The 72,089-nt window shown below is 40.3% G+C and overlaps 4 protein-coding genes across 4 annotated transcripts; all 4 read right to left on the bottom strand.

The window, feature by feature from the left end:
* Window positions 1-26,575: 26,575 nt before the first annotated feature.
* LOC120436765 (sacsin-like) lies at window positions 26,576-44,977 on the bottom strand. Its single transcript, XM_039607641.1, is given in 9 exon segments — window positions 26,576-38,608; window positions 38,721-38,809; window positions 38,990-39,740; window positions 39,743-39,788; window positions 39,790-40,421; window positions 40,513-40,659; window positions 41,964-42,075; window positions 44,307-44,394; window positions 44,937-44,977. Coding segments are annotated over 9 exon segments (12,846 nt in total). The 5' UTR covers window positions 44,969-44,977; the 3' UTR covers window positions 26,576-27,659.
* Window positions 44,978-53,546: 8,569 nt separating this feature from the next.
* LOC120436766 (sacsin-like) lies at window positions 53,547-58,169 on the bottom strand. The gene has a single exon (XM_039607642.1). The coding sequence runs from the start codon at window positions 57,976-57,978 to the stop codon at window positions 54,424-54,426; it is 3,555 nt and encodes a 1,184-aa protein (XP_039463576.1). The 5' UTR covers window positions 57,979-58,169; the 3' UTR covers window positions 53,547-54,423.
* Window positions 58,170-59,145: 976 nt separating this feature from the next.
* On the bottom strand, window positions 59,146-61,200 carry LOC120436768 (sacsin-like). The gene is made up of 2 exons (XM_039607644.1): window positions 59,564-61,200; window positions 59,146-59,259 (listed from the first exon to the last, which is right to left on the bottom strand). Exons 1-2 carry the CDS (start codon window positions 61,058-61,060, stop codon window positions 59,146-59,148), a joined length of 1,611 nt encoding a protein of 536 aa, XP_039463578.1. The 5' UTR covers window positions 61,061-61,200.
* A 1,286-nt stretch (window positions 61,201-62,486) lies between these two features.
* On the bottom strand, window positions 62,487-65,078 carry LOC120436767 (sacsin-like). The gene has a single exon (XM_039607643.1). The coding sequence runs from the start codon at window positions 64,940-64,942 to the stop codon at window positions 62,627-62,629; it is 2,316 nt and encodes a 771-aa protein (XP_039463577.1). The 5' UTR covers window positions 64,943-65,078; the 3' UTR covers window positions 62,487-62,626.
* Between the last annotated feature and the right edge of the window lie 7,011 nt (window positions 65,079-72,089).

Genomic DNA, 72,089 nt, shown 5'->3' with positions numbered 1-72,089 from the left:
GCAACTATTGAGGTAAAAGGTGTTAATGATAAATATGCAATAAGTGAACAGGAAACGTGTGAGGGTGAGCCGGCTGAAACAAAATGTTGTAGATAATGGAAACTTGTCTAACTGGCATTAACAGTAACTTTTGCATGTTATGTATATGCTTGAAGCCAAAAGAGGCGTAAATCCTGATAGAAAACTTTGAAGTGTGCTTTTTAGCGGAGAGTTAGGCTGACATGGGGATGGTGTGTATTTTACTCGGGTTGTGTTTAATAAAACTAAAAGCGTTGCTCACACACATAAAGAGTATGGAGATTAAATAAAGTTAATATAATGGATAGAGCCCAGAACATGATAATATATAAGTGAAATCAAATGCAATGTTTGATTTCACTTTTATTGGGAAAACACATGGGTTCATTTCCATAGAAAAACTGTAGAAAAAACAAGAACTCATGTCAGGAGGACCAACTTAGAAAATGCACCTGAAGATGGTCTCATGAAGAGATCTGCTGTTGGTGTGTGCTGAGACTGGACGAGTATTTTAAACAAGGGAAGGGGAAAAGGTTGAGTGTGTGTTTAAGTGTAGATATGCGCTTGATATTCATATATATATATGTAGAGATGGGGAGTTTTGATAGTTATTTTAAATGGCACCTCAATAGTTTCAAAATATAGAAAAATAAATAATCTTTAGAAAAAATTATTAGCCAAGAAATGTGTATTGAACTCTCCACATACATTAAAACTGTGCAACTCTGAGTGGGCCATGCAATCAAGCAACTGTTACATATCTGTATTAAACTAGCCAACATAGACTCACCACAAAATGATGTAGGATGTTGCCTTGCAGCGGGGGCAGAAAATAATTTGAAAATTAGGGATGTTATGTTGATTATAATATGCTTACCTATGTAGACACACACACAGAAGGGGAAATTTCAAAACAAAACAAAAAACAACTTCCCTTATCCTGTCAAGCGCAGGAGCAAAATAAAAATCTCTTTGGGCTCTGTTAAAAATCTGTTTAGTAAAAGTGTAAAAGGCCAAACCTAAGAGGTTGGGCAACCCGGAAAGTCCCTCCAGTATCGGGAGTTAATAGTCAGGAAACATTTCTCACATTAACGCCTTCTTTCTGAAAAACCACTGACTCATAAATGCAGATAGACATACAAGTGCACATACATCCGTTGCACATCCACATGTGCATTAAACGTGTAGACGCATGTACACACACATTGGCCCACAGGCACAGAGTCTAACTGAAGAGCTTAACAAAGCAGACGTGGCAGTAGGGTTTGTCATTTTGCCTGATATGATATTGTGAACCAACTTTGAATAATGACAGGATCCTTAGATGAACACAGTAGGTTAGTAAGGTGTAGCAGAGAGAGGCTGTTTGTTTTCTATCCCTTACAGGAGAAGATTTCCACTAGAGAGGGACCCAGAAGAGGAGCAGAGATCACATAAGCATGAAGTGTTTTCAAGTGAGAGCTGGTGTTTTATTACTAGACCACCTAGAGGACAGGAGGTTATTGTCTGATTTGCCGAGTCAGGGGGCGGCTAGAGAGGGTAAGAGCGACACAGTGGATTTGGGAATGGTGGTTTCAGCGCCCATGGTGCCATTAATGGATGTAGAGGTGACAGAGTGGGTCGAGCGGTGACACAAGACATAGTATAGTGACCTCTTGTGGGCAAGAGGTCAAGAGAGGGGATTGTAATATTTAAAGAAATTAGTTTACTGCTGAACTGTATATAACCACCATCCTTAACATTGTATTAATTATCATTCATCAGAGCGTTTATTGAAGCTGCTGACATCATGTTATAATTTGTATTATAGGGGTTATCATAATCAAATATTAACATGTTTATTACAGGTGCAGTTATAACTACTTTAAAATGATTGAGTTAAATATATATATCATAACTCATATGCTGAGTATATTGTTACAGTAAAATAGTAGCTGAGCAAAGGCCTGAATGTATTCAGCTTCTTGTGGTATTTGAGTTTGCCTAGTTACAGGTGACAGAAGGATGTCCAGTCCATGGTGACCTCAAAGGCCTGAGATCATCACCATATTCGGAAGAGTATGCCACAAGGAGGAACCTCTGTGTTTGCATTTAATTCTTAAAATACATGAATGTTCTGTACATGCAAATTATGTGCTTGTAAGCGCAAGAAGGGCGTTACAATACCCTGATGTTATAAAAGCAATCTAGAGTGTATTTTGGGTGAGATGTACAACTGTTTTGCAGTTTACACCTCTCCACGCTGCGTGTATTCATTAAAAATCAATTGTTTGATCGACCTCTTTTGGACCATGATTGTTTTACTCTTGTCCTCAATTTCGGACCCTTAACAATGGCCAGAGTAGGGAGTTGAGGACTCACCTGCACGGCATCTACAATCACGCCTCACCGGCTTAAAATCTTTGATCTGTTTGTGTTGTTGTTGGTGGTGGTGATGTAAGTAAGTAAGTAAGTAAAATTTATTTATATAGCGCTTTTCACAGATAAAAATCACAAAGTGCTTTACAACACAGGAAATGGGAATATAAAAACAATATAACAGTAAATAAAACAATGTAAAACAATAAAACTATAAAAAAAAAGCATAAGAGGAAATTAATCAAATGCTTTTCTAAATAAAAATGTCTTCAGCTGTTTCTTAAAAGAATCAATGGAGTCCGTGCAGCGAAGAGACAGTGGGAGAGAATTCCACAACCGTGGTGCCACAGTCTGAAAGGCCCGATCACCACGAGTTTTAAAACGAGTCGCTGCGGTACCACCAGCAGTCTCTGATCTAATGACCTTAAAGCCCGAGAAGATGTATGTGGTTTCAGCAGGTCAGATAAATATTGGGAGCCTGACCATGTAGGGCCCTAAAGGTTAGAACTAAAATTTTAAAATGAAACCTAAAATTTACAGGCAACCAGTGAAGGGAGGCCAAGACTGGAGTGATATGTGACCTTCTCTTGGTGCCTGTTAAGAGTCGTGCTGCAGCATTCTGCACAGTCTGAAGACGATTTAAGGCTGATTTGTTAAAACAAGTAAAAGGCCATTACAATAGTCTAAACGAGAAGAAATAAAAGCATGAATAATCATCTCAAGTTCAAGCTTTGATACCATTAGTCTGAGTTTAGAAATATTCCGTAAATGATAAAACAGTTTCGGACCAGCTGCTTAGAATGCTGCTCAAGCGACATCGAGCTGTCAAATATGACACCGAGGTTTCTAAGGCTTGATTTTACATAAGGGTCTAAGAAGCTGATATGCTGTCTAATTTCTGGGACCATGTGGTCTGGAGCAATAATTAGAGTTTCTGTTTTATCAGAGTTTAGTTGGAGAAAATTGTCATATAACCATTTGTTAATTTCTGTCAGGCAATTACTTAAATTAGACAATTTATAAAACTCAGACATTTTGAAGGAACAGTATAGTTGGATGTCGTCAGCATAGAGATGATAGGAGATATATTTATAGCGCTTAATAATTTGGCCTAGGGGAAATACATAAAGTAAAAAGAGAATTGGACCCAGGACAGATCCCTGAGGTACCCCACACGGCAAAACTGTTGATTCTGATGTGACATGATTCATGCAAACAGTAAAAGATCTCTCAGACAGATATGATATAAACCATTTTAAAACAACACCAGTAATCCCAAACAAGTTCTCGAGTCTATTTATCATGATACTGTGATCAACAGTGTCAAAAGCAGAGCTGAGATCCAACAGGACCAGTACTGTGTATTCTCCAGAGTCTGCTGCCATCAAGATATCACTAGATATCACTAGATGTGTATGGCTGGCAGTGGGAGAGCTGCAGCCGTTGAATGTACTGTTACAGCAACCGTGTGATTATTGTAAGAATAAATGATGCTGCGAAGCATGAAAATACCATTGTGTCTGCTGTGGTGGTTTACAGTTATCAATTTTTTTTTTATTTACAAAAATCTTAAAAAGTACACGCAAACCAGTAAACAAATTAAAACAAACAAGTACTGTTGAGAAACTATAGTACAAAAATATAAATAATATGTAAACAACTTAACAACACCCAAAGCATCTAAATCACGTCATGTGACAGCGCAACATCTAAACACAAGAGGGGGGAGGGGGAGAAAAGTGTGCTTGCTCTGTGCTGACACAGGAGCGGCAAGTCCAGCAACCTTGCTGTTTCGTCTTTGCCAAAAGCACAGCATTGCAAACAAGAGCGGAACTTTAAGTAAAGAATCGATCTCACCAGGCTAGTATCGATCCGATGCTGACTTGGTATTAATACAATCAATGGTTCGATCCGCCCACCACTAGAAATCACCTATTCCTAACTATTAGAAACTACCTAGATTAGTATGAAATCACTAAAACACCTGTTTGACACTCCTTCACACAGATCTTAACTTAGCAATCAGTCTGCAGACCTTCAAAGGTGCCATGTCTGTATTGTTCTTTATCAGCATGGATGGAAGAGGTCTAAGGCAGATGAGAGTTAGAATCAAAACGTAGCAATTTCTTATACTGTAATAGATTTTATTTTTGTTTACATGTATTTTCTGTAATATTTTCATTATTTCAGTTTTCAGGCACAGCTTTTAGAAAGCCATGGAATCAATAAAATTGCATCAAAGCATTTCTGATTCTGGAATCAACTCAATGCACAGCCTATGGAGAAAGATAACAAATGCCACTCGCATGAAGACTATGTAATGGGCTAGAATGACAAGCAATGCTGCACTGATTCACACTGAGTGCTGTGTTTTGTATTTTTTTGTCCTTTGTGAAATACGGTGGTTCCCAAACTTATTTTGCTAGGCCCCCCTTTATTTTACAAGAAACTCTTTGGCTTGGATGGAAGTTAGTTTGGAAGCATTTTTGGTGATGCCTCATCCTCTGCTTTACGTTTGTGTGTGAGCCCCCTCAAAAAAACCTGTCCATTATGCTCGTAGTGTCCAAGCATTCTTTTTTGTTTTTTTTTTATTCATACCGCCCTCCACCTGCAATGGCCTCCATTTTGTGTTGTTTGAAGGCAAAATTTGCATTTGCGTTTTAAACTGTTCTGTGGTCAGATTAATCTAAATTTGAAATTATTTTTGGAAAACATGGATGTTGCATCCTCCAGACTAAAGAGGAGAGTGACCATCCACTCTGATATAAGCACTCAATACAAATGCCTGCATCTCTGATGATAGGAGGTACATTGGTGCATAACCCTAACCATATGCAAGTTTTAAAGCAACATATGCTCCCATCCAGATAATGTCTTTTTCAGGGTAGACCTTGCATATTTCAACAAGACAATGATAAATTGCATACTGCACCTACAGCTTCATATTAGAAGAGCCCAGGTGCTGAACTGGACTGAATACAGTCTAGACCTTTGACCAACTGAAATCATCTGGTGAATCATAAAATTGAAAATATGACAGCGAAGAATCGGGACTGTTCAACAGTTAGAATCTTATATCAGACAAGAATGGGAAAACTTTCCTCCCTCAGAAATTCAGCAACTGGTCTCCTCAGTTCCCAGATATTCATGGACTGCTTTTAAAAGGCTGTCTTAATTATTAACTTCTTTCTGCCATCAAATTCAAAATGATCTTTATTTCAGAGACCTTTAATTTTCTTAGTATAATTGATATGTTTTGTTCTATTTTAAAGAAAATTGTCAGGGGTTTGGTCTGTGATTCAGCATTTTGAGTTTATTTTGTATTTTTAATTTCTTATACTATATTGAAAGGATGTTGAGTTCTAGTATTATTATTAGTTTGCCTTGAGTTTTATTCTAGTTTATGTTTCTTCTATGTCTCCCTATTTATGAGTCATTTTCTGTCCTCTGTGTGGTCTGTCTTGTCCTCAGTGTTTTACTTTCAGTTAAGCCTGTTCGTTTTTCTCTCTGCATTTTCGATGTTCTAATAGTCTAGCTTGTGTTGTCATGTCTATGTCTCTTCATGTTTCCTGTTTTATTTTGAAGAGTCTGGTGTTTCCATGGCTGTGTCCAAATTCAGGGGTAGTATGCTTCGATGGCCATATTTGTAGGCAATTACGTCACAGCGACGCAACAAAGGCTGTCCAAATTCGAAGTCTCCTCCAAATGCGGTGACAAATGCATCCTCCTTTTCCCCAGATTTGAAGGATGGGTTGGGTGTATCCTTCGTGGCCCACATCCCAGGATTTAATGCGGGCCATACAGGTGAATTTTGTTCTGATAACAATCGCGGTCAAAGCGGGAGATATGGAACCCTGTTTCCGCCACTAAAAAAAACAAAAAAACATAATTTCCTTGTTACCCGGAAGCTGAAGCCCGCAGCTACAAATGCTACAGCGCCACTTTGTTGTGATCCGGTTTCAAGTCCGCATTCCACATAGATTACTGATTGGCAGAGCTAACTCAAAATTTCTAGTTATTTTTCTCAAAATTTTGAGTTAATAAATCAAAATTTTGTGTTAATAAGTGGAAATGTTGAGAAAATAAATGGAAATTTTGAGTTATGGATACTTTTTTTTTGTGACAGAGACAGACTTCCACAGGGAGACGAAAACACTTTTAAATGTAAGTATATGAAAATCTGGTGGTACAAAAGTTTAAACATTTTTTATAGCGGTTGTGTTGTTACGCTTTTGGCATTTGCATAGACATGTTTTTTTTTTTTTGTTTAAAACAAAACAATCTTCTTAAAAATTGCCCATAAACTAGCTTGTATGGTGGGTCCCGCGGTTTTTCATGTATTGCCGCTTACCTACCTACAGCGAATTTTGATTTTTTCAAATTAACCTTTTGGTGATATGTTTTAGGGAACAAAGACCAAATGGCTCAATTTATTAAAATGAGGAGAAAATGTCAGTGCAATTCCCCTTTAACTGTTTATTTGCTTTTGTTTTCAGTGCTGACAGGTAAAAGCGTGTACTTGGAACTCTGATGCCTGCGAAAGCGGGCAATACGCCGAGGGAACACAGCCTGATTGCCACTCACACAGATGCTAGGCTAGATTGGCGAAGGAACCGGGCCATGGGAGACCAACTAAGGGAGACTGGGGCCGAGGTACCAGCTAAGGGAGACCAAGCTAAGGGAAACCGGGGCTGAGGGAGACCAGCTAAGGGAGACCAAGCTAAGGTAATGACAGGGGAGAGGAAGCGTCCAGGGAGGCTGCCGAAACAAGCTCCTGACGGACGGACGCACACACACACAGCACTCTCAAAGGTAAGTCAATCACTTGCAAAACGCAATGAAAACCTCTTCACTGGGGTGAAGAATTCAGCCACTGTGGCATGGAGCTACAAAATAAATCAATTTACACATCATATTCATATGAGTACAGTTTTATTAATGCTCATGCTGTACCGAACCTGTGATGTCCAGACAGTATTTCTCTTGTGTTCTGCTGTGAAAACTTTTGAATCTAGGGATTAACATAGTTGCCATGGTTTTCTCTCTTCTCTTATGTTTTGTGTGTGATCAGGACAATTCTGGAGAAGATGAGCCTGCAGGGGAAAGTCATCCCCTTGCAGGCCAGAAAGAAATGGGATAACTTAAAGAAAAAATACAAAGTATGTATTTGTGTTATCATGAAGATAATTCTTAAGAACACAAGTTAATAAATGTACAATTACTAAGAGTTGTTCTGTTGTTTTTATTTGTCTACTGTCATTTTTGATTTCCTCTGCTTTTAGGATTGCAAGTATCCAAAGTCAGGAGGGGGAGTCAGTGGGAAGCCCACTGCTGCTACTTGGCTTTGGTTTGCCCTCATGGATGAGGTGATAGGACAAAGGCCTTCCATTAGGCCTTCTGTCCTAATTTCCTCTATCCCTGAGGACACTCCAGGGCCAAGCACAGCAGTGGGTGACCAAAACAAAAGCGATGAGGGAGCGGATCAGCCAATCACAACAGTGAGAAAGAGGAAAAGAGACAGGGATGATGAGCTGCTAGACCTCACCAGAGAGGACATGAGGCAGCAAAGAGACTCTGAGGAGAGGAGGGCGCAAGACAGCAGGGAAAGGATGGACTGACTGTTTTCAATTCTTGAAAGATTAGTTCCAAAATGAGTTATGCATTAAGAAATCCATTTATTTGAATATATTTGTTATATTGTTGTATGTGTTGCATTATTTTATAAGTTTTGAACATGAATAAATTAATTCAAACAAACAGTAATTGGCACTAAACTCATTTTATTTACAGGTATTTTTAACATCTATGAATATAATGCTAACGTTAAACAATTTTAAATGGATATTTATTTAATGAGAATAAAGTAAATAAAAATAACAATAAAACAAGAATATTTAAAATACATTAAAAAAAATCAGGCCTGGGATCCTGCTGGTTACAAAAATGGTCCAGGACTGGGATACTCAGGTTAATCCCGCAGTACAAGGGTTTGGTCTGCTTAAGGAAAAGGTGGAGAACAACATAAACAGTTTTAGTAGAAAGGTATGATTTCATTTATTTTAAGAGATCAAAGCATTATTCTGATTATTAATCTTAAGTAAAATATAATAACACGCTGAAAAGACTTATACACTTCAGGAAAAAACCCCAACAACATAACACGACCACTGATAACACAAACAATGCGTTGTTACATTAAGGCACCTGAAATAAAAGGGTTTGTGATGGGTTTATAACTAAGCTTTTTCGTGAACTCAAAAATAACCGTTTTCATCTTTCTGACATTTTTAAAGACCATCTATGTACACAAATAAGTTACAGGATAATCGAAAATAAATAGAAATAGAAGATCTTCTTCTATAAGTTTCAAAGAGATTGAGCTTACAGTTTTTATATAATACAGTAAATGTGTACCGATGACTGGCAGTCATTCAGTCACTGAAATTATCCGTGAAACTAGCTAAGTAATCCTAAATGCATGTAGATTATCACCCCAAGTCCAGCATCCTGAGGCTGTACGCTAAGCGGAACGAAGGAGGCCGGGGACTCGTGAGTGTCAGCACCACAGTCCAGGACGAGACAAGGAACATCCACGAATACATCACGAAGATGGCCCCAACTGACAGCATGCTCAGTGAATACCTCAGGCAGCAGAAACCCAAGAAAGAGGAGGAAGGTGAGGAACCATCATGGAAGGACAGGCCCCTGCACGATATGTACCACCGGCGGATAGCGGAGGTGGCTGATATCCAGAAATCCTACCAGTGGCTGGACAAAGCTGGACTGAAAGACAGCACGGAGGCACTAATCATGGCATTTTTTTATATATATATGTATGTATTAGGGGTGCAACGATACACAAAATTCACGGTTCGGTTCGGTTCGATACTTTGGTGTCACGGTTCGATATTTTTTCGATACAAAAAAATGTTCATGCCTTTTTAATTTGTCATTTATTCAAATTATAAATAGATATTTTAACTAAAAAGTACAGTTTTTAAATTTAATGTTGCTGAAACAACAAAATAATAATAAAAAAAATCTATCTGATCGAGAAATCCCTCATCTTTGGAAAAGAGAGTTTATTACAGAGAAATGGCTCTTTCCAAAATAAAAGCTATACTATACGCTTCTTCTGGGCTATATTCTCAACAGCATATTAAACATATCAGGTCCCCATAAGGAGAATCATGTGCTAACGGCTGTCTAAATGACTCGGGTAAAGTTTGTAGCATGCATGCTTGTTGTTTTTGTCTGCTTCCACTTGTCTTTGCACTAGGATGATGTCGGCGTAAACGTGCAGTCATATTCGTTGTGTTCCCATTAGTGCTGTCATCGTTAATCTCGTTAAAATGACATTAATGCCATAACGCGGCAAATCTCCGTTAACAAGTTACCGCGGATCGCCCCGTGCGTGGGGCTGGACGGCGTCAACACGTTAACAAGCTAACTGCGCTAACGCACTAGTTCCCACCAATTGAGCATTGCGTGGCACATCCGACATACTGTTTTACTTTTGTCCATGACGCGCTTACCATCAGGGTCATGCTTCACATGAAAACCAAGATAGTTCCAAACGCCAGATCTGAATGAGGGTGGGGGAGGTTCAATTTTGGGTAGTGTTGAGGCAGTTGCCATGTTGCAACGAGCTTAGCTTCTGGGCCCTGTCTCAATATGCGTACTTGTGCGTACTTGCGTTCTCGTGTACTCATGATACGTCATCAGTCGGAGACCAAGTACTGGTCCAATTCAAAGTACGCATCAAGCCGAGAACGCGAAAAATTCCCGGATGTGTTCTCGCTCCGCCCGTTTTATCGAACATGCATCGGTGGTGACTTGTGTGGACTTGGTACAGCTAAATATCCCAGAATGCATTTCGTCCAAAACTCAAACGCGGCAATGGCGGACGAGCGGGGCTTCAAACTTTTAAATATTACTCTTTCTGGGTCACAAAATAAACTTTTAAGTTATTTTCAAGCGAGAATGTGGCTGTGTAAGCTTCAAATATCTGCTCGATTTATCAAGATATCATATATTTCCAAACGTGCTCTGACATTTTCGGAGACGTCTGTGACCCGCCAGCTCCATAACAGACAGCGAGGTCGAGGATCACTAGAGCCGGCGAGAACAGCGGACTCCTGGCACATCGTTTTCAACCCCCCCCCCGCGGTCTTTTTGCTACTCAGGTTAAACAAACCCCAAACCCCAGCAGCTGTCTATTGTATTGAGTGTCCACTAAAATAAAAATAAAAGCGTTCTAACATCTCACCTGCTTGTTTTTATTAAGGCATACATGTACACTATTTTTATTAATAGAGATTTCGGTACTGAGGTTAAACATGATATATAAGTCACTTAGATCACTTCTAAATGTTAATGTTTGGTTTATTTTAGAGCTGGGCGATATAAGATTTTTCATATCACGATATGTTTTTTTCATTTCAGGCGATAACGATATATATCACGATATAGGCCAAATAACTATATTTGTAAGATTTAAATGTGCCGTTGCTCAAGAGTAAAATGTGAAATAATCTGCAGCTTGTTTTGATTTAAATATTTATTTCCCATAATAAGTTCAACAGGGTAGATGTACTTAAGGAACATAAGACTTCAGTTTCAGATAAATAAAGGCAAATATTGCAAACTACACAAAAGGCAGCCGCTAAAGCGTTTAAGTTTCAAAACAGAAAAAACAAAACAGACTACTAAATTGTCAATTCCACTTAGAAACAAAATTTTAATTCTAAAAATAAATCTTACTTTGTTTTACAGAAGAACAGACAAAATTGACTAACTTTTGTCAATATCAAATAAACTGAGAACTAAAAGGAAATTCTCAATCTCTCCTTGTTGTATAGCTTAGCTTTTCAAACAGTTTTAACAGTTACTTTAGTCTGACAAAAGCCGAATGACGAATCAGCGCTTTCAGTCAGAGACTGAGCATGCACCGCTTTATTGTATTTCCAGACTTGCTTTCGGCACAATTTACAGTCGCGCGCTACTCTGTTTTTGTCAGACTTGAAATAGCGAAATACCTTCACACTACGGAACTTCTGTGGCCCTTCGACAAGCTCTCCGGCATTGGAACCATCATCTGTTTTTTCTTCGGTAACCTTCGCTCACGCTCTCGGTTGATTTTTCTCTAGTCGGCAAACTAATTTCCTTCATTACCCGGGCTGCAGGGCTGCAAAACAAATACACATATGCGCCTTGGCACTTGTGCTGTACGTAACAAGTCACGTGACGTGACGCTGCGGCTGTGATTGGTTCGGCTCTGCGCTACTTAATTTGGATTAACTGTTCTTTTTTTTTTTTTAAGAGGACAAGAGAGATGAGGCCTATCGCAATAGTTTAATTTTTCTATCGAGAAAAAGTTATTTCGCAATACATATCGTTATCGTTTTATCGCCCAGCTCTAGTTTATTTCAGTGTTTTATTTGTTCCTGAGTAAATCAGTTTGGCTGTGATTAAAGTTAAGCTTCATAACATATTACTCACAGTTAAATTAAGAGGGGACGGCAGTAAAAACTCCAGACCTGTGACATCATCAAGTACGCTGGTGTTCCAATTGTACAAATCGCGAGTCCGTACTCCCGTGCGGTCTCGGCAAGTCCGGTCTCGCCGAGAACGCGAGTACGTACTCGCGTACTTAGAATTGAGAAAGGGCCTCTGTCTTGCTAGCTTGCGCTGCGCTCAGTGGATCTGCACTCGACAGTGCAGCCTAGGCGGAGTAGTTGAACGCAGATCCACTGAGCGCTCAACGCAGACAGCATCGTCAGAAGAAAAGTTGATAAAATAAATAAAAAATTTTGTATTGTTCGATACATATGTGTACCAAACCGAAAGCACTGTATCGAACGGTTCAATATCGATACATGTATTGTTGCACCCCTAAAATATATATATATGTATATATATATATATATATATATATATTGTTAAGAGAATATTGTATAATATGAATTTTTCTTGTTTTTATTTTGCTTTTCTTTACTTATGTTATTCTTTGTTTGAAGCTGTAATTTCACAGATGATAAGTTTGTCATTCACAGCATACGCAGATGTACCAAAACCAGTGAAGACTTCTTTTCCTATTTTTCAGATGAAGATGAAGTGTAACTAATGATGTAGTAACTGAGAATGTGAAAGACAAGTAGTTACTCACTGATGAATTGTACATTTCACTTCGTGATCAACAGGAGGGAATGTTAAGAGAATATTGTATAATATGATCAGCTATATGAAATGTACCTTTTTATCTTATTATTAAGCACATGTCTAAGTGACTTTTCACCTAGTAACTTGTGTGCAGCTACTAACCGCTTCCTGTCTTCAGAGAACAGAGAAGTGAAACCTCAGCTCTTTTAGAAGAACATGCAAATGTAGTGAAGGGGAAAAACCCGCGGCTCTAAATGACGTTGTTACCTTTGTACACACACACACACACACATATACACACACACACACTCACACAGAAAAGTATAAATAAAGGACGCGGACAGTCGTGGGGCGCAGTTCGTGCGTTCCATGACTGCCCCTCGCGAGTGAAAAACTTCTGCAGTGTTTGTGTGTTTTCTAACTCAGACGTCTCAGCTGAAGAACGGCAGGGTGATTTAAAGAAATCCCCTGTCATTTAAATTGGTCCTTCGAGCCTAGAGATGGAAACAGCAGACTCGTTTCTGTGACTCCAATAAGGTCTGACTTCTGCATCCTGACGCCGTGGGTAAACCAGCACCGAAGTCTGTCGACAGCCCTCTCCAAGTAGAGGTGAGAGTCCTGGGCGTAAATTCGCATCCAGGCCGGTCCTGGTCCACGACGCTGGGATCCAGATGACCTGAACAACCAGCAAAAGACGACTGAGGGTGAGAAAACACTGTTGGTTTTAAACCGCCGGAAGGGTTTAGAAGAAATGCGCAAAATAGGTTTGCTGTAGCCGGAATTACTTCGTGAAATGCGCAAAATAGGTTTGCTGTAGCCGGAATTACTTCGTGAAATGCGCAAAATAGGTTTGCTGTAGCCGAATTACTTCGTGAAATGCGCAAAATAGGTTTGCTGTAGCCGAATTACTTCGTGAAATGCGCAAAATAGGTTGGAAGTAGCCGGAATTACTTCATAAAACACGTGAAATAGGTTGAGTTCGCCGGAAGGAACTAAGTTTAGGCTGGTTTTAGAGGTAGCCGCAATTACCTCGTCATAAATTATATTTAGACTGGTTTCAGAAGTAGCCGAAATTACTTCGTGACAAATTAGCGCAAAATGTCTATCTGTGTGTATGTATATGTGTTTTATGTATATGTGTTTTGGAAGTAAGTTGATTTTACAGCACAATAAGCTGCTGAACTACTTCCATTGTTTTTATTGTTTTCTTTGTGTATTCTGCAAAAGCTCAAGTACTGGTGATAAAGGGGAAAAGTAGAAGGCTGTATCAGTAAACCACTCTGAAGTCAAGCGTGCTAGTGACGGCCCAGCAAAATCTTTGAGAATGGAGAATAAACAAGCAAAATTAAAACCTGATGAGAAATGTTTAGAAAAACAACAAACCAGAGCAGGACTAATCCAAAAGAAAGACAGAGGAATGCTTAGTGGAACAGCAAGAGGTAGAGGTAGACCTATACACACACCAAAAAGTGGCTTTAGCACTGCATGTTGGAGGTGTGGAAAAGAGGGACATTTTGTACGTGACTGTAAGAAACAAAGAAGCAGTTCAGACTAGGAAGAACATAAAAATCCCTCGTCAAATAAAAGATTAGAGATCAAAGTTTAAAAAGGGCTGGATACAGACCCAACTGAATATATATATATATATATATACAAGAGGAATGAAGTGGAATAAACAAAAGGTCAAATTAAATTAGAGCTTATCTCTACTATATTCAAACTAATAATAGGAAGCATAGCAACCTGTAAATTGGTATTAACAATGAAACAAAATTGGGAAGACAACCAAGCTGAATGAATAGAATGCGTGAAACCAGATAATTCACACGAAAATATATCAAATAAAAAAGAGAGATGCATAAGGTATATTAAGGCTGTGTCATTGGTCAGCCAAGGAAAAGCAAATGTCTCCAGCTTGGGAAGGTGTGAAGCTGCAGATTCGCACAGACCCGTGATGGATACATAATAAGATATAAACTAATATACTATTGTATATTAGTAGTAAAGTAGTAAAGTAGTGTATTGTAATATACTATTGCTGTTATAATAAAGGAAAAACAATACAATGATAACATTAATAATGACATAATATTAATAATAAGAGGCACCTCAGTCAGTTATGATGTGAGGTGGATAATTGTTAAAAGTAGTCTGATTCAAGCTTAAGGTTTGCTCAAACTCCGTACAATGATATATGAGATGAAGAAAATAAGGAAAATACCAAATCTAATCAAGTGCATAGAGACACTTGACCTGTTTGTAAACCTGTTAGCCTAGATGAGACTCTCTTCAGATGAAGAGCAATCCTATACTAACAACTAATAAGTCAAGCCCTGAATACAACAGCTAAAGCTACAGGTTTGAGACAACACAACAGTGCACTGGCTGCTGATTCTATTTTTAGACGGTGTGTGTGTGAGAATGCAAATGAGGAGTGGTGACGCGCATGCAGAGTGTTGCTTTCATGAGTCTTATTGAGCTTTATAACTATTGTTTGCAAATATTGCTAAATGCCTGTGACTGAGATGCTGGTTTTGCTCACTACAATAGTATAAATAGAGTGTGAATTCATTACTGTGGATGTATAGTAATTGACTGAATTTTGATAGATGTATATATCTTGAGCCATAAATGCTGGTGTGTTTTATTTTTTCAGTTATGTGTGTGTGGTGAGAAGCTGTGAGGATGATGAGAGGTTTCAGTTTCTTTTTCTTCTGACTTGCTCTTTCTGATTATGGAAGGCATGTCCAAAATACGCATAGGAAAGTGTATTTTGAGTGATTTTAACTGTGTGAATGCTGTCAGTATTTGATTTGAGTGACTCTGCGTGATTTGTCTGAGTGAGAGAAAAGGCAGTGTGTGTGAGACGATTCATGGCGTCTGAAAGAGGTTAGAACATTTAAAAAGTGTGTATGAAATAAAGGAGTGTGAAATATATTTCTTTTGTGATGTAAAATAGGATGTTTAAAGTTTGAAAGTGCTTTTAATTCAAGAAATCCATGAGTGATGTTATGAGAGGTTGAGTTTATTTTTCTGATTGAAAACACATAAGTGTATACGCTACAAACTGACCTAAAGAATGGAGATGTGTGGGAAGAAGTGTTAGTTGTCCTGATGTGTGAAAGGGCTCTATTCAAAAGTGCGTGAGTGAAATGAAGGTGTATTGTTTTTAAATCAAGATTTAGGAGAATTACTGATTGTTTAGGGATGTCCACCACATCACAACAAAGAGGTAAACACAAAATGAAAACACACATACACAAATTGTTACATGTGAGATTATTATTGAAATGAATTAGAAGTGAGATAGTTTGAATTTAGAACTCAGTGATAAGATGCATGAATTAAACCTTATTGAAACAAAACACTTGCAATGAAGAAAGCAGCTTACACTCAATTAATATGAACGCAAAGCCTTGGTGCCATAGGCAATTTGTTTTTGTTTTTGTTTGTTTGTTTTGTAAGTTTGGAAAACAAATTTGTGATCATACTTGTGGATCACAGTGACATATAATGATTAGGCACATGATTTAACAATGACGAGTTTTAGAGCTGTGAGTTATGAGCTGTAAGCAATGCAAAGTTTTTCCTTAACTTAAAAGTTTGAAATATGTAAGATGTATGAATTCTTTGAGAAATAGGAATTGCCTACAATGCCCTAAGTCAAAATGTAGTGTTGCATCTACAAAGAAGAAAGCAGAAGAAGCATTCAGTAACTTGAAACTGGCATTACAGACAAATACAGTTTTGGCTTTGCCTGATTATGATAAGCCTTTCTACTTACACGTAGATGGACGTGCAGGCCTGTGCAGCCGCAGCAGAAGCAGTAAGAAAGTCAACTGACATTGCTTTAGGGCACAATTTAATCATCAGAATACCCAAAATAATATGATTTGATGACTTGTGAAGGTAAACCGATACTCCCCAAGTCCCTGTGCAGAACAGCAGCATTAGTGACACATGGGGTGACCCATGTGTCCTCAGGGGGGGGATAGTCCAGGTCCTTAATACACACTTTTATACTCTAGTGATTATAGACGTATTCTCAAAATGGCCAGAGATTTATCCAGTGGAAAAAGCAGATGCAATCTCAGTTGCAAAATGTTTATGCAATCATTCTGGCCTGAATGGCCTGAGTGCATAGGCCTAGTAAAAATGTGGATGAAATTAATACAAGGCTCTCAAAAACTGACATTATTTGAGGTTGTTCATGGGAGACCTTTTCCACTCCCAGTGACAAGTGAACCTTTAGAAAAATCCGTCAGAGAAACAACCCTGGCAGAATGGATGGCAAAACTACTAGAAAATAAGGATATTGTTTTGAACAATAAACTGCCGTAAGACTCTCCAGTCTCTTGCAGGTTGAAACCAAGTGTTATTGACAACACCCACAGCCTGTAAAATTGCAGAGAGACCATCTTGGATACATCAGAGCCACTGCAAAAGGTTGAGGTCCCGGGAAGCCCCGACACCGAGGAGGAAGCGCCTACGCTTGGTTGTTTCGGGGGTGAGGGTGGTAAGTGCGTTCTTGGGGCCCCCGTAGGGTAAGCCCGCACTCCAATCTCTATCCGATCAACTTTAGGCAGCCAGGTGTAGGTGTGAAGGGGAAGCCTCCTGGTTACCTTGACTACAAAAGCTCACCCTTACAGGATCCCAGCTGATGCCAATAGCAGCCGAGCCACAAGGCAGACAGAGAAGATGGACGCACGACAACTTACACCTAATGGACATGACACAAGATCACATCCATCCTTGGATGAAAAGTGACTGATACAGATATGTGTTTAACAAAACCAAAGAGAAAGACTGTTATGTTTGCTCCCACATGCCGAGCATATTAACACAGCCATGTATGGGAAACACCCTGGAACAAGTGCACCAAATCTGATCTAATGACTTTTGTAAAGTGCACAACAACAACAACAACATCGTCATCCTGATCCAGGAAGAAGCCCTCAACTTTAACAAGTTTTAAAGAGACTGTTGATCGTCATTGAATTTTTCTTGTTTTTATTTTGCTTTTCTTTACTTATGTTATTCTTTGTTTGAAGCTGTAATTTCACAGATGATAAGTTTGTCATTCACAGCATACGCAGATGTACCAAAACCAGTGAAGACTTCTTTTCCTATTTTTCAGATGAAGATGAAGTGTAACTAATGATGTAGTAACTGAGAATGTGAAAGACAAGTAGTTACTCACTGATGAATTGTACATTTCACTTCGTGATCAACAGGAGGGAATGTTAAGAGAATATTGTATAATATGATCAGCTATATGAAATGTACCTTTTATCTTATTATTAAGCACATGTCTAAGTGACTTTTCACCTAGTAACTTGTGTGCAGCTACTAACCGCTTCCTGTCTTCAGAGAACAGAGAAGTGAAACCTCAGCTCTTTTAGAAGAACATGCAAATGTAGTGAAGGGGAAAAACCCGCGGCTCTAAATGACGTTGTTACCTTTGTACACACACACACACACACATACACACACACACACACAGAAAAGTATAAATAAAGGACGCGGACAGTCGTGGGGCGCGGTTCGTATGCGTTCCATGACTGCCCTCGCGAGTGAAAAACTTCTGCAGTGTTTGTGTGTTTTCTAACTCAGACGTCTCAGCTGAAGAACGGCAGGGTGATTTAAAGAAATCCCCTGTCATATATATATATATATATATATATATATATATGTGTGTGTGTGTACATATATAAACACATATTTGTGTATTTGTACATATATGCTTGTATAGCCATTGTATATAACTGTATGTATATAAAGATTTCCTGTGATCTTTTTTTAATCCAATTTGACTACATTGCTCCTCTATTCAGCACTTTGTGTGACACTTGATGTCTTTTAAATGTGCTATACAAATTGTGATGGCATGCCACACATGGTAAGCTCCACACCTCACCACCAGTTGATTCACCTTAGTTTAATTTACAGTCACTACTTTAAAATATTCTACTTATTCTTCAATATTGTTTCTTTATTAAATGTATTTATTTTTCCATCACACCTTCCAATGTTTATATGGCGTGCACACATATTAACCTTGCAAGGTCAAAGTTCTGTTTTATGTTATATTAATACATCTCTCTTTGTTTGAGTTACCTGGGGGTTGGCGTCTTCTCCTGTCTGGCAAAAGGTGTGGCAAAGGGCTGGGAGAGCTGAAATACTACTGACAGCCTAATTGGACAGAACCACATGCTTCATTGCCTGGGGGTGTGTTTCATGTTTATTTAATTGTTTTCTATTAGTTGGTTATATGGCAGCCATTTTGTTTTCCCCGTGTGTGTCATTTGGTTTAGCTAAGCCAGTATTTAAGTTCCCCGTGTGTCATTTCAGCAGGTCAGTTTACCTTATGTTTGTTTGAGGTTTTGTTAACTATTATCTTGAGTTTAGTCTATTGAGTTGACCTCTTTTATTGGTCTGCCTGTTTAAGTTTTGGCTTTGTTAAATATATTTTCATATTTTTGGGTCAATAAAACCCTTTTTGAATTAAACCACCTGTGTCCTTTATGCTTTACTGCTTGGTCCCTGACAATTGGTGGCAGCAGTGGGATCATCCAGTATTGGACACAGGTTTTTTTTTTTTGTTTGTTTGTTTTTTCTTTTCTTTCTTCTGTTTTCCCCATGAGGAAGAAGAATGCATCGTGGTGGCAAGAATGAAAAGAAAAAGGGATCTGCTCAGCAAACCTGCGAAGAGGAGGAAAATGGAGCCTCAGGAGTCACTGAAGTTGTGGAGAGAGTGGAAAAGGAGCCTACTTTGTCTGATCTAGTCAATATGCTGCATGCCCACATGGAACAACAGGACATCCGGGATGTAAAACAGAGTGAGTTAAATGCACGACAAGAACAGCGATTTAAAGCCCTTCAACATCAGTTTAGACTTCTGCAGTCAGAAATCCAAGTCAGAACATCACCATCAGATTCTGCAGAAGCTCGCTCTGATTTATTAGAGTCTGATAATCATCCTTCTTCCTCTGCTCAGCAGGCCCAGGTTGAACCAGTTATGACTAATTCCAATCCAGCCATTTCACCAGCATTTCAGTTTCCCCTACAAATAGAGGGCAGATTGGAAAGATTAACTGAAGCTGATGATATTGAACATTTTCTGATCACATTTGAACGTATGGCTACAGCTTATCGATGGCAGAAATCAGATTGGGTTTTTCGTTTGATACCCTTGCTTACTGGTAAAGCTAGAGGTGCCTATGTTCACATGGACATTGATGATTCATTAGACTATGATAAAGTGAAATCAGCCATTCTGTCAAAATATGACATTAACCCTGAAACGTATAGGCAAAGATTCAGATCCCTGGACGTTCAACCAGATGAAAGCCCTCGTGAGTTATATGCGAGACTGAAGGAGCTTTATGGGAAATGGATCCAGCCAAAGGGTAAAACTATTCATGACATTGGTGAAACCATAATCTTGGAGCAGTTTCTCAGAATGTTATCTCCTGAGCTTCAGGTTTGGATCAGAGAACACAACCCTGGTTCAGCAATGGAAGCAGCTCGGTTAGCTGATGTTTTTGTTGCTGCCAGAAAGAAGGGCAAGCATGGAGCCATAATGCATGGAAGGCATCGAGGGACACCCGGAAGATACCTCAGCAAAACCATCTGGATTCAGCAAATACAAGCACTAGTAAGACCCCTCAGTCTACCACTAGACCACCAAAGGCCTCCGGTAAGAAGATCATTTGTTATCTTTGTGGATTAGAGGGCCATACGAAACCTATGTGCCCAAGAAATTCTGCTAAAATGGTACAAATGTGCTTTCGCCCCGTTCTAATGTTGATCCTGAGCAGGAGAGTGACAAATCCATCAAAATGAGTCAGATTGAAGTGAATGGGGTTCTACTCAATGCCCTTCTTGATTCTGGCAGTTCTCGGTCTCTTATTCACTCAGATTTTGCTCCACCTAATATTGTTCGTACCAGTGATACAATTTCAATCTGTTGTGTCCATGGAGATGAGAAAAGATATCCGACAGCTGACATCTACATTAAAGTTCAGGACCAGATGTATCTGCTGAATGTGGGTGTTGTGAACAGTTTGCCTTACTCTGCTGTGTTAGGGCGTGACCTTCCTGTGCTTTTTGATTTGTTGGAGTCTGAGCAGACTGAGGAGTGTAATGTAGCCGTTACCAGAGCTCAGGCTAAGCAAGTCAGTACCCACTCTGAGACCCTGAGTGCCCTGCCCTTTTTTAATGAGGAGTTTGAAACAACTGTGGTGAAGCCACGGAAGACCCGCAGACAAAGAAGGCAGGAAAAATTCAAATTTTCACCTGTGGAGACACTAACAGACGCTGAGCCAACATCGTCACCCCTAGGGTTTAATATTCCAACTGAAATTGCTGACCTCCAAAAATCTGATCAATCTTTAATATCTCTTTTTCCAGAAGGCCAAAGAAAAGGAACCTGGAGTGGAGCAAGTTCTCAACAGTGAGTACATCTTGCAAAATGACATTCTCTATCGTCAGCAGGGGTCTGTGCTGCAGCTGGTTGTTCCCCAGAAGGTGAGAAACGCCATTCTCACCTTGGGGCATTCTATTCCTTGGGCTGGCCACCTTGGTAAACACAAGACCACAGCTCGCATCAAACATCATTTCTACTGGCCTGGTCTTAGCAAAGATGTGGCTCAGTTTTGTAAAAGTTGCCCACAGTGTCAGATAACTTCTGCTAAAATCCCCATAGAGCTCCACTCCAACCTCTCCCTGTCATCGGCACTCCTTTTGAGCGTCTTGGAATGGATATTGTAGGGCCTGTTGAGAGGAGCAAAGCAGGAAATCGTTACATGCTTGTTGTAACAGATTATGCCACAAAATATCCCGAGGTGTTCCCTTTAAAATCTATAAAGGCCAAGCCCATTGCATTTTGTTTAGTGCAGTTCTTTGCAAGAGTTGGGTTTCCACGAGAATACTAACTGATCAAGGCACTAACTTCATGTCTACTTTGTTAAAACAAGTTTATCAGTTGTTGGGTATCCGAGTCTGAGAACTTCACCATACCACCCTCAAACTGATGGGCTGACAGAACGCTTTAACCAGACATTGAAACAGATGCTCAGAAAGTTTGTCAACGACAGTGGTAACGATTGGGATCAGTGGCTGCCATATCTACTCTTTGCTTATAGAGAAGTCCCCCAAGCCTCCACAGGTTTTTCCCCTTTTGAGCTGTTGTATGGTTATGAGGTTCGTGGCCCTCTACTCTGTTAAAGGAGATCTGGGAGGAGACAAGGCGGAGGAGGGACCCAAGAACATTTTGTCTTATGTCATTCAGATGAGAGAACGGTTGGAGAAAATGAGCGAACTTGCTCAATCACATATGGTGGAGGCCCAGCAGCAGCAGAAGTCTTGGTATGATAAATCTGCTCGTCAGCGTTCGCTTGAGCCAGGACAAAGGTGCTCGTGCTCCTCCCCAGTGACAACAACAAATTGTTGGCAAAGTGGCAGGGGCCATTTGAAGTCATGAGGAAGCTGGGACCCACCACATATGAGGTGTCCACCCCAGGGCAGTTGTGCTCCAGCAAGGTCTTGCATATAAACCTTCTGAAGGAGTGGGTGGAGCGTGTTGAACACAAGGCGGATGCAATGCTCATACGGCGAGTGCCTGAAGAAGATGAAGCAGATGAGCAATATCTACCACCTGCTGGCTCTCTAGATTATGATCTCAGCCATCTCCCAGAGGACAAGCAACAGCAGGTGAGAGAAATGTGTAAATCAGCAGTCTTTCAAGAGAATCCAGGGAGAACTGACATTGTCGAACATGATATTGTGGTACGAGAAGGTGCCTCTGTGAGACGATTAAGTTACAGGATCCCAGAACGTCTGCTGCCTTCATTGAAGAAGGAAATCGATTTGATGCTATCCCTAGGGATCATTGAAAGATCTAAGAGCGAGTGGTGCAACCCTGTGGTCTTGGTACCCAAAAAGGATGAGAGTACGAGGTTCTGCATTGATTTCAGGTACCTGAACTCCATATCCATGTTTGACTCCTACCCAACACCAAGAATTGACGATCTACTTGAACGCCTGGGAAAAGCAAGGTACCTGACCACAATAGATCTGTGTAAGGGTTACTGGCAGGTCCCACTCACTCAACGGTCCAGAGAGTTCACAGCATTCAGAACACCATGGGGGCTTTTCCAATTTACAGTCTTGCCATTTGGATTACATGGAGCTCCAGCCACTTTCCAACGGCTAATGGATCAGGTATTACGTGACTGCTCTGACTTTGCTGCTGCTTACTTGGATGATATTGTTATCCACAGCAACACCTGGGAGGAGCATGTGGAACACCTGCGAACTGTTCTGGACCACCTGCACTCAGCTGGGTTGACGGTGAATCCGTCAAAGTGTGTTTTCGCTGCTGCTGAGACAGAATACCTGGGCCATGTCATCGGCAAGGGGTTATCAGGCCACAGGTCAGCAAAATCGAGGCCATGGAATCATCCCCCCTGCCCCAAACAAGGAAGCAGCTGAGATCCTTTTTGGGCATGGCAGGTTTCTATCGTCGTTTCATCCCTCAGTTCTCCAACAGGGCAGCTCTACTCACAGACCTGACGGGATCACGTTCCCCCAATCACATCCAGTGGACAGAGGAGGCAGTGGCAGCATTTCATGACATCCAACAGTCACTAAGTAAGCAACCGGTTTTGTACAGTCCCAACTTTGATGAACCGTTCATATTACAGACTGATGCTTCAGATCGGGGCCTGGGAGCTGTCCTCCTTCAGGAAACCATGGGAGGCCGCCATCCAGTGGCTTACATCAGCCGGAAACTGTTTCCACGGGAAGTTCGGTATTCCACAGTAGAGAAGGAGACCTTAGCAATCAAGTGGGCCCTGGACTCCTTCCGCTACTATCTACTGGGAAGAGACTTCACCTTGAAACTGACCACAAAGCACTCCAGTGGCTTGAGCAGATGAAGGACACAAATGGGCGAATTACCCGCTGGTACCTGGCCTTACAGCCATTCCGATTCACTGTCCACCATGTACCAGGCAAGGAGAACCTTACTGCTGACTATCTCTCTCGCTGTTCCAGCGAGAGCTCTGAAGAGGGAGGTGTGTGATGGCATGCCACACATGGTAAGCTCCACACCTCACCACCAGTTGATTCACCTTAGTTTAATTTACAGTCACTACTTTAAAATATTCTACTTATTCTTCAATATTGTTTCTTTATTAAATGTATTTATTTTCCATCACACCTTCCAATGTTTATATGGCGTGCACACATATTAACCTTGCAAGGTCAAAGTTCTGTTTTATGTTATATTAATACATCTCTCTTTGTTTGAGTTACCTGGGGTTGGCGTCTTCTCCTGTCTGGCAAAAGGTGTGGCAAAGGGCTGGGAGAGCTGAAATACTACTGATAGCCTAATTGGACAGAACCACATGCTTCATTGCCTGGGGGTGTTTCATGTTTGTTTAATTGTTTTCTATTAGTTGGTTATATGGCAGCCATTTTGTTTTCCCCGTGTGTGTCATTTGGTTTAGCTAAGCCAGTATTTAAGTTCCCCGTGTGTCATTTCAGCAGGTCAGTTTACCTTATGTTTGTTTGAGGTTTTGTTAACTATTATCTTGAGTTTAGTCTATCGAGTTGACCTCTTTTATTGGTCTGCCTGTTTAAGTTTTGGCTTTGTTAAATATATTTTCATATTTTTGGGTCAATAAAACCCCTTTTTTGAATTAAACCACCTGTGTCCTTTATGCTTTACTGCTTGGTCCCTGACACAAATAAATCTGACTTGACTTGATTCTAACATCAGCAATTACAAACACACACTCATTCATTCCAGAAATATTTTAATGTTTGTCTCAGTCAGCTGTGTGAGTGTGGGTTTTATAACAAAAGACTGGAACAAATGGGTGTGGCTTTTGTTGCAAAATGTCTGACTCTTTTTTTTTTTTTTAGTGATTGATCATCTTTGTTTTACATGCATCATTAAACCAAGTGTCCAATATGCCCATGTCTGGGTAGTCAGGGCCCTATGGCCTGACTATCGGGATCCTGGGTCTCTCGACCCATTGCTTTGAGTTTTCTTGCGTCCTTCTGATTTTTGTATTATGATTTATTCTAAGTACCCTTGGTTGCCCTAGTTTAGTGTCCTAGTTTGAGATTCTTGTATTCTCTGTGTACTTCCTATATTACGTTTAAGGTCCGCATCTTGGTGTCAGTGTTTTAAGTTTCGTGTCCTCCCCGTCCTGTCATGTGTAATTGTCCTCAGCTGTGTTCCCTGTGTGCTTCCACTTCCCTTATTACCTTCTGTGTATTTATGTCAGAGTCTCCCTCTGTTCCGTGTTGCGTCGTCCCTCAGTGTTGTGTGGGTTTCCCCATGGTTTCCCTCCGTACCTGGGCCTCCTTGTGAGTTAGTTTTAGTTTACCCCAGTCTAGTTTTGTATCGCCCTTTGCCTTTCTGTTAATAAAGCCGTGTTTTGAGTTCATCCACGTGTCTCGTGAGCCCTGCGTTTTGGGTCCAATCTCCCGCCTGCCACACAGCGTTACATGACAGAACGACGCAACCAGACATGGACTCAGCAAGCTCAGCCAGGTGTTCTGGGAATCCATCCAACCTGACAAACCATCCTACCCGTTGTTCCTGCAAATGCGCACAACACGAAATTAAGTGGCGAACCGTCCTGCCTTTATGAATATTAGGTAGAAAAATACTCTGACGGGTAAAATTAAGTGCCAAACCATCCTACCTTTGTGAATGTGACCTACAAGCATACTTTAACAGCTAAAATTTAGTGGCAAATCGTCCTACCTTTGTTAATCTGAGCTAGAAGCATACTTTAACAGCTAAAATTCAGTGGCAAATCATCCTACCCTTGTTAATAAGAGCGAGAAAAATATTCTGATGGGTAAAATGAAGTGCCAAACCATGCTACCTTAGTGAATGTTACCTAAAAGCATACTTTAACGGGTAAAATGCAGGGGCAAACCGTCCTGGCTTTATGAATATGAGTTACAAGCATACTCTGATGGGCAAAGTTAAGTGACAAACCATCATACCTACTTAAATTTTTGCTGATATTACTCTGTGACAGCAGAAATGTGCATAAACTACTTACGGTAGGACGTTTTGCCAAAGTAGGATGGTTTCTCAGAACACCGGGAGAACCATTTGACCCACATCTTCAGCCTGTGGAGGCGAGTTTCCTATGCCTCGGACACAAGAACAATGTCTGTTGGGATTAATGCCATCGAGGCGATTTTCGAGGGGAATCCCCATTTTCGCGAGCTCTCAGGGTTTTCAGACTTAATTACTGAGATGCACTGAGCCAGGGAGGCGTTAGCAGCTCGGGAGCTACCGGAGCTCGTCCGCTCCCGGGATTTTAACCATCAGCAGTGGACGGAGCTCGCCGCGAAGCAACAGCTTCCACAGCAGCGGCAGCACTCGGAGTTCTCCGCGACGCAGCAGTGTTCGCACTGACTGCCCATTGTGCAGTCAGTGCGAACACTGCACATCGACACATCGACTTTCTTGCTCCTTTTTTCTGTCTGCACCTGTTGTGTACAACAGGTTGCTGTAAGTATGTACAGATTTTGTGTAAATTATTGATTGAAGGATTAGAAAACGGGGAAGCAAAACACAAAGACTAAATCTGGTATATATGTGAACTTCTCCCTTACAAACAGAAGGTTATTTGCAAAGGATTTTCATGTGGAAACACTGGAAGGAGACGTGAAAAGCCTTTTAGACATTTTTATGGTATAAAACAACAGCAGGAATGGCCACTTCCAGGATGAGGTGAAGTACACGCCAAGCACAAACAGAACACAGTTATGCTCTGGTGACGGCGGAGATGTCACAGCCTTTACAGCAAAACGTTGTTAACATATGGAAAGATGCATTTGTCTGATATATGGTTAGTTGTCATTATTTTCATAACATGATTTCATAATGAATAAAAAAAGTTCTTTTAACTTGAAGTCTTTCTCTTCATTGGTTACTGAACGTCTGATCAGTTGTTCATAAAAAGTAAACCTTACACAGTTTTTAGGAGTGATGTTAAACAGTGAAATACTTGTTACTGTTTCTAACAGATCTGTCCAATACATAAAGGAACCTATTAGCCTTTTCCTTATTTTATCATAGTGTTACAGTGTTGGATAAAATAAATATGGCTAAGGTTTTCCACAATGATTTCAGTGGATGTAAAAGTAATCTGTGTGTACCTAAATTTTTAAATTTTGCACTGCTCAGAACACTTTGATTCAGTGGCTTGTCTGTTATTAATCAGGTCTTTGGCCCATGACTCTCTAGATGCAGTTTTTATATCACGTTGACATTTAAGGTAAATATTGTTTCTAACCATCCACATGCATGTCCAGAGACATGACCAGACTTGGAAACACTTAAAGAGGGAGGACTCAAGTTTCAAGAATTTGGTCTGTTTAGCTAATCAGACAATAAAGTCCCGATTACATGGGAGGAGAAATGATTAAAGACATCATTTAGGGTCCTCTTCAGATCTTTCTGCTAGCAAAGATTTTTTTAAAAGGAAAACAAAACAAAAATTCCCCAATTGCAATGTGGATTTAAGTTTAAAGATTTTAAGTTTTTCAGAAGACAAAACTGGATACAAGTAAAAATCAGTATGCAGTAGTTATACTGTCTCTCAGCAAATAGTCATAACTTTAAAACACCAAAACTGCGTATTTGCATTTACATTACAAGCATACAGTGAGTATATTGATCCAAGGCAGGTTTTAAACAAACAGTAAGAAATTCACTGAGTGACTGTTTTGATCTCAGAGAGTAGTCAACAGTGTCAACAACACTTACAAAGAACATCTGATATTTTCATTTTCATAACACAGAATATATTGATATCACCAATAAGCTGCTTTAAATGACAAGAATCCAAAATAAAGTAATTTAGTACTTACAGTTTTCTTCAGTGTGTTTACAAACACATGCACACCATAACATAATAATAAGTACTGAGTATGAGAAGTGAGACAAATAAGTAAAATAAAAAAAGTTTTCTTTTTCTTTCTGATGTTAAATAATATTTCAGTTTTACACTATACATTACATTACTTTTAACATGTAGAAAAACAGTTACACTGACTAATGCCTTGTCTGTCTTGAACCCTTAATTGACATATGCTTCTATTTTATTAAGGAGCTCAGATGCCTTGTTCAGTGCCAGCATTTCATTCTCTGATCTGAATTGTCCGTTCGGTATGTGGGGATATGGATGGCAGTTGGGATATTGAGTCCTTTTGGGATCCACCCCGAGTGTCTGCAGGTTTTTCACAATCTCAGGCAGATCTCTCAGTTGGGGGCTGTAGCAGGAAACTTGTGCAGCAGTGACTGAAATTGAGCTGCTGTTGGGGCGTTGTCCATTTCTTTTATAGCATGCTGCTATGAGAGACTTTTCCACTGCTTGATGGACCTTAAACAGACACCACTCTGTGCTCCCTCCACCAGTGTCTTTGTGAGCTGCATTGAGATCGCAGTGAGCCTGTCTACACCAGCGTCTGGCCTCTTCTCTGTCTGGCCTTGGGACGTTTTCATTGTGGGTCCAGAAGTTGTAGGAACCTCTATAGCCTCTAGAGAACCTCTCTCGACTATTTCTGTGATACCTGGCCTCCTGATTCCACTGTTCATAGAAGCCTCTGAAATTTGTATTTCTGCTTGAAAAGGTCGAGCCTGCAGCTTTGCCTTTGCTGAGCTCATCAATTCGATTCTGTAAATATTTGAATGCCTCATTGGTGAGAGACTGGCAATCAGGATTTTTGTCAGGGTGCCACCTAAGGTACAGTCTCTTGATGGCTTTGTGCCTCTCCTCCTCAGGTAGCCTCCAGATCTCTGCCAAACATTTATCAATTTCCCTTTTAGCTTCCTCAACAGATGCCGGTAAGGAACTTGTTGATGATTCAGAAGAATGTGGCACAGCTCCTGCCAGTGGTTCCAGCTCCATGCAAGTGTTTTCTTCTGGTTTTAGCATCTTCTTCTGTGGTTCTGGCTCCATGCATTTCCTCCTTTCTGTTTTTACCTTCTTTTCTCGTTTAAACTGAAACAGATCAACACAGCTGACTTCAATGGGCTCATCTTCTCCAATATCTACTTTGTATCTCCATGAATATCGTCCATTGTGACCAGGCAGTTCTTCAACAATAACTGTATAAATGTACTTGTCATCAATGCTGTAGCCAACATATTCCCCCTCTTCAAAGTTGTTGAGGACATTCATGTCCAAACAATCATGCCATTCTCCTGGAATCTCTGTCCCAGGGGCTGCTAGGCTAAAAGAGGAACTTCCAGTTTCAGCACTGTCACGGATCTGATTTTTAGCCAGAGTTTTCCGAACATCTTGCAGATCGTCACACATGAGGAGTTGTCCCAGCACTGGAAGGTGAACCGATGCAATTCTGTTTCCTAAAAGAGCATTAATCTCCTTTGTCAGTGTCATGATGACTTCATTTATCACTTTGAGAGCCATCTCATCATTGTGCTTCAAGTAAAAGGTGCATCCTTGGTACCCTCGTTCCACAAAAACATCAGTTTCTCCATCAGTTTTGGGAAGTGGCTGTTTATCGAGCCAGAGAGCTGTTTCCAAAGTTTTGCAGCAGATAATCTGTATACTGCCAAAAATCTTCTCACACATTTTAGTGGCATCTTCTTGTGTTATTTTGCCTTGAGAATTCTCTCTAATAAGACAAATTAATCCATATTTAAAGGCTGCTGAGGAGAGATGTTTATCAAACCATCCACTAAATTCACAGCCAGTCCCGAGTTCACAAGGCTGCATCTTTAATTCCACAACTCTTTCCTCTGTGAACTCAGACAGCATCTTTGGCTGAAATTTCTGAGGCAGCAGTTGCAACAGCTGATGATGCTTGTATTTGTCGTTGCCCAAATGACATTCACTGAGTTTCTCAAGCAGCAGGAACTTGTTCTCCAGCGCTTCTTCCAACCTTTTGGTCTCAAACACTGTGTCATTGTAGCAGAGTGTTGATGATGGGTATAATTTACCATCTACTGCTGGAAGATAAAGAGTCTCCACATTTTCAAGAAGTGTCTCATTTCCCTGAGCACTGATTAACTTAAACAACTGCTCAACAGCTCGTTTCACAGTTCTCAGCTGGTTCGAATGTAGTTTCTGTTTATCACAGGAATCAGCGTAAACTGCTGCCAAAACATTACAATATTGCTCTGCAGTAGCTTCGTTCTTCACACCAATTTTCTGAAAGAACGGTGCATACATTGCATCTTCTGCAGTAATCTTGTACAGATATGGTCTGAAGTCCAGATCATAGGAGAGCGACAGACACACGTCATCAGGCCTCATAAGTTTTGTGTCTTTTTCAACCAGCACAACAGGAAGACCAGCCAGCTGGTTTCCTTCAAATCTTTTTGCTTGCAGGTAAGCGTAGGAACTTCTGAACACTTTAGCTCGTGTTTTGATCAGCTGGTCAGTTTCACATGGTGACTGACAGATGTTTCTTATGTTACTGGCAACACAATTTGGAGGTGGTTCTTCATGAGCTCCTGCATTAATTAGCATTTGAAGACTTTGTGACATAAATGGCAGGTCTATAATTGGCATGGAGGTCCAAATCAAATCTTGATGCTCTGGATTTTTGTTAATTAAAGAGCCTCTAATTTTCACCGTAGTTCCTTCGGCTGCAAATGGTTGGTGGTAGTTGGACAGTTCTTTTTGAATAATCACTGGAAAAATGAATTTGATGTCAGCAATGCTTTCCAGCAACCTTTCGTTGTTGTCTTTGGCATCACATGCTTTATTCAAGGCTTTCCTGAAAAGTAATGATGATTTCAGTTTCAGGTCTTCAATTCTTCCTTTTCCTTTTGCTTCTGATTCCAGCTGGTACGCAAAATTTATTATCTCATCGTTTGACACAACATGCTTCATTCCAAGTTCTCTGACCAGCTGCTTTGCTTGTTTTTTTATATAACTATCTCCTTCACACAGCTCAGTCCAAAATCTCTCAGGAACAAATCTCTCTTGGGGCAACATTCGTTTGTACAGCTCCACACTTTCATCAAAGTAGTATGATGCAGGCTCCAGTCTACCTTGAGAACTGCGAATCAGTTTCACCGTCTTCAGTGAGGAGATGATAGTTTTCTTGTCCTCTGAAGAGTAGCGTAGTAACAGCAACAGTTTGAGGCTGTGAAGAATCTGTGTCTCTCTGAGTTTGTGTACAGCAGGCAGAATGAACTTCATGAAATACTCCAAATCATCCAGGACCTGAATGTTGAGCGTTTCTGACAGTGTGTAGTTCTCAGAGTTGAACTTGAGAAAAATACTGTTGCTTGTAGGTAGGTTGAACAAATCTGGAAATATGACTGTATATTTGATGTTAAGGATGAAAACCTTCTTAGGTCCATCAATCCTCACTCGTTCACCATGTGTTGTTTCAAATATTGGTAAGGATTTGAGTTTCCTCACATACTCTTGGTTCCCTTTGGACTTGGATAATCCTGATTGCAGGAACATCTGAAACTCCTTCATATCATCATTTGAAAGGTGGGAAAACTCTGGGTGATTAATGTTGTACACTTGATCCAACACTGCGCTTTGATCATCTACATCGAGAAGCTCATGCTGTAGACATGAATATACCTGTCGGTCCATCTCAAAAAAGAATACACGATCAAACCTCATAAAACCAAGTTTATAGAGGATGCCTGATATTTTTTTGTGTTTTTCTGAGGCAAACACAACACTTGACATGTGTTTCATTGTTTGCAGGAAGTGCTTGTTGTTCAACCTTGGACACACAACAGGTAAAATGTAGCAGTCGCTGAAGAGTGTCCTCACTTCACTTAGTGTCAGACTTGACTTGTCATCTCTAGATGTTGGTGCTTTAATTTCACTCATTATGAACCTCCAAAGTGATTTCAGCCACTTTATCATTTTGTCATTTGGGACATGAAGACCACTGTGTGGATCATCTTCACAGTTCTCAAGAAGATGCTGAATTAATGTTTTCAGATATTTCTCCGAGCAGGGCAATGTCATTTTTTGGATGATTCTTGAACTTTGAAGAAGTTCAATGTGGTCTTTGTTTGTCTGATAGTCTGCAAATTTGTCTTCGTAGTGAAAGAAGAGATTTTCATATACTGATATCCACTTGGGTGACTGGGAGCTGAAAACTGTCAATACTTTATCTCTTGTGAGAAGAAGCGGAAGTCCATCAAGTAAATTTGAATTGTCCTGGGTGACCTTTTCTGAGGTGAAATCTTTTAAACAAAATCTCAAGAGCTCCGAACATCTTTTCTCATCTTTGATCAAAGTAGCACTTATGGGTAAAGGCAAATCCTCATCTGTTTGGGTTGGATCATTGAGAGGTTTTGCTCGTAGAAAAGTCTGCACAGTGGAGGGACTGACCTCTTTCACTTCAACCCCAGCATCTGTGAAACTTTTCCAAATCTTCTGAATCTTTGTGGAATAAGGAACCAGCTTCATTCCAAGAGCTTCCAAAATGTTGTTCAGCTTGATATTTCCTGAGGTTGTCAGATAAGGTGACTCAGTAGAGTCTGTTTCGCTGACATTACACCAGTCAAATGAGTATTCTTCAATTTTTTTATCTGCAATTATTTGTGTATAGCTCTTCATCACAGGGATTACATCAAGGCCTTTTTCTTTCATTGATCTGTATACTTCATGTATCATTTCATGCCAGTCTGGAAAAAGATCTTTGGACACAGTTGGCCAAAAACACAAGTATTCTGTGCTGAAACATGAGTCAGTACTTGCAAGGGAGACTTTCTTGACTGCAATGCTGCGCCTGATGTAATGCAGGAGATCTGCATAAAGCGGAGCAATGACGTGCTGTTTTAAAATCTCATTCCAGCCTGATTTCTTACTCTTCCCATCTTCTTTCCAAAGGCTTCTCCTGGCAGAATCAACCTCAAAGTTTCCATTTACATGTACTGGCAGTCCAGTTTTCCCTGGCAAAGGAAGTGAACAAAAGGCTTCTCCTTTAAAATCCATGACACTGGATCCTTTTTTGTTCACACGTGCAGCTAATGATGCTTGAGGAAGTTTGTCTGATAGTTTTAATTCAAAGCTGTCTTTGAAGGAGCCAAATTGTTCTGCAACAATCCACTTACTTTGTCTTTTATCTGAGGTGGAAATCACAGTTTCATAGAAAGTCTTGTGCGGTGATGCTGTTTTGTCTGATTTCAGTGCATTTTGTAGATGTTTGATAAAAGCATCTTTGTCTTCCCGACTTCTTTGTGGCAGATTTTTTTCAACCTCAAAGATGGTTTTAAGTTCTTGTGAATCTTTATTGATTTCATGGACTTTGATTTTGCAGATGTTTTTCAGAAAGAGAATTAGTCCTTCAGGATCTTCAGACAGGGCAGAGCACAGTTCTTTCATGTCGCGGTCAGTGACTCCTTGCTGTGATATTTTGGAGGTATTTGCATTTGTACCCATTCTCAGAGGTAATCTGAACATGGTGCCGTCTTTAAGAGAAAATTTGTCTGGAAGAAATGATTTGTAGACATCTACGTACATTTCTTTGAAAGTGTCAGCTAGTTTATAGCCAATGCCACATCGTTTGTTATTTGAATGTTTTTCAATGTATTTTTGATTGGGGTCAGAAATGCAAAGTACTTCATCTCCTGTAAGGATCGAAGGACAGTCAGTCAGATGGTAAACAGAGTTGAATCCAACTCCATACTTCCCTATCTTCCCTGGGGTGTTGTGCTTTCCTCCCTCTCCCAGCTGTTGAATTCCCTTAATGTCAGCATCAGAAAACACTTTGTTGTTGAACACACAAAGTGCTGGACCCTGGAGAATGTTCCATTTCTTCCCAAATGTTTTTTCTTGTCCATGTTGTCTTTTGTCCCAGATGAAGTGAATTTCTGTTGCTTCTGCATCATCAGCATTTTGGATGAGCTCTTTAAGGATATCCTTCTTTGATGGATAGGCTGAAATTATGTTTTTAATACGAACAGTCAGCTGTTCCTGCTGTTCAAACTCAAAAGCAAATGGTGACATGTCATCAACTATGTGGGTTTCCAGAGAATGATGCCTTGTTGTTTTGATTCCAAGGTGGCGAGCCATAGCTCGTGGGATGTTCTCGTGACATAATGTGACACCTGAAGTGAGTGGCATCCATGGGCTGTCATTGTAAAATAGCTCACTAGCAAACTGCAAAACTCCATGCTCACTGGGTATCAGACAGTCATGCATGATTTTGACTTCGGCCTCAAAAATCCCTTTGTTTAAAATTGTGAAGACAACTGAGAGATCACTCTTTGGTAGGGGCTTGTTTCCATGTTGAGCTTGTAATTCCTGCAACACAGTTAGAAACTGAGTGATCGTGAATTGTTTTTCAACACCTATACATGTCCAGAGGTTCCTGAAGCTTGTGAAGGCAGCTGGAAGTACGTGGAGATAGGGCTTTGCTTCAAATTGCCCGTTCTCAGCTACACGATCAACATTCACAAATGTATCGCCAATGAGGATGAATGGAAATGAACTTGCTTGTTGTGAAATGTAAGTGGTATTTCCAGAGTCACGAATCCACTTGTCCAGACACTTATAGCACTCAAATGCTATTTTGTAAAGCATGGCTCTGTCAATGGAGTGTGCTTGTTTGCTTCCTTCATGAAGCTGCTGGAGCACCACCTCTGGCTTCGGAGTGCTGTTCACGCCCAAGATCTGTAGGACTGGATCACTGTGGTGTATTTTCAAATTACTATTATCCAGCACTGGTTGTGTCATGTTAACGAGAAGGGAGCATTTGTCACTAAAAACATCAGTGGGCCTTTTAAGTGTTACATTTCCTTCCATTTTTGCATCACCAGGTGAATATGCTGGAAGAAATGCAGTTGTCCTGAGTGTTTTCCAGTGGTGAGAGTCTTCATCATAAATGTGATTCTTCATCAGTTCAAATAGGCACTTCAAGTGCACAAATGCTTTCTTTTTGTCAGTGTTCCAGGTTTTATTAATTGTGCCTACTTTCTCTGTGATGTCTTCCAGTGGGAGATGATCATTTGCCATACCGAGTTCCAACAAACGCTGAATCCTTTTTGGAGATCTGAAGTCATTTTCGGATCCATCAAGCAAGCGTCCCTCTTTGAGTTCAAAAAGACAGGCCACTTTCCCTGATGGATTTACAAGTTTCCTGACATGTTGGAGCTGTCCACCCTTTGTGGGTATGCATGGATGGCAGAGCAGCAGATTGTCAATTTCTTTGATATGAAAGTCAATAGCATGCAGCACAAGGGTATCTCTACTCTTCGAGTCCATTGTAGTTAGGTTACTGAACACTGCTTCTCTGTAGAACTTCTCCCAGTTCCATGTTCTGTTTTGTAAAACCTTTTCTAGGCCAGCCTGTTTGAAGCTATTTCTCAGCCACAGTGGAAGAGGAACAACATGATTGGGTCCTTTTGCATATTCCTTGCAAACTTGAACTGCAAGGTCACCAATCTTTTCATCATTTTCAATGCTCTCATGTAGAAATATGGCATTGTTCATTGAGAACCATTGTTCTCCATCACTAAAGAGCTCTGGACCGACAGAGTCATCAACAATGGTTGAGTAAAGTGCATCCACTAAAGGCTTGAAAGTTTCAGTCACTTTCTCTCTATCAGGCCAAAAGGTGTGATAACAGTAACTCACCAGCTGCTTATCTTCTGACATTTTCTTTAGTGCCTTGAGTACAGTAACATATGCTGTCACTACTGGATCCTGAAGGAGAGCTTTGTTCCAGTCATTTTTCACTCCAGTTTCCCACAGACCTTTTCGGTTGCTTGTCACCGCAAATGTGCCATTTACATTGACAGGAAGACCTGTGTGAATGGGAAGAGGAAGGAAGCAAAAGGCCTGTCCAACAAGATCTGTTTGTAATGTGGTGAATTTTCCAGTTTCTGGATCATTTTGCAAGGGCACAGCAATCCCTCCAATGGGCAAAGAGAAACTGGCCTGCTTGTTTTTGTGAATGGCCATTTTAAAGGACTCATCTGTCCCAAAGCAGTTGTACAGGAGCCAGAACTGAACTTCAGTTTCATTAGACTGCTGACTGGATATTTGAATAATTCTGACTGTGCAAGATTCAATTAGTCCTTTGCATTTACCATCAAGTTTCATCAGTGATTTCTCAGCATGACGTTGCTTGGACACACTGCTGTCATCAGGAATCTCCATTGCACTCACAGTGGTTTTGGACACAGAGAAGATGGTCTCTATTTCATTTTCTCTTGGTGGAGTTGATCCATTGTGTGGGATATTTTGGAGGGATAATGTAATGATGTTCTTTAAAAAAAGCAGATGGGTTTGTGAGTTTTTAGAAAAGTGATGTTGAAAATCAAGGATATTGTGTTTTTGATACACTTTTGGGTTTATTTCTGATTTGACAGCCTGTTCTTCACTTCGGAAAGGTAGTTTGATCAGAGTTCCTGGATAGGGTTCAGGAGGACTTTTTCTAGTAAAATTACAGTCAAAAATGTTTTCATATGATCCAAACTGACCAGGAAAACAATGAAAGAGTCGCTGTTGAGAGAGATCCAGCTTGATTCCAGGATTTGATTTATGTTTGATATGCTTTGTGAGATGAGTAACATTTGGATCAAGTATGAGGAGAGTGTTGCCACTAAGGATGGAGGGGACATCTGTCACATGATACACAGTGTTGAATCCAAGTCCAAACTTTCCAATTTTTTCCACTTTGTTCTCCTTCGAGGCTGAGCCAACTCTGACAATATTTTTCCAATCCTCTGCTGTGAACTGCTCATTATTAAAAGCCCAAAGACAAGGTCCCTGACAAAGAGCCATGTCAGGGTCAATCAGGCTTTCAGGGGCATCTCTGTGTACTCTGAAATCCACCAAGAACTTGCAAACATCTGCCCCAGCATCCTCTGCATTCTGGATGAGCTCTTTGAAGATGTCACTGTCTTCATCATACTCTTTAAGAATGTTTTTTATCCTCATTGTTATTGGTTCAGATTGTCCACACTGCTCTATTCCTATCTCCTCTGGATCAAGGATGTGGGTACTGAGAAAACAAATTTCCAGACATTCAGCGGCTGCTTTTGGGATTTCCTCATGTATGACATAAATGTCCTCTTCTCTGCAGTTTAGTTCTTTTAGTCCATTTTTGCTTACATCACAGAAAAGAGCTGTTGATCGTGGTTTAAGGGTAAATTTTCCTCCCCCAGCAATGACTGGCACTGGGATGTCATCCTGAACTGTTTTCTTCTCTTTCCAGAGCCAGTTGAGAATTTCTATTGACACTTTGACCTCAGAGGAACTTGCAAATGGCAGTTGTCTTGCTTCAATTGTTTGCTGGATGGAGTACAGAATGCCTAAAATGTCTTCACTGGAAAGTACTGTTCTCAGGCCAAACCTCTGGAACAATGTTCTGTATGGCAAAAATTCACTTGGCACCTTCCCAATGTAAGAACTCAGATCTAGATTATTTGGGTATTCAAGAACCAGATCCTGGGGTGCAACAAACTGGTTGTGAGTCCATAGCCAACTTGTCTCATTACCCATCATTGTAACAAATACAGAGACATTGTCTTGCATGTGTTTGTAAATGCTGTGCAGCTGTCTTTTGAAGTCTACATCTGTGTCAGGATTAACCATTTCCAGTGCTTTTGATTTCAAGACTGTCAGATTCTCAATCACTTTTTCAGGTGGTGGTAGGTCTTTGAGATCAAGGCTGTTGCTAACTCTGTCACTGAGCTTCCCTGTTAGTGGCATTACATGTCCAACAATGTCCTTATACACAGAATGTCTTATTTCATTTGGGCAAAACAAACAATACTTCTGAGATTTATCACTGAATTGTTTCTCACTTCCAGGTTGTTCACATGGGATCCATTTAAGCATTTTGAGGCAATGAAGCTGTTTGTGAGAAAACTTTGACAGTAAATCATTACTTTCCACCATTTCCAACAGAACCTGAGCTCTTCTTAGAGCCTCGGTTTGTGAGTTCACACACAGTTTGTCAGTCAGGGTGGCAGCATGTAGCAAATGTTCAGGTGAGACATCTATCTCTTTATTCAGTAATCCGATTTCTGTTAAGCTTTCCAGCATCTGCAGTGAATGAGTGTATGAAGGCGGTGGAAAGAAGTCTGACTCAAAGATGACTTTAAAAGTCTGAATTCTTGGATCAAAAAGTCAGAGGCTTTTTTTCAGCTGTCCATTCATTTCAATGAAGCTCAAGTCCTTACAGCTGCATTTCAGGGATTCGTTTTGTGAGAAAAGCACCTTACCGTGCTGTAAAACCCAAGTCATTGTTTTTTTTAGTGTTGTCACTGCTACAAGCGCCTTTCCTTATGCTGCCAACAAGAACATTGGCTGCTTGACGGTGTCCAAGAGATGAACTTTGAGCAGCTGTAACAGTCTGCGGTCAGTCTCAGTAGAACACTGGATTATGGAATCAGGCATAGGGAGCTCTGTTGGTACTGTTAGGCCTGAGATCAGAAGCACAGCTTGTTTTGATTGAGCTGCAACACTGAATCCTTTCATGGTTTGAAACAAAGGCAACTTCAAGAGAAAATCTTTCTCTGTGTTTGAGAGAGAATCCAGATAAGAAAGATAGTCTTTTAGTTCATTGCGTGCTGTGTGAGAGGCAGATGTGAGTTCTGTGACAAGATGCTGGAAATCTAAATTCATCAAGACCTTCAAGACACTCCTTGGAGATGGGCACAGCACGTACGAGTCAAGGGCTTCATGCTTGAGCCACTCATTTCCTCTCACCACTGTGCCACCAACTTTGTTCACCAGCTGAGCTATTCGGTCTGGCAAATTCAGCTGTTTACTTTTCTGAAAGATTAGGGTTGTGTTCTGCTGTAGTTTTGCTACTGATACAGTCTGACTGCCAGACAGAGGACTAACTGGTATTAGAGGTATGCCAGTGAAAGGACTTAACTCGTTAAAATGACTGTTGAGAAACCTCCAGAATTCTTGGAACCAGTCTGAAGGTGGATGCTGACTGTTACTGTTGTCCCATGTAACAAGGTTCTTCCCTGTCTGCTTCCAGTCTGGTGGCAAATATCGTTTTGCATATTCAGCCAAATGGGATGCATCAACGTTGGTGACCTTGAAGAAATCTGAAGAGCAGATCAAAAAGATTTTTTTTTAAAAGATAAGAATAAATCTGTGTGCTAAAATGTGTAGCTGTGTACAAATGACTCTGCATTCTTTAAAATTACTTTGACTTACTTCTTCTGGCCAGTTCTTTCAGATGGGCACTGCAGGCTGGAGTCAGATCATGTGGGATGAACAAGGGTTTACAGAATGGCAGCAAGACTCTAAAAAAAAGTGCAATGGATTCTGTCAAACTGTTAGGAGTTCATTCAGTATGGAAATATTCCTGAACCTTCCAAATATTCAGTTACAATCAATATGTGAATAACACATAAAAATGGCAACTTTAGTCATAATGAATATAACATTTATTTTAAATATTGATAGATGTATGGAAACCCTACCTTGGAAATTCATGGCTGTCAATCAAAGCAGTGTCTTCCTCTTTGTATGTGAAATATCTGAAAGAGCCATCACTGAGTGGAAGGAGGTGAAGACCCTCAAGTTCTTTGTATTGTTCATCACCCAAAATGTACTCCAAAAGACTGAGTTTGTCATCTTTGGTGATGTTATCCACACCGGTCCTGTGGAGAATGGCCCTGAGGAATGCTGGAGTCACATGTTTTAGGGTAGAAGGGTTTGGGTAGGCCTCATTTATGGCCCTTGCAACACTAGCTGGTAAAGTGACAAGATTTTCTCCACATGACACTAAAGCCCTTTTAATGGCAGACAATATGTTGGTGCTTGTTGGGCCATTGCAGGGGAAAACAGCTTCTGATGGAGAGATAAACTGTCTTTCATCTTTAGCAAGAGAGAGGATGGCCACGTTCTGTCTGAATAAGTGATGAAAAACATCCAGAGTGAGAGCATGCCATTTTTCTTTGTGTTGTATCTGAGTGAGATCTGGCCACAGATTGTACACAGAGGAAACAGGGAGGATAGAGTTTTGGGCAAGTTTAATGGCATCTTGAATGATCTTGATGTATGCTTGTGGAAACACCTTCTTCATCAGCATTTCATTCCACAAAGCATGTTCATCATGTCTCTGGTCTTCCTCTTGCCATTTGATGTGTCTTCTATTGTCTGTGAGGCCAAAGCATGCATTGACATAAACTGGGAGTCCTGTCTTATTGGATTCATTGTTTGGAAGGGGAGAAAGCAGCTCAGTCTGCTCTGGCTACAGTCTCTCTTCTCACCACAGGGGGAATGCCAGGTCAACTTGAGGTAAAAAGCTCAACTTCTTTGTAAGCAAATCGAGATTTTCTGCAACTCCCTCTTTCATGGTACATGTTGTCAGAAGCCACTTTGTCTCTTTTTGGTCTTCTGAACTCACAGTTATAACTTTGAACCTTGTTAGACCCTCAGTGACTGACTCCTCTTCTGGCTCCAAAACACCATCTGTGGGGACTGAGGATTTCACTTCAAGTCTGGTGTTAACAGCTCCATCTTCACTAATATGTAACAAGGACACGGAGGTGACATTTTTCAAGAAGAGGAGGCTCAAATCTGCATCTGCAATGAAGCTATCAAAAAGCTCAACCACTTTATCTGAGTCATACAGATTATCAGAAATTTCTGATGCTTCATTGCGTAAAGGAAATCTAAAAATTGTCCCATTGAAGTGCTGATCCTCCATGACAACTTTTGACCATCCATGTTCACATACAAGTGAGACTATATCTCTAAATGGTTGGAACTGATCACTCATATTCAGCAGAACTTCTTGGTCTTCAGCGTCATCCAAAGACCACCGAAACCCTCCACTTCTCTCTCCAAATATTTTTTCTTGGGGATCCATCATGCCAAGATGCTCTGAACTGAATATACTTGGCACATCTATGAACAAAGTAAAAATATGTTACTGCTAACTGTTTATCTTTTCAAAAATTACTACTCATAGCTGTGATCTAACTACACATAGTTTCACCTGTTATGTGGTAAACAGAGTTGAAGCCGATTCCAAACCTTCCCACTCTGTTTGGGTCATCTCGCTTGACACTCCTTCCAGCCATCTGAATTCCTTCCCAGTCTTCATCAGTGAATGCGGCATTGTTGTAGGCATAGAGAGCAGGACCTTCGTAAAAACATAACAAACTTAAGGCTTATGCTTTAGGTATCTATATGTTAGTGACACATTCTCTGGAATCTCTATCCCAACGTGCACTGAATGAGATTTTTCCAGAAAGGAAATCAGAAGACAGGAGACACTTTCTCAGTTGCTATGCAAATGGATTTTCTGTAGAACACTTTGAGTGTAACTGTAACTAGAGACAATAACAGTGACTATTCCTAAATCTTCTCTCTTGATCTGCATATTATAATCAAGCTGAAAGCTCCATTGTCGAAAAATGAAGCCAGTTTTAAAAACTGCAGTGCTGTGAATGAACAGTTGAGGCTTGCTCCAAAAGTAAAATGCTCAACAACCTTGTGCAAGTTTAAACTGTGTTAAGGGTGAGGGCTGCATGAACATACATATAAAACTATTTGGCTGTTTAATTAAGTGAGTACATTTGGTTTTCACTAGTCAACATTCATTATCATAGTAAATTACAGTGCCAGTAGCTTGTTAACAAGTAGTTTTTACTTTGCAAGGCTCTGCCTTTCAGACAAATATGGAATTAAGTGAGTGTGGGAATTTGTTAGGAAGCAAGAGCTATATTATTCAATGATGCTGTAAATGCACATTGGTTATTCATGTTTTCTTATATGACCAATGCTTTTAAGTGAAGCACATTAACAGCGATAACGTTGGTCTCTGAAAGCACAAATATCCAAGAAAGCACAGAAAATATAGACTAAGAAAATGTAATCTGTCCTGTTATGCACCACCTGAGACATGAAAGAATATAAGCAACCTAAGACCCACTATTACTACTATCAAAAAATTATACAATAGAAAATAAATAAATAAAATGAGAAATTTTTTTACTTGTTTTTCCAATCAGTTGTTGTTGGAAATGTAGTTTTGCAGGTCTTGCATAGCTTGAATAAACAATGATGGTGACAGCCAAAATTCAACAGCTTAGGATTCACAACTGTAGTCCCAGCATGTGACATCACATATTTTATGTAGTCTACAATCAGAATCCAGTTTTACAGGGCTTACTAAAAACAGCCACCTAGGAAATGTTTGATAATGTGGAAAAATATGGGGAAAAACATCCACACACTATACTTTGGGAGAAATTACACACTGAAACAAGCAGAACCTGCTACTTTTAGCTGTTCCTTTAGTCACAAGGGGTCGCCATAGAGAGTAGCTCCACTTTTCGACGTGACCCCCAAAGGAAGCAGAATGTTAAATAAAAACAAACCAAAAAGTCCCCAGCAACTAAATAATAGTTTTTGTGAAATATGTTTCTGTTATTCAGTGAATACCTTGGTATCTCTCCAGTTCTTCAGTCCAAAGGTTTTCAGTCCCATAGCTTCGCTCATCATGGATGAAAACCACTTCTGTGGCTCGAGCATCATCTGCATTTTGAATCAGCTCCTGTTGACAAATAAAAACAACCTTGAGCAGAAAATGGCAGTACAACGCTGCCACTGACACAGTTCTACACAGAAAGCTGGTAGATCTTTCTCACAGCAAGTATGTCTACAGAGGAAAAACAAAAAAGGGTCTGTTTCAGTCTAACTCAGAGTCACTGGACACTGTAGTCCATAGTGTCCAGTCAGAGTATATGATGTAGTCATTCTTGTTCTTTAGCATACAATGGCAAAAATGTTTTAAGCTTCAAAAATGGTCAATAATTGCTGTTGTACTAGATGCAGTATGGAGTTTAGGATTATCTTTCTGAAATATCCAAGGCCTGCCCTGCAAAAGAAATTACCTAATTGAGAACATTTTGCTCTAAAACCTGTGTATACCTTTCAGCATTGATGGTGCCTTTAGAGATATGCAAGCTGCGAATTCCATAGGCACTAATGCACTCCCATACAATCAGAGATGCATAGTGATGATAATATGGCATATGGGCCCTCTTCTATTCACTCTGGCAGATGAGCCATCCATCCATCCATCCATCCATCCATCCATCCATCCATCCATCCATCCATCCATCCATCCATCCTCCCGGTGGGACATGCCCAGGACACCTCACCCATGAGGCGTCCCAGGAGGCATCCTTGTCAAATGCCTGAACCACCTCAACTGGCACCTTTCAATGTGGAGGAGCAGCGGCTCTACTCTGAGCCCCTCCCGGATGGCTGAACCTCTCACCCTACCTCTTAGGAAGAGGCCAGCCACCCTTCAGACGAAGCTCATTTCAGCCGCTTGTATCCGCGATCTTGGATCACTACCCACAGCTCGTGACCATAGGTGAGGGTAGAGACGTAGATCAATCGGTAAATTGAGAGCTTTGCTTTTACACTCAGCTCTCGCTTCACCATGACGGACTGGTACAGCATCCGCATCACTGCAGCCGCAGCACCAATCCGTCTGTCGATCTCCAGCTCCCTTCTCCCGTCACTCGTGAACAAGACCCCGAGATACTTAAACTCCTCCACTTGAGGCAGGAACTCATCCCTGTCCTGACCTGGGAGTGGGCACTCTACCCTGTTCTGGCTGAGAACCATGACCTCAGATTTGGACGTGCTGGTTCTCATTCCCACTGCTTCACACTTGGCTGCGAGCTGGAGGCCATCACTCGAAGAAGCCAACAGAACCACATCATCTGCAAAAAGCAGAGATGAGATTCTGAGACCACCCAAGTGAAAGCCTTCCGCCACTTGGCTGGGCCTAGAACTTCGGTCCATAAAAATTATGAACAGAATCGGTGACAAAGGGCAGCCCTGGCAGAGCCCATCACCCTCCGGGAGCAACTCCGACTTATTGCCGGCTATGCGGAACAAGCTCTTGCAGCAGTTGTATACCCGTCTATGTTTGTAAAAAATAAATACAATTTTGATTTTTTTTCTAGACTACAGAATAGGTTTTCACTTTTCTTCAATCCATTTTAAACAATCTTTAGCTCTTAGAAGATTGTGGCCTTTCTGAATCGTATTGACATATGGCTTTTTCTTTGCAAGCTACAGCTTTAACCCACATTTGTGGATGGCACTGTGACCTGTGTTCACAAACAGTGATTTGTGGAAGTGTTCTGGAGCTAATGCAGTGGTTTGCATGAGAGAATCATGCCTGTTTTGCAGAACTGCCTGAGGCCTTGAAAATCCTGTGTGGCCGTGGTACTGACTTTTGGCCTTATCTCTTGCACACAGAGATTTCTCCAGATTCTCTGAATCTATATACAGTAGATGATGAAATAATCAAAATCTGCACAATTTTGGATTGAGGAATATTATTCTGACACTATGTCTACAACTTGTAGACATATTTTTTTCTTTACAGATTGGTGAACCTCTGCCCCTTAACTTTGGAGAAACTCAGAGTCTCTGTCCAATCATGTTACTGACTTTTTACCAGTTAACCTCATTAAATGTTGCCCCGTCCCAACTTATTCAACCATGTTGATTTCACCAAATCCAAAATGAGACATTTTTTTTCATGAAATAATAAAATGTCTCAGTTTAAATTTTTACTGTTTTCAGTTGTTCCATTGTGAATCATTTTTATGTTTGTGAGAACTGCAAAATGTAGTAAATCTCATAAACCTGTCGCTTTCTATTGTCATTTACATTTTATTATTGTTATTATTATTTGCACAGCATCCCAATATTACCTAAAGTAACTGTTGTGTGTTTTTGTTACATCATTACACCAACCTTCAAAATTTGTCCACCATCTGGATATCGCCGTAGAATATCTTTCAGATAGTCAATGATGGGTGGTGCTGTGACCCCGAAGGAAGTCCTAAACAAAGTAAAAGCATTAAACACAAAGAAACTAGAGTCTGAAGGCAAATTAAAACCATGTTGGTCCTGCTGATGCAATGTTAGTAAGGATAAGGTTGAGAGCTAAGTTAGCAAAGCACATGCACGTATTTGACTATTTGACTGATATTGTTAGAGATGAGGTTCTTTACTTTAAATTAAATAGAATAATCTTTATGAAATTAGACAAAAATTAAATTTAATTAAAAAGAGACACTGAAGTCGAGTATTTATACAGTGGTGGATAAAAACAATTTTGGCCATCTGGTTTCAAAATGTTTCTTTCATGTATGGATTCCACACATTTGTTTTAATGCTGAAAACATATTTATTCCCTAATTTATTTTGACCACAGGAAACTGACTAGTAGTTAGTAATGATATCAATAAAGAATCTGATCTTTAAGCAGAATCAAAAATGGCATTAGTACCCAAATCCTATTAATATAATGTCTACTCAGCATGTAGGAGAACAGTTACTGCCTCCTACTGTATACAGTATATTAAAAAGAAAGCAATTCACCGGACTTTCTTCTTTGCCTTTGGATTCACCATGCCAGAACGGGTTCCTGTAAGAAATTCAGAAAATTGTGACATATGTTACAGCAGTGCAAACTTACTGTCACACTTTTAGTTTTAAGGTTTTATATATCTGGATGTAATAAAAAAAACAACACATGAACTAAGGGGCTTAACGGGTTTTAAAAATAGGTCAATAAAACATCAGATGAACATCTAAACGTGACATATTACACCGTGTCATTATTTATTTAACAAAAATGAAATCAAAATACAAAAGCAGTGCAAAAAACCTCAAATAAACACAAACTGCTTCTGCAGTACTTACTGTAGTAGGTAGCACCCATGAGCTGGAAGGTGATTAATGACATTAATAGCAAAACATTCAGGACAGCTGCCAGTCTTCCCCACCAAAGTGGAGAAGTTTGGCCACAAGGCACAGAGCTACAAACGCAGCATTGTTGTAGAATGTGGATTAGGATGATTGATTTCTGTTTCAAGTATTGCATGCTTTTGTTTGCTTATTCTTTTTAATGTGTGATGTACACCACACCCATGTGGGGAAGGAGACTGTACTCCTCTGGATCGGATGAATTGTGTGATGATAGCAAAGGTTTAACATTAGTAATATTTAGAAACACATGCAAACCTTTTGCTTAGTTTACAAATTAGGTTTATAGTGCTCTCTTTAAACCTCAGAAAATATAAATGTGAAACAAATCTTTGAACTATGAGTCATTCAAGGTTTTATTTCTTGTTTTGTTCTGATCATTTTGCTGAGTAACAGTGTATTGCACAAGGAAACGATCAATAATTCAAGTGTTTAAGTAACTTAGCCCGAATCTAGATGATCTTATGATTTAGCTACTTCACCCACCTCTCAAACAGACTAAACAGCTACAGTACGAGGGCTGTGGTTGATGATGCACACTGAAATTGTCCTTGTGAACCCTCTTTGTTCACTTTGTTGCTTCCAAAGCTTGTACTTTGGAATTAAACAACAACAAAGCAGCAAATATAATTAAACACAGATCTAAATAAGATCATCTGTATATAATATGACAAAAGTGTAAAAAATATATTTTTTTAAAAGTTAGTAAATTAACATATAAAGATTTTCTCTATTCTGTGATCACAGTGTTTAAAATAGCAAAATCATTTTTGCGTGTATTTCTGTTTTTAAGATTTTCGTTATTACTTAGCTAGTAACCTACCTATATACGCCAATAAAACAAATAAATACAATCACAGTACCTCAGTCATAGCAGTGCAGGGTCCTATCAGTGCCAGGGAAAGTAGTGATGCTGCATCAGTCTGCTGTATATAAAGGCTGCTGATGTCCAATCACAGCAACGAACCCCGGTCTTCTTTTTCTCCTCCGAGTTCCGTCATCTCGTTAGAAACGAAACTGACTGAAACAGAAGCAGCAGATCCAAGACTGAATTTCCTCTGATGTCCTGGAAGAAACGAAACTTTCGGAGGAAAGTTGCCCCGCATCCCGCATCATCCAGCTGCCTCCTAGCTAGATGATGATGATGCAGGAAAACAGATGCGACTTACAGCGACTTTCACTCTGTTCATCCTTCCTAAGAAATGTACTTGAAGACAGATATTTATCTGACAAACGCAGTAAAATCCCCACATGAACAATCTTTGCATCCTTATATATACAAGACAATAATTGGTAGGCTTCTAAGTAAGCTAGTACACCTGCTTGCTACGTTTGCATGTCTCTTATGGTGGCCTGTTTGACCCATAAAGGGCGTAATTGGATGAGTCAGTGCGATCATAATTGATATAAAATAGCCAAAAACTAGTGATGAAAAAGGAAACATGACTTACTGTTTATTTAAAACAGTAATAAACTTGTAGGTTAGTAAGCAGGGGAGGGATGGTTATAAAACAGTGCATGTCTCCTCAAAAATCTGCATAACTGTGTAAAAAAAAAAAAAGACTATGTCTTGTTTCTCACCTGTAGGCAGTGGCGGTCCTAGCCTGTTTGGCGCCCTGGGCGAACACTCCCTCTGGCACGCCCCCCCCACACACACACACACAGACAAAACATATATGAAGAGAGAGAGAGTATAAGTTGTATGCAAATGGCTACCAAACAGCCATCATTATTCGTCATACAATGAGAACAGGACAAATCAACAACTGACAATGACTAATTAATATTAAAATCTGTAACATAATGTATTGTTTGGAGTTTAGTCTGTTACTGTTGCTATTTTTACCATTTCTTCTTGGAGCAACTGTAACCCACATTATTTCCTTATAGATTAATAAAGTATTCTGATTCTGATTGTTTCAGGATGAGCTGCCATTATCCAGTGACACATCTACTTACCTGTATCTTTTGCTCATTTCTCCTCCTCTTCTATTTTTTCTAAACTGAGCACCCAGTGGCTTTGAACTTTTCTTGTCCATCTTCCATTGGTTTTAATTTTGCACTCCAGTATGAACACCCATCCCTCAACCCGAGGATCACCACAACATAATCTAACACACCTACACCTTAGTTCACAGATTAACTTTGTCTAGGGTGCATTTCTGAGATTTCACAAAACCCAGGATTCAAATCATGAATACATAATGGACTTGGATTTACAACATTATAAATGAAATGTGCTCTATTTGGAAGCAGCAGGGCCACCCTCCCCTTTCGACGGGTTGTGTGTGAGACTTTAAATCATCAAACTGTAAATTTTAAATTGTTATTGATCCCCTTACCCCTGGTCCTAAAGTGTATATTTATTTTCTTACTCTTCTTATATTTATTGTTTGTTTACTTGCACTGCTGTAACTGGAGCCTCGTCGTCTCGTCTCTCTATATACTGTACTGTATGTAGCGGAGATGACAGTAAAGTTTACTTTGACTTCAGCAGCGAGCAGGCGCACCGAGGGCTCTCGCGCTCACTTTTCGTGTATAGAATTTTGAAAAAACATCGGTGCAAATTATAAGTCTGTATCATAATGTCTGGTGCTTTCGTGTTTGTTGTTTTGTTTTATTTTGCGAGTTGGTTATTAGAAGCTGCTCCAGCCAGCCAGAGAATCCCCTGCCGCCCCGCCCTCTCCTCCCTGTGCGACAAGCAGCAGGCGCACCTCGCAAACGGAGGGCGCCCTTACTCCCAGCAAATGGGCGATAGAAAACCGATCGGTGCCTGTACCATTCCCAATATGCGCTGGCTGCCGTCGGGGCAGCATGAGTACGAGCATTTTTTTATATATATATATTTTTTGCTGATGCCCGTGATGCCGCCCCCCACCACGATGCCGCCCCGGGCAGCCGCCCGTGTCGCCCGTATCTAAAACTGCTACTGCCTGTAGGACAGTGAAAACCCCTCCCCTGCTGCTGTGGGTTCAGATGGCACCATGCTGGATAACACAGTGATCAAGTAGAGCAGCGGTCTGCTCAGACTGTTGGTGTAGTTTTAGTCTTTCCTGACTCTGACCTTGATTCTGATGACATTCCAGTTGCTCCTAAACAGCAGAATAAAACAGACAGTTCTTCCAAATGTCCATCCAGGTTCAGGCCTTTAAAGAGTTATTTAAATTTATATTTTATGTATTTATTTTTGAAACTCATGTCTGTACTTTAATGAGTTGAGTCACTGTAAGAAAAATTAATATGAGAATGTCCTTTCAGCTCCTTGTACAACTTGATGACAGACCCTGGTGCAGATACTTTTTGAACATTTACTGCCACGTCATACTAGGTCAAGTACACTTGATCTCATATCCCTATTATTTCTGTAAGTGCAGAAATAATATCATCATTCCAGCTTTTGATCAGCACCATGGACAGGAGTTGGACTCAAAGGTCAGAGGAAGGGACACAATTATTTGAGCTGTATGTCTATATTCCAACTGTAATGTCTATAAACATGGAACAACAGGGAGGAGCTAACCACAGGTCCTCATAGATTGACTGGATAGGTTCACCATATCAAACAAGAGCAATCATTTATACAATTTCTAATTCAACAATAATTTCCAGTGGATCAGCTTCTAGATCTCACAGATATTACAGTGTATGTTTGTGGGATCCACATATTTGTTTTTAACATGTAAATGGTAGCAAAGTGGCAATCCAGGCAGGAGAGTCAGCCCCCAATCCACCACCACCACCACAAAAATAAAATAAAATAAATAAAAAATAAAAAATTCAGTTCATATGGAAAATGTATTGTTGGAAAGATCAACTTTCTGAGAATGCTCCAGGCAAGAAAATGTTTACTACTTGTTGAACATTTATAACTTGTCCAAGTTATAAATGGAATTCCCCAAAAGTCTTGCAAACGGGAAAGAAATGTTGATTTAAAACACTCAAATTAATTTTTCTTTTCAATATAATCTTTTTTTCTTTTTCTTTTTTTTTTTTTTATCTATATTCAGTTGCAAATTTTCCCTGCCTGGTGGTAGCAGATGAAAGGCTCCACGTAGCCATTACTCAGCACCACCTTCAGCTGCAGAGTGAATGTTTTAGTCTTTATCCAGATAAGTTGTTGGTTGAGAAAAATTAGAAAAGATTGGACTGGGAAAAGTCAAAAGTGACTGACAATCAAAAGTTCACAGTCAATTTTGGTCTTGAATCTGTGCAATTATTCAGAGAAGCCGTATTTCAAAAATTATTGTAAGATATAGTCTTGATATTACTTCATTTGTAAGAGAAAATGATGACATGGGCAACATTGTGTATTATGAGAAATTAGAGATCTCAGACAAGATGGCTATAGAAAAGCAGATATTTTGTATGCAGCAAAGCAGCTTTACATTAAAAAAAGTAAAGCTAAAATCAAGCTGTACACAAAATAGCATTTTAGGCTGAAAAGCAATTTTTTCAGTTAATTTTTTTCAGCTTTCAATTATGTGTTATACAGAGGTTGTAGTATTGATTTACTGAACTTTATTCAGAAATGTTATCTTATATTCTGCCAACATTTATTTTCGATGTGTACAATAAATATGTAAGGGGAAGAAAACATGTTAAGGAACATCTGTAAATATAATTTAGTCCAGAAGTCCTTTAGCTATAGTCTAGCTTTTACATATTTGGGGTAATTTTGAGGTGGCTGTAGCTCAGGTGGTAGAGCAGAATGCCTACTAATGAGGAAGTTTGGTGGTTTGAATCCCCATCTGCAATTACATACAGTTCCAAAATATTAATTCTGACCACTAATTTATACTGTATGTATTTTCTTTCATTCTTCATCTTGTACTCCTGATGCAGTACTCACATTGACCAACCTGCTTGTGGTTGTTGTAGAACGGCAGGAACCCAAGCAGGAGGCCCTGGACCAAGTAGTCTTGGTCAAGTGCTACCTCATCATAGGGATTGTGGTGGTAATACAGGGAGTGCAGAATTATTAGGCAAATGAGTATTTTGTCCACATCATCCTCTTCATGCATGTTGTCTTACTCCAAGCTGTATAGACTCGAAAGCCCACTACCAATTAAGCATATTAGGTGATGTGCATCTCTGTAATGAGAAGGGGTGTGGTCTAATGACATCAACACCCTATATTAGGTGTGCATAATTATTAGGCAACTTCCTTTCCTTTGGCAAAATGGGTCAAAAGAAGGACTTGACAGGCTCAGAAAAGTCAAAAATAGTGAGATATCTTGCAGAGGGATGCAGCAGTCTTAAAATTGCAAAGCTTCTGAAGCGTGATCATCGAACAATCAAGCGTTTCATTCAAAATAGTCAACAGGGTCGCAAGAAGCGTGTGGAAAAACCAAGGCGCAAAATAACTGCCCATGAACTGAGAAAAGTCAAGCGTGCAGCTGCCAAGATGCCACTTGCCACCAGTTTGGCCATATTTCAGAGCTGCAACATCACTGGAGTGCCCAAAAGCACAAGGTGTGCAATACTCAGAGACATGGCCAAGGTAAGAAAGGCTGAAAGACGACCACCACTGAACAAGACACACAAGCTGAAACGTCAAGACTGGGCCAAGAAATATCTCAAGACTGATTTTTCTAAGGTTTTATGGACTGATGAAATGAGAGTGAGTCTTGATGGGCCAGATGGATGGGCCCGTGGCTGGATTGGTAAAGGGCAGAGAGCTCCAGTCCCACTCAGGCGCCAGCAAGGTGGAGGTGGAGTACTGGTTTGGGCTGGTATCATCAAAGATGAGCTTGTGGGGCCTTTTCGGGTTGAGGATGGAGTCAAGCTCAACTCCCAGTCCTACTGCCAGTTTCTGGAAGACACCTTCTTCAAGCAGTGGTACAGGAAGAAGTCTGCATCCTTCAAGAAAAACATGATTTTCATGCAGGACAATGCTCCATCACACGCGTCCAAGTACTCCACAGCGTGGCTGGCAAGAAAGGGTATAAAAGAAGAAAAACTAATGACATGGCCTCCTTGTTCACCTGATCTGAACCCCATTGAGAACCTGTGGTCCATCATCAAATGTGAGATTTACAAGGAGGGAAAACAGTACACCTCTCTGAACAGTGTCTGGGAGGCTGTTGTTGTAGCTGCACGCAATGTTGATGGTGAACAGATCAAAACACTGACAGAATCCATGGATGGCAGGCTTTTGAGTGTCCTTGCAAAGAAAGGTGGCTATATTGGTCGCTGATTTGTTTTTGTTTTGTTTTGAATGTCAGAAATGTATATTTGTGAATGTGGAGATGTTATATTGGTTTCACTGGTAAAAATAAATAATTGAAATGGGTATATATTTGTTTTTGTTAAGTTGCCTAATAATTATGCACAGTAATAGTCACCTGCACACACAGATATCCCCTAAAATAGCTCAAACTAAAACAAACTAAAATCTACTTCCAAAAACATTCAGCTTTGATATTAATGAGTTTTTTGGGTTCATTGAGAACATGGTTGTTGTTCAATAATAAAATTATTCCTCAAAAATACAACTTGCCTAATAATTCTGCACTCCCTGTAGAACCCTCCATCACTGCCATCAACTCATGAAGGGAGAAGCCACAAATAAACCTCAGAGACAAATTTAGGTTCATAGATTTGTGGACACCAACTCCTTGTTTTTCCGTCATTTTGTACAGTGGATTTTTCTTCATACAGTGAAGTTAGGAGTAAAACTCAGTCTTTCAGGTTTAATTTAAGGGGTATAAGTATTGCATTAATTGTTGGATGTTTAATATTGAGTAGTATATATGTAAATAAAATCTTTAATCGTAAACCATCTCTACCATCAACTGTTAAAGGTGTTTCTGGGTCTCCATAGTTTACCCTCCAGGTTTGCCCATACAGCTGAGAACCTTTAACACTGGATGTATGTTAGGTAAAACATTGATAACTCATCTCACGTATGCAGATGACCTGGTTGTTTTTAGTCCAAGTAGTGCTGGATTACAGCAGCTTCTTAATATCTGTACTGAATATGGTGTGCTATATGATATAAACTACAATGCTATCTTGATATGTAGAACCAAGCAGGATAAACAGCTAAATTTCCCTGTGTTTAAACTGTCCGACGATACCCTTGAGATTCATAAAAAGGTGAAATACCTCGGTCACTTTATTACTGATCAAATGAATGATGATGACATATACAGACAATGCTGTAACCTCTATGTGCAGGCAAATACTATTGCACACAAATTCAGCTTCTGTTCAGTTCCAGTTAAAGTGGCTTTTTTTAAAGCGTATTGCACACTGCTATATACTGCCCCCTTGTGGTCATTTTACAAGCAATATAGCAGGGGTAGGGAACTCCAGGCCTCGAGAGCCGGTGTCCTGCAGGTTTTAGATGTGTCCTTGATCCAACACAGATGATTTAAATGGCTAAATTAGCTCCTCAACATGTCTTGAAGTTCTCCAGAGGCCTGGTAATGAACTAATCATTTGATTCAGGTGTGGTGACCCAGGGTGAGATCTAAAACCTGCAGGACACCGGCGCTCGAGGACTAACGTTCCCTACCACTGCAATATAGCATGCAGAAGCTGCATGTTGCATTTAATGTTGCAATGAGAATCCTTGTAGGATACCTGGAGGGGTAGTGCCAGTCAGACATTTGTAGCTGTGGGTGTTTGGACTTTAAAAGCACTCTTAAAAAATTTAATGTTCACTTGTAGAGAACGACTGGATGGCTCTAGTAACAGTATAATTTTAGCACTCACAAATCCGACAGTGAGTGGTTCCCGTTACTCATCCAGTTGGAGGAAGCACTGGTTGAAGTGTTTGTGTATTTATTGATTCCTTTTAAGTAATTGTGTATTTTATATATATTATTGTTTCATATAATTTCATACAAAAAATTTCATATAATTTTTATTAAGGCTTAAATGTTATGGGTTTTTTTACACTATGGCAATAAAGTTTTACAGCTTTTATGCAAAGACATGTTTGATATAATGACACTTGAAAACTATTGTTCATATGCTCTTTGTGATCACATTTGCTATTCTCTGCTCAGATCCCTGACGGTGTGCCTGATGTAAAAGGAAATCTGTCAAAACATATGGACTTACTGCATGTCCTCTCAAACATGGAATTGGACCTCTGGGGACACAATCCCCACAATTTATACAAGATAAAAGAAGTGGTAAATCTTTGCTGTAACATTCTGTGAAATCACATCATAAACACACACACTGTCATTATTTAGTAAGTATGCTTTATTTCTCAAAAGTCTTGGGTACATGATTATTAAAAAGAGAAAGTCAGATTTCAAAAGTAACTATAGAAGTATTAGAAAGACTGGGAATCAGTTTACAAAGGTGTTTGAAATATGAGATTGCTGTTTCATCATTTCATTTTATAAGTAAAATTGAATAAAAATTTAAAAAGTTTCCATTAAATTCTTTTATATTTTTATTTCCAGAACAAAACTACTATATTAAAAACCCTCAAATGCCAAATACTGCATTAAATATTTTGTTTCATCTGAATGCTAAAAAAATCTTTGCAAAAACAAACTTTTATTGGAAATTCATACGGTATTGTTTTGGTCCTCAGTATCATAAATCATTTAAATTTAACAATACATACTTGGGTCACAGTAGTAGAACTTGTTAAAACATAGGAAAATATCTACAGATGAAGTAGTTAAACTGTGCTCTAAGAAGTAGTCACAACTGTACTGGCATAGAAACCTTGACATTTTTCATTTCATGACAGTGTTACAGTGAATATGTTGATCTCCAGCAGATGGTTCAGTGATTCTACTGCAACTCAAAGATGTCAACAAACTTAATCAACAAGAATATTTGATTTTTTGTTTTCAGAACAAAACCATACATTGAATATCTCAAAGTCAGGAAAGCTGAAGTAAATATTTCTAAATGTATATAAAAACACTCTAGTGAGTAAATAGCATTGACACAAATAAAAACATTTTTCATTTAATGTTTTCTGTGATTATTACTGTGAAAAATTAGACAACTTGAAATGATTTTGGTTGTGATGCTAAATAATATTTCAGCTTTAGATTGTAGATATCATCTGTTTAACATGTCAAAACACAGTCACACTAATTGATAGTCCATCTGTCTTGAGTCCTTAATTCACATATGCTTCTATTTTATTAAGGAGCTCAGATGCCTTGTTCAGTGCCAGCATTTCATTCTCTGATCTGAATTGTCCGTTCGGTATGTGGGGATATGGATGGCAGTTGGGATATTGAGTCCTTTTGGGATCCACCCCGAGTGTCTGCAGGTTTTTCACAATCTCAGGCAGATCTCTCAGTTGGGGGCTGTAGAGGGAAACTTGTGCAGCAGTGACTGAAATTGAGCTGCTGTTGGGGTGTTGTCCATTTCTTTTATAGCATGCTGCTATGAGAGACTTTTCCACTGCTTGATGGACCTTAAACAGACACCACTCTGTGCTCTCTCCACCAGTGTCTTTGTGAGCTGCATTGAGATCACAGCGAGCCTGTCTACACCAGCGTCTGGCCTCTTCTCTGTCTGGCCTTGGGACATTTTCATTGTGGGTCCAGAAGTTGTAGAAACCTCTATAGCCTCTAGAGAACCTCTCTCGACTATTTCTGTGATACCTGGCCTCCTGATTCCACTGTTGATAGAAGCCTCTGAAATTTGTATTTCTGCTTGAAAAGGTCGAGCCTGCAGCTTTGCCTTTGCTGAGCTCATCAATTCGATTCTGTAAATATTTGAATGCCTCATTGGTGAGAGACTGGCAATCCGGGTTTTTGTCAGGGTGCCACCTGAGGTACAGTCTCTTGATGGCTTTGAGCCTCTCCTCCTCAGGAAGCTTCCAGATCTCTGCCAAACATTTATCAATTTCCCTTTTAGCTTCCTCAACAGAGGCCGGTAAGGAATTTATTGATGGTTCAGAAGAATGTGGCCCAGCTCCTGCCAGTGGTTCCAGCTCCATGCAAGTGTTTTCTTCTGGTTTTAGCATCTTCTTCTGTGGTTCTGGCTCCATGCATTTCCTCCTTTCTGTTTTTACCTTCTTTTCTCGTTTAAACTGAAACAGATCAACACAGCTGACTTCAATGGGCTCATCTTCTCCAATATCTACTTTGTATCTCCATGAATATCGTCCATTGTGACCAGGCAGTTCTTCAACAATAACTGTATAAATGTACTTGTCATCAATGCTGTAGCCAACATATTCCCCCTCTTCAAAGTTGTTGAGGACATTCATGTCCAAACAATCATGCCATTCTCCTGGAATCTCTGTCCCAGGGGCTGCTGGACTAAAAGAGGAACTTTCAGTTTCAGCACTGTCACGGATCTGATTTTTAGCCAGAGTTTTCCGAATATCTTGCAGATCATTACACATGAGGAGTTGTCCCAGCACTGGAAGATGAACCGATGCAATTCTGTTCCCTAAAAGAACATTAATCTCTTTTGTCAATGTTGTAATGACTTCATTTATTACTTTGTGAGCCATGTCATCATTGTGCTTTAAGTAAAAGGTGCATCCTTGGTGCCCTCGTTCCACAAAAACATCAGTTTCTTCATCAGTTTTAGCAAGTGGCTGTTTATTGAGCCAGAGAGCTGTTTCCAACATTTTGCAGCAGATAATTTGTATACTGCCAAAAATCTGCTCACATATGTTAGAAGCAGCTTCTTGTGTTATTTTGCCTTGCAACTGCTCTCTAATAAGACAAATTAATCCATATTTAAAGGTTCCTGAGGAGAGATGTTTATCAAACCATCCACTAAATTCACAGCCAGTCCCAAGTTCACAAAGCTGCATTTTTGATTCCACAACTCTTTCCTCTGTGAACTCAGACAGCATCTTTGGCTGAAATTTCTGAGGCAGCAGTTGCAACAGCTGATGATGGTCATACTTGTCGTTGCCCAAATGACATTCACTGAGTTTCTCAAGCAGCAGGAACTTGTTCTCCAGCGCTTCTTCCAACCTTTTGGTCTCAAACACTGTGTCGTTGTAGCAGAGTGTTGATGATGGGTATAATTTACCATCTACTGCTGGAAGATAAAGAGTCTCCACATTTTCAAGAAGCTTCTGGTTTCCGTGAGTTTTGATTAACTTAAACAACTGCTCAACAGCTCGTTTCACAGTTCTCAGCTGGTTCGAATGTAGTTTCTGTTTATCACAGGAATCAGCGTAAACTGCTGCCAAAACATTACAATATTGCTCTGCAGTAGCTTCGTTCTTCACACCGATTTTCTGAAAGAACGGTGCATACATTGCATCTTCTGGAGTAATCTTGTACAGATATGGTCTGAAGTCCAGATCATAGGAGAGCGACAGACACACGTCATCAGGCCTCATAAGTTTTGTGTCTTTTTCAACCAACACAACAGGAAGACCAGCCAGCTGGTTTCCTTCAAATCTTTTTGCTTGCAGGTAAGCGTAGGAACTTCTGAACACTTTAGCTCGTGTTTTGATGAGCTGGTCAGTTTCACATGGTGACTGACAGATGTTTCTTATGTTACTGGCTACACAGTTTTGAGGTGGTTCTTCATGAGCTCCAGCATTTTTTATCATTTTCTGAAGACCTTGTGACATAAATGGTAGGTCTATAATTGGTAGGTCTATAATTGGCATGGAGGTCCAAATCAAATCTTGATGCTCTGGATTTTTGTCAATCAAAGAGCCTCTAATTTTCACAGTAGTTCCTTCAGCAGCAAATGGTTGGTGGTAGTTGGACAGTTCTTTTCGAATTATCACTGGAAAAATGAATTTGATGTCGGCAATCCTCTCCAACAAATTTTGCTTTTTAGTTTTGATGTTGCATTCGTTATTTAAGACTTCCCTGAAAAGTAATGATGATTTCTGTTTCATGTCTTTGAGTCTTCTGTTAACTTTTGCTTCTGATTCAAGCTGGTGTGCAAAATGTATTATCTCGTCCGCTGACACAACATGCTTCATTCCAAGTTCTCTGACCAGCTCTTTTGCTTTTTCTGTTGTGTAGTCATCTCCTTCACACAGCTCAGTCCAAAATCTCTCAGGAACAAATCTCTCGTGGGGCAACATTCGTTTGTACAGCTCCACACTTTCATCAAAGTAGTATGATGCAGGCTCCAGTCTGCCCTGAGAACTGCGAATCAGTTTCACTGTCTTCAGTGAGGAGATGATAATTTTTCTTTCCTTCAACGAATAATCTAGTGACAGCAACAGTTTGAGGCTGTGAAGAATCTGTGTCTCTGTGAGTTTGTGTACAGCAGGCAGAATGAACTTCATGAAATACTCCAAATCATCCAGGACCTGAATGTTGAGCGTTTCTGACAGCATGTAGTTCTCAGAGTTCTGTTTGAGAAAGATGCTGCTGTTTTGGGGTAGGTTGAACAAATCTGCAAATATGACTGAATATTTGATTTTGAGGATGAAAACCTTCTTAGGTCCATCAATCCTCACTCGTTCACCATGTGTTGTTTCAAATATTGGTAAGGATTTGAGTTTTCTCACATACTCTTGGTTCCCTTTGGACTTGGATAATCCTGATTGCAGGAACATCTGAAACTCCTTCATATCATCATTTGAAAGGTGGGAAAACTCTGAGCGATTAATTTTGTACACTTGATCCAACACTGAGCTTTCATCATCTACATCAAGAAGTTCATCTTGTAGACATGAATATATCCATCGGTCCATCTCAGAGAAGAAAACATGATCAAACCTCATAAAACCAAGTTTGAAGAGGATGCCTGATATGTCTTTGTGTTTTTGCTGAGGCAAACACAACACTTGACATGTGTTTCATTGTTTGCAGGAAGTGCTTGTTGTTCAATCTTGGACACACAACAGGTAAAATGCAGCAGTCACTGAAGTGTTTCCTTACATCACTGAGTGTAAGACTGGACTCATCATCTCTAGATGTTGGCAGTTTAATTTCATTCATTGTGAACCTCCAAAGTAATTTTAGCCACTTCAATATTTTCTCATTGGGGACATGAAGACCACTGTGTGGATCAACTTCACAGTCATAAAGAAGATGCTGAATTAATGTTTTCAGATATTTCTCTGAGTGGCGCAAAGTCACATTTCTGACAAGTTTTAATCTTTGAAGAAGGTCAGTGTGCCAAATGTTGGTTTGATAATCTGCAAATTGAGCCTGGCAGTCAAAGAAGAGATCTTCATACCTTGATATCCACTTGGGTGTTTGGGAGTTGAAGAGTCTTAAAACTTTATCTCTTGTGAGAAGAAGTGGAAGGCCATTGAGTAAATTCTGTGTGACCTTTTGTGAGGAGAAATCTTTTAAACAAAAACTCAAGAGCTCTGAACATCTTGTCTCATCTTTGATCAAAGTGGCACTTACAGGTAAAGGTAAATCCTCATCTGTTTGGGTTGGATCATTGAGAGGTTTTGCTTGTAGAAAAGTCCGCACAGTGGAGGGACTGACCTCTTTCACTTCAACCCCAGCAGATCTGAAACTTGTCCAAATCCTTTGCATGTTTGTGGAATAAGGAACCAGCTTCATTCCAAGAGCTTCCAAAATGTTGTTCAGCTTGAAATTTCCTGAGAATGTCAGATATGGTGACTCAGTAGGGTCTGTTTCACTGACATTACACCAGTCAAATGAGTATTCTTCAATTTTTTTATCTGCAATTTTCGGTGTTGAGCTCTTCATCACAGGGATTACATCAAGGCCTTTTTCTTTCAGTGATCTGTATACTTCATGTATCATTTCATGCCAGTCTGGGCAAACATCCTTGGACACAGTTGGCCAAAAACACAAATATTCTGATCTGAAATATGATTCAGTACTTGCAAGGGAAACTTTCTTGACTGTGATCATTCGCCTGATGTAATGCAGGAGGTCTGCATACAGCGGAGCAATGACGTTCTGTTTCAAAATCTCATTCCAGTTGGATTTCTTACTCTTCCCATCTTCTTTCCAAAGGCCTCTCCTGGCAGAATCAACCTCAAAGTTTCCATTGACATGTACTGGCAGTCCAGTTTTCCCTGGCAAAGGAAGTGAACAAAAGGCTTCTCCTTTAAAATCCATGACACTGGATCCTTTTTTGTTTACAATAGTAGCTAATGATGCTTGGGGAAGTTTGTAGGATAGTTTTAACTCACTGCTGTTTTTGAAGGAGCCAAACTGTTCTGCAACAATCCATGTAGTTTGTCTTTTATCTGAGGTGGAAATCACAGTTTCATAGAAAGTCTTGTGCGGTGTTGGTTTGTCTGATTGCAGTGCATTTTGTAAATGTTTGACAAAAGCATGTTTTTCATCCCGACTTGTCTGTGGCAGATTTTTTTCAACCTCAAAGATGGTTTTAAGTCCTCTTGAATCTTCACTGATTTCATGGACTGTGATTTTGCAGATGTTTTTCAGAAAGAGAATTAGTCCTTCAGGATCTTCAGACAGGGCAGAGCACAGTTCTTTCATGTCGTAGTCAGTGACTCCTTGCTGTGATATTTTGGAGGTGTTTGCATTTGCACCCATTCTCAGAGGTAATCTGAACATGGTGCCCTCTTTAAGAGAAAAAATGTCTGGAAGAAAGGATTTGTAGACATCTACGTACATTTCTTTGAAAGTGTCTGCTAGTTTATAGCCAATGCCACATCGTTTGTTATTTGAATGATTTTCAATGTATTTTTGATTGGGGTCAGAAATGCAAAGTACTTCGTCTCCTGTAAGGATCGAAGGACAGTCAGTCAGATGGTAAACAGAGTTGAATCCAACTCCGTACTTGCCTATCTTCCCTGGGGTGTTGTGCTTTCCTCCCTCTCCCAGCTGTTGAATTCCCTTAATGTCAGCATCAGAAAACACTTTGTTGTTGAACACACAAAGTGCTGGACCCTGGAGATTGTTCCATTTCTCCCCAAATGTTTTTTCTTTTCCATGTTGTCTTTTGTCCCAGATGAAGTGAATTTCTGTGGCTTCTGCATCATCAGCATTTTGGATGAGCTCTTTAAGGATATCCTTCTTTGATGGATAGGCTGAAATTATGTTTTTAATACGAACAGTGAGTTCTTCCTTCTGTTCAAAGTCAAAAGCTAATGGTGAAAGGTCATCAAATGTGTGATTTTCCAAAGTATGATGCCTGGTTGTTTTGATTCCAAGGTGGCGAGCCATAACACGTGGGATATTGTCATGACACAATGTGACACCTGAAGTGAGTGGCATCCACGGGCTGTCATTGTAAAACAGCTCACTTGCAGGTTGCAAAACTCCACGCTCATTGGGTATCAGACAGTCATCCGTGATTTTCAATTTGGCTTCAAATATCCCTTTGTTTAAAATTGTGAGACAAACTGAGAGATCACTCTTGGACAGAGGCTTGTTTCCATGTTGAGCATGTAAATCCTGCAACACAGTTAGAAGCTGAGCAATCGTGAATTGCTTTGCAACACCTATACTTTCCCAAAGATTCCTGAAGCTCGTGAAGGAAGCTGGAAGTACATGGAGATAAGGTTTTGCTTCAAATTGCCCGTTCTCAGCTACATGGTCGACATTCACAAATGTATCGCCAATGAGGATGAATGGAAATGAATATGCCCAGTGTCCAATGTAAGTGGTGTTTCCAGAATAACAGATCCACTTATCCAGAAACTTATAGCACTCAAATGCAATTTTGTAAAGCATGGAACTGTCAGTGGAGTGGGCTCGTTTGCTCACTTGGTGCAACTGCTGAAGCACCATCTGTACTTTTGGAGTGCTGTGAACTCCTAAAATCTGTAGAACTGGATCAGTGTTGTGTATGTTTAAATTAGTATGATCCAACACTGGTTGTGTCATGTTAACGAGAAGGAGCATTTGTCAATAAAAACATCAGTGGGCCTTTTAACTGTTACATTTCCTTCCATTTTTGTATCACCAGGGGAAAATGCTGGAAGAAATGCAGTTGTCCTGAGTGTTTTCCAGTGCTGGGAGTCGTTATCATGAATGTGATTCTTCATCAGTTCAAAAAGGCACTTCAAGTGCACAAATGCTTTCTTTTTGTCAATGCTCCAGGTTTTATCAATTGTGCCTGCTTTCTCTGTGATATCTTCCAATGGGAGATGATCATTTGCCATTCCAAGTTCCAACAAACGCTGAATCCTTTTTGGAGATCTGAAGTCATTTTCGGATCCATCAAGCAAGCGTCCCTCTTTTGGTTCAAAAAGACAGGCCACTTTTCCTGATGGATTTACAAGTTTTCTGACATATTGCAGCTGTCCACCCTTTGTGGGTATGCATGGATAGCAAAGCAGCAGATTGTCAATTTCTTTAACATTAACATCAATAGCATGCAGCAGAAGGGTATCTCTACTCGTCGAGTCCATTGTAGTTAGGTTACTGAACACTGCTTCTTGGTAGAACTTCTCCCAGTTCCATGTCCTGTTTTGCAAAACCTTTTCTAGGCCAGCCTGTTTGAAACTATTTCTTAGCCACATTGGAAGTGTAACAACATGGTTGGGTCTTTTTACATATTTCTGGCAAACTTGAACTGCAAGATTACCAATTTCCTCATCGTTTCCAATGCTCTCATGTAGAAATATGACATTGTTCACTGAAAACCATTGTTCTCCATCACTAAAGAGCTCTGGACCAACAGAGTCATCAACAATGGTTGAGTAAAATGCATCCACTAAAGGCTTGAAAGTTTCAGTCACTTTCTCCCTATCAGGCCAAAAGTTGTAATAACAGTAACTCACCAGCTGCTTATCTTCTGACATTTTCTTTAGCGCCTTGAGTACAGTAACATATGCTGTCACTACTGGATCCTGAAGGAGAGCTTTGTTCCAGTCATTTTTCACTCCAGTTTCCCACAGAGCTTTTCGGTTGCTTGTAACAGCAAATGTGCCATTTACATTGACAGGAAGACCTGTGTGAATGGGAAGAGGAAGGAAGCAAAAGGCCTGTCCAACAAGATCTGTTTGTAATGTGGTGAATTTTCCAGTTTCCGGATCATTTTGCAAAGGCACAGCAATCCCTCCAATTGGCAAAGAGAAACTGGCTTGCTTGTTTTTGTGAAGGGCCATTTTCAAAGATTTGTGTGTCCCAAAGCAGTTGTACAGGAGCCAGAACTGAACTTCAGTTTCATTAGACTGCTGACTGGATATTTTCACAATGATTACTGTGAAGGAGTCAATTACCTCTTTGCATTTGCATTCAACTTTCATCAGTGATTCCTCAGCATGACGTTGCTTGGACACACTGCTGTCATCAGGAATCTCCATTGCACTCACAGTTGTTTTGGACACAATGAAGATGGTTTCCTTTTCATTATCTCTTGGTGGAGTTGATCCATTGTGTGGGATATTTTGGAGGGATAATGTAATGATGTTCTTCAAAAAAAGAAGAAGAGTTTTTGAGTTCTTAGAAAAGTGATGTTGAAAATCAAGGATATTGTGTTTTTGATACACTTTTGTGCTTATTTCTGATTTGACAGGCCTCTTCTTCACTTCGGAAAGGTAGTTTGATCAGAGTCCCTGGATAAGGATCAGGAGGACTTTTTCGGGTAAAAGTACAGTCAAAAATGTTTTCATATGATCCAAACTGACCAGGAAACCACCGTAAGATTCTTCTTTGAGAGAGATCCAGCTTGATTCCGGGGTTTGACTTATATTTGATATGCTTTGTGAGATGAGTAACATTTGGATCAAGTATGAGAAGAGTGTTGCCACTAAGGATGGAGGGGACATCTGTCACATGATACACAGTGTTGAATCCAAGTCCAAATGTTCCAATTTTTTCCACTTGGTTCTCCTTCGAGGCTGAGCCAACTCTGACAATATTTTTCCAATCCTCTGCTGTAAACTGCTCATTATTGAAAGCCCAAAGACAAGGTCCCTGACAAAGAGCCATGTCAGGGTCAATCAGGCTTTCAGGGGCATCTCTGTGTACTCTGAAATCCACCAAGAACTTGCAAACATCTGCCCCAGCATCCTCTGCATTCTGGATGAGCTCTTTGAAGATGTCACTGTCTTCATCGTACTCTTTAAGAATGTTTTTTATCCTCATTGTTATTGGTTCAGATTGTCCACACTGCTCTATTCCTATCTCCTCTGGATCAAGGATGTGGGTACTGAGAAAACGAATTTCCAGCCATTCAGCTGCTGCTTTTGGGATTTCCTCATGTATGACAAAAATTTCCTCTTCTCTGCAGTTTAGTTCTTTTAGTCCATTTTTGCTTACATCACAGAAAAGAGCTGTTGATCGTGGTTTAAGGGTAAATTTTCCTCCCTCAGCAATGACTGGCACTGGGATGTCATCCTGAACGGTCTTCTTCTCTTTCCAGAGCCAGTTGAGAATTTCTATTGACACTTTGACCTCTGAGGAACTTGCAAATGGCACTTGTCTTGCTTCAATTGTTTGCTGGATGGAGTACAGAATGCCCAAAATGTCTTCATTGGAAAGTACTTTTCTCAGGCCAAACCTCTGGAACAATGTTCTGTATGGCAAAAATTCACTTGGCACCTTCCCAATGTAAGAACTCAGATCTAGATTATTTGGGTATTCAAGAACCAAATCCTGGGGTGCAACAAACTGGTTGTGAGTCCATAGCCAACATGTCTCCTTGCTCATCATTGTAACAAATACAGAGACATTGTCTTGCATGTGTTTGTAAATGCTGTGCAGCTGTCTTTTGAAGTCTACATCTGTGTCAGGATTAACCATTTCCAGTGCTTTTGAATTCAAGACTGACAGATTCTCAATCACTTTTTCAGGTGGTGGTAGGTCTTTGAGACCAAGTCTGTTGCTAACTCTGTCACTGAGCTTCCCTGTTAGAGGCATTACATGTCCAACAATGTCCTTATACACAGAATGTCTTATTTCTTTTGGGCAAAACAAACAATACTTCTGAGATTTATCACTGAATTGTTTCTCACTTCCAGGTTGTTCACATGGGATCCATTTAAGCATTTTGAGGCAATGAAGTTGTTTGTGAGAAAACTTTGACAGTAGATCATTACTTTCCAACATTCCCAACAGAACCTGAGCTCTTCTTAGAGCCTCGGTTTGTGAGTTCACGCACAGTTTGTCAGTCAGCGTGGCAGCATGTACCAAATGTTCAGGTGAGACATCTATCTCTTTATTCAGTAATCCGATTTCTGTTAAGCTTTCCAGCATCTGCAGTGAATGAGTGTATGAAGGCGGTGGAAAGAAGTCTGACTCAAAAATGACTTTAAAAGTCTGAATTCTTGGATCAAAAAAGTCAGAGGCTTTTTTCAGCTGTCCATTCACCTCAATGAAGCTCAAGTCCTTACAGCTACATTTCAGGGATTCGTTTTGTGAGAAAAGCACCTTACCGTGCTGTAAAACCCAAGTCATTGTTTTTTTAGTGTCTTCACTGCTACAAGCGCCTTTCCTTATGCTGTCAACAAGAACATTGGCTGCTTCGGCGGTGTCCAACAGATGAATTTTGAGCATCTGTAACAGTCTGCGGTCAGTCTCAGTAGAACACTGGATTATGAAATCAGGCACAGGGAGCTCTGTTGGTACTGTTAGGCCTGAGATCAGAAGCACAGCTTGTTTCGATTGAGCTGCAACACTGAATCCTTTCATGGTTTGAAACAAAGGCAACTTCAACAGAAAATCTTTCTCTGTTTTTGAGAGAGAATCCAGATAAGAAAGATAATCTTTTAGTTCATTGCATGCTGTGTGAGAGGCAGATGTAAGCTCTGTCAAGAGATGTTGGAAATCTAAATTCATCAAGACCTTCAAAACACTCCTTGGAGATGGGCACAGCACGTACGAGTCAAGGTCTTCATGCTTGAGCCACTCATTTCCTCTCACCACTGTGCCACCAACTTTGTTCACCAACTGAGCTATTCGGTCTGGCAAACTCAAATGCTTATTTTTCTGAAAGATCAGAGTTGTGTCCTGCTGTAGTTTTGCTACTGATACAGTTTGACTGTGAGACAGAGGACTAACTGGTATTAGAGGTATGTCAGTGAAAGGACTTAACTCGTTAAAATGACTGTTGAGAAAGCTCCAGAATTCTTGAAACCAATCTAAAGGTGGATGCTGACTGTTGCTGTTTTCCCATGCAACAAGGTTCTTCCCTGTCTGTTTCCAGTCCGGTGGCAAATATCTCCTTGTATATTCAGCTACATGGGATGCATCAATACTGATGACCCTGAAGAAACCTAAAGAACAGATTATAAAATAAAGAGAGATTTTAATTTCTGTGCTGTGATAAAATGTGTAGATGGCACATGCAAATGATTCTGAGGTTACTGCGTTCTATCAAATTAGTTTGACTTGCTTCTTCTGGCTAGTTGTATTAGATGGGTACTGCAGACTGGAGTGAGATTGTGTGGGATAAAGAGGTGATTGCAGAATGGCAGCAAGATTCTGCAAAAGAAGATAAGTTTGTTAATGCAATGTAACAAAAAGTCTAAAGAGCTTGGAAAGAAAACTTCTTAAAGTTTCTTGAAGATGTTTTACCTCTCATCCGAGAAGCTTCTTCAGTTCTCGAGTAAAGCCCTATGGGAGTGTCTGCAAGAGGGTCATAGACCTGCTATTGATCCTCTGCCTAATCACACGAGCCAAGGTGTGAAAACAGGTTTGGGTCACAACCAGCCAAGGTTTTGGGTGAACCCATTGTGAAAACTAGCCCCACCCTATCATATGATTTACTGAGGTCAAATGGCCAAGTGGGCGTTAAGGCATCTGAGAAGGGATCTCGAAACTGGATTATAGATGGCAGACGGCTGCCAGATAGACAGTTGCAGATTTAAAGCTAAGTCTTGGGTCAGTCCTTCGAGGATGCCAATTGTTAGAGCCAATCCATAGAAAAATATTTTTGGTACTGTTTCAGTTATTATGTTACATGTTTGATTTGTATAAAATGTTATCAGGGAATATATGCAGTGTGTTTACATTTTTTCGGCTAAGCTGAACATTGTACGGCGCATGTGTGGTAGCAGGTTAGAATGGAAGTGGATGTGGAAATGTGTGCTGTAGCAGCAAATAGTTTTTTGACCGTGACATTGTAATTTGTTTCTATGTACAAGTCAGAAAATAAACTTGAATAGCTCACATTAAGAAGTGGAAGAATTATTTTTTCAAGGTTTGGCACAGAAATTCGCCACTACACCAATGTTCACATTTTGGACCGAGAAGACAGATGGTTTGAAAGAGGAGTAAAAGAAGCCATCTATGTCCACTGTGAACGACTGTGTAGGTCTCATTTATCTTTGAACAGAGGCAGTGGCTTGCGACACCAACTGTCTATTAACAAGGGGTCCATGACCCTCTTGGGGACACCCCCATAGGGCTTAAAATCTTAGACTCTCCAGCAATTTCTCTTAGAACTGAAGAAGCTTCTAAGATAAGAGGTGAAACTGTCAGGGTGCTGGGTCTGTGACCTAGCATTTTGAGTTATTTTGTATTTTTGATTACTTATGAGATAATGTTAAGTTCTGGTGTTATTATTAGTTCGTCTTAGTTGAAGTTTAGTCGAGTTTATGTTATCGTCCACGTCTCCTTGTTTATGAGTCTTTTTCTGTTTGTCATGTGTTATCTCCTTGTCTATGTAGGTTCCCCTTGTTTCTCTCTCCTCTGTGTCCCTCTCCCTTTCTTGCCCCCTCTCTGTCTCTTGTGTCAAGCTTGCGTGTCCCTCCATAGTTTAGTTTCGCCCTTGCCTTGCTTTTCTGTTTTGGTATTCAGCCCAAATAAACAACCAGTTTTTTGTCAAACTTCAGTTCTTCTCTCCCATGTCTGCTTTTGGGTCCACACCTCAAACACACCGGCTGCTCAGCCTTGACAGAAATGTCTTCAAGAAACTTAAGTCCAGATGCTTTTCTTTCCAAGCTCTTTAGACTATGATGACCTAGATGATCGAGAACTTTCACAGACAATATAACAAAAACAAAAGTAATGACATATGTTGAGCAACTTTGTAAGGAGCCATTTGGTATAGGAACATTCTTGGAAATCTGATAAGCCCAGTGCATCTTTCTACCATCTAATGGTGGTAGTACAACATTCACTGTCATGAACTGGCTGTTTACAGGCAGGAAAAGGACCCAAATGCAAACTCTCGGAGACAGGATGTAAACGAAAAAAAACAAAAAAACAGCTTTATTTGCTGAATGGATAAGCGATACAAAACTAAACTGGGAAATGCTAAGGATAACACATGATGGAATAAAACACAAGGAGGGGAAACAAGACACAAGGACTCACACAACTAAATAAACACAGATGCACAGAGGGAGACAGAGGGCAAAGACACAAGGGGAAATCTAATAAACCATAGTGAACAAAATAACCTAGGAACCATAGATTGCAAGTGAACTCAAACATAAGACAGAATAATCAAAAATGTACGAAAACTCAAACCACTGGGTCAGAAGGTAAATCAGATCTTTTGGGATGTTGATAAATTGACAGCCACTTTCTAAATATTCAGTCACAAATCAAATGTGACAGTATTCTCTGTAGTGACAGTAAGAGTGCTTAGTTTTTCCTGTATGCAACAAAATTTAAAGCAACAGCAATCAAACCAAATAAAACATAAGATGACAACATTAGTCATAATTAATATAACATTTATTTGAAATATTGATACATTTATGGAAACCCTACCTCTGAAATTCATGGCTGTCAATCAAAGCAGTGTCTTCCTCTCTGTATGTGAAATATCTGAAAGAGCCATCACTGAGTGGAAGGAGGTGAAGACCCTCAAGTTCTTTGTATTGTTCATCACCCAAAATGTACTCCAAAAGACTGAGTTTGTCATCTTTGGTGATGTTATCCACACCGGTCCTGTGGAGAATGGCCCTAAGGAATGCTGGAGTCACATGTTTTAGGGTAGAAGGGTTTGGGTAGGCCTCATTTATAGCCTTTGCAACACTAGCTGGTAAAGTGACAAGATTTTCTCCACATGACACTAAAGCCCTTTTAATGGCAGACAATATGTTGGTGCTTGTTGGGCCATTGCAGGGGAAAACAGCCTCTGATGGAGAGATAAACTGTCTTTCATCTTTAGCAAGAGAGAGGATGGCCACGTTCTGTCTGAATAAGTGATGAAAAACATCCAGAGAGAGAGCATGCCATTTTTCTCTGTGTTGTATCTGAGTGAGATCTGGCCACAGATTGTACACAGAGGAAACAGGGAGGATAGAGTTTTGGGCAAGTTTAATGGCATCTTGAATGATCTTGATGTATGCTTGTGGAAACACCTTCTTCATCAGCATTTCATTCCACAATGCATGTTCATCATGTCTCTGGTCTTCCTCTTGCCATTTGATGTGTCTTCTATTGTCTGTGAGGCCAAAGCATGCATTGACATAAACTGGGAGTCCTGTCTTATTGGATTCATTGTTTGGAAGGGGAGAAAGCAGCTCAGTCTGCTCTGGCTACAGTCTCTCTTCTCACCACAGGGGAATGCCAGGTCAACTTGAGGTAAAAGCTCAACTTCTTTGTAAGCAAATCGAGATCTTCTGCAACGCCTCTTTCATGGTACATGTTGTCAGAAGCCACTTTGTCTCTTTTGGTCTTCTGAACTCACAGTTATAACTTTGAACCTTGTTAGACCCTCAGTGACTGACTCTCTTCTGGCTCCAAAACACCACCTGTGGGGACTGAGGATTTCACTTCAAGTCTGGTGTTAACAGCTCCATCTTCACTAATATGTAACAAGGACACGGAGGTGACATTTTTCAAGAAGAGGAGGCTCAAATCTGCATCTGCAATGAAGCTGTCAAAAAGCTCAACCACTTTATCTGAGTCATACAGATTATCAGAAATCTCTGATGCTTCATTGCGTAAAGGAAATCTAAAAATTGTCCCACTGAAGTGTTGATCCTCCATGACAACTTTTGACCATCCATGTTCACATACAAGTGAGACTATATCTCTAAATGGTTGAAACTGATCACTCATATTCAACAGAACGTCTTGGTCTTCAGCATCATCCAAAGACCACCGAAACCCTCCATTTCTCTCTCCAAATACTTTTTCTTGGGGATCCATCATGCCAAGATGCTCTGAACTCAATATACTTGGCACATCTGTGAACAAAGAAAGGACATGTTCCAGTTCATGTTGTTATAAAATACTTCTCATACTAACTGTGATAATTATAGATAGTTTCACCTGTTATGTGGTAAACAGAGTTGAAGCCGATTCCAAACCTCCCAACTTTGCTTGGGTCATCACGCTTCACACTCCTTCCAGCCATCTGAATTCCTTGCCAGTCTTCAACAGTAAATGCAGCATTGTTGTAGGCATAGAGAGCAGGACCTTTGGAAAAACAACATGCTCATGGCTCATGCTTAAGGCTGATACATCCTCTTCATATGATATTTTGATCTCTAACCGAGAATATTCTAACAGAAAGGCTGGTGTCAATGCAATGCTGTTGGGAATGTTTGAATTTCTGTTGAACATCGTGGCCACAGTCTGGTGTAAATGCAACTAGTTACAATGCTAACGTGGACTTGCATCTGCTGTCTTAGTCTGCATATTATGATCAAGTTGCAACATGACTGAATATAAGAAACCTGAGATCCACTACCTAATAACCTAATAAGCATGCATCAACCTTTGAACTTGAAGATAGGGTGCCTATCTGAATCTGAATCTGAAGCTATACGCTTACCTGCTGCTCTGGCAGGTAGCTCCATGCCCTCCTGGGTTTTAAATGCACCTTAGAACACACATACATCAACACTACATATGAGCGGGTGGAGGGAGGTTTGGAGTCTTCCTACACCCCCATTCTCTGCGGCCTGCTGGAGCGGGGGGGCTAGGAGGAGGAGTTGGCCGTCCGACTGGGGTCTGGAATGTGGGGCCTCCCTGCTGCTGCGGAGTCGGGGCGGTCTGCTTCTCCCCACCGCAGGGAAAAGGGTAACACCACCTGGGTTTGGGCGCAGTTTCCCCCTCCAGGGGCAAGGGTACCTAGACCCGGGGCTTAGAGTACGCGTGGGGAGTGTGATTGTGTGTACAGTGTCTCTCTATGTCTGTCTCCACGTTGGGTGAGTGTTGAGTAATTGTATATGAGAGCATGAGGGTGGGAATGGATGTTGGTATCTGTGTGTGCCTGTTTGTCTGTGTCTATATGTCAGGTTGGGTATCAGACCCCACCTCTCTGGGGACATCTCAGGCCCTCCAAGGTTTGAGGCCCATCTCCCCACCACTCCCCCTGCCGTGGCGGACGCCCTCAGACATCGGTGCATTGGTGGTTCTTTGTGTCCGGGGTGGGCGCCCAGGTACACACCGGCTCACTCCTTGGCGGCTGCTTATCGGGAATGGAGCCTGGGGCTCGCTTGGGCCACTTCGGGGATGGGCGCCCTCGGCCTCTCGGCCCGGGCTCGGTCACTCAGGCACAGCTGGCTGCCGGGCGGAGCTCACGGGCACGCCACTGCAACCCCCTGGCTTCTGCTCCGCGGCTGCTGAGTGACCCCTCATCTGGGACTCTCCTCAGCTCTTTCTGGGATAGTGGCGCGGCTGCCTCTCTGTTGGTCTTCCTTGGTCTCTTGTGTTCTGGGGGCCTCTGGACGTCTGGAGTTTTGATCTCCTCCATACCTGCTTCATGCCCTGGAGGACGGGGCAGTGGCCCCCACACCCTCTAGCAGATCATTACATGAAGGAACCTTTTTAAAACAAGCGCTCGTCCATGCTCACAGGTGTACACACGGGTGATCACACACACAAACTACACCCTTTTTGGCTCCTACCTCAAAGTACACTGTGCGCTGTCGATCTCACGTGCTGCACCATAATGTTTAATATTTAGTATTTACTGTCATATTCCCATATATCATTGTGATCTTGTTTATTACTCTCGCTTTCTTCTGCTTGCTTTCTTTTTCTTTCTCAACAGGTGATCCAGGTGATCGATATATGTATTTTTGTCTGCTTATTCTGTTGGTTTTGTTTTTGCCCTTTTTCCCGTCCCTCTTCTCAGGTTTTTTTTTTATTTCCCTCTTTCTTTCTCCCCTTTCTTTCCACCAGTCAAGTCTGTCCCGTATTCAGCAAGTGAAAAAAACAAAAAAAACAATAAAAGGTGAATCAAATGGACCATTACGGCAAGGCTGGGATGGTCCATTTGGTAAAGTAAATCCGTTGGGCATCTTTCTTCGCCTTTAGACAATAATTCTGATGGCAAAAGAACCAAACGGGACAGGTTAAGAAAAAAAAGAAAAAAAAAAAGAAAAAAAAAAAAGAAGATAGGGTGCCTGAAAGGAACCCACACAGACATGGAGAAATATAAAAGCTTCACAAGGAAGGGGCCCAGGCCAGATTCAAACCCAAGACCTCTTGTTTTTGAAAGGACATGAAAAATAAATGAGGACAGTGGTCTACAAACCAATGTGTGGCACCACATCTTTTATATTTTCTACCATCAGACTCTAATAACAAGCTTGTTGATCTTCCCAAAAAAACTCCCTCTAACATATTTATGATAATCTGGAAATTAAGAAAAAGAAAGTCCAACAGAGGCAAGCAGACAGGTCACCAGGATATCCGGTCTTTAAGTGATGACATGACGAATCCTGCTTCCGGGCCTAAAGTAGTCTGCGTTTAATATGGCTTTTGTGTTGTTAACATGTTTAATGTTTTGTATTTTTCTATTTAATCTCTAAAAGCTCCTAAAACAGTCAGTGATCACTGTTGACCTTCCTCGGCTTTTATTACCGCTAATCATTTATTTAAGCTCAGTTTTTAAAACCTTATGATGTAACTACCACAGATGGCACGATACCACTTTTTTATGTCCGATACCGATATCATAAATTTGGATATCTGCCGGTACCGATATGAATCCGATATAGTGTGTTTTTTAATGAATAAAACTGTTTTTTTAATATCTTGCTGCATTTTGTATAAGTTCATACTCAAGTTT

The sequence above is a fragment of the Oreochromis aureus genome, unplaced genomic scaffold (genome assembly GCF_013358895.1).
Source record: "Oreochromis aureus strain Israel breed Guangdong unplaced genomic scaffold, ZZ_aureus HiC_scaffold_156, whole genome shotgun sequence".
NCBI classification, from domain to species: Eukaryota; Metazoa; Chordata; class Actinopteri; order Cichliformes; family Cichlidae; genus Oreochromis; species Oreochromis aureus.
This window is presented reverse-complemented; position numbering and strand designations above follow the sequence as displayed.

Bases quoted from the DNA above. Each gene is read 5' to 3' on its own strand.
- LOC120436766 (XM_039607642.1), bottom strand. From the start codon at position 57,978: ATGAGGTTTGATCATGTTTTCTTCTCTGAGATGGACCGATGGATATAT.
- LOC120436768 (XM_039607644.1), bottom strand. From the start codon at position 61,060: ATGCTCCTTCTCGTTAACATGACACAACCAGTGTTGGATCATACTAAT. The intron at 59,260-59,563 runs GTTGAAAAAAAT...TTCCTTTGCCAG, and splicing joins GACTTAAAACCATCTTTGAG to GGAAAACTGGACTGCCAGTA.
- LOC120436767 (XM_039607643.1), bottom strand. From the start codon at position 64,942: ATGAATTTAGATTTCCAACATCTCTTGACAGAGCTTACATCTGCCTCT.